The sequence below is a fragment of the Ovis canadensis genome, chromosome X, assembly GCF_042477335.2.
Source record: "Ovis canadensis isolate MfBH-ARS-UI-01 breed Bighorn chromosome X, ARS-UI_OviCan_v2, whole genome shotgun sequence".
Taxonomy (NCBI): Eukaryota; Metazoa; Chordata; class Mammalia; order Artiodactyla; family Bovidae; genus Ovis; species Ovis canadensis.
Genome location: NC_091727.1, coordinates 35,316,878 through 35,388,966, shown reverse-complemented (window position 1 = coordinate 35,388,966; position 72,089 = coordinate 35,316,878). Strand labels below are relative to the sequence as shown.

General features: G+C 38.2%; 1 protein-coding gene across 1 annotated transcript; it reads left to right on the top strand.

Annotated features, from left to right (window-relative positions):
* The first annotated feature begins 30,512 nt into the window (after positions 1-30,512).
* TMEM47 (transmembrane protein 47) lies at positions 30,513-62,698 on the top strand. Its single transcript, XM_070291499.1, has 3 exons — positions 30,513-33,435; positions 48,857-48,997; positions 59,340-62,698. Exons 1-3 carry the CDS (start codon positions 33,210-33,212, stop codon positions 59,516-59,518), a joined length of 546 nt encoding a protein of 181 aa, XP_070147600.1. The 5' UTR covers positions 30,513-33,209; the 3' UTR covers positions 59,519-62,698.
* The last annotated feature ends 9,391 nt before the right edge of the window (positions 62,699-72,089 follow it).

The following is a 72,089-nucleotide window of genomic DNA, read 5'->3' as shown; positions in this document are numbered from 1 at the left end:
TTTGGCACATTTGTTGTTGTTTAGTTGCTAAAGTTTCCAACTCTTTTGCAACCCTATAGACCTGTCAGACTCCTCTGTCCATGGGATTCCTCAGGCAAGAATACTGGAGTTGGTTGCTATTTCCTCCTGGGATCTTCCTGACCCAGCAATCGAACTTACATCTCCTGCTTGGCAGGCAGATTCTTTACCACTGCACCACCAGGCTGACAGCTAAATAATGTTAACTTTTATTAGTATTATCTCTGTTAGCATTGTCATAGTTTCAACTCCTGTGGTCTCATCACTGGATAGCTATAACAATCACTGAATTGGTTCACTTCAATTTCATTCTCCAAATACCATCTAGAGTGACCAGTCTAGAGTACAAATCTGACCACATCACTTCTACACTTATAATCCATCCACAGTTTTCTACCACTGACAAGACTGAAAGACAAAAAGTCCTCATACAGCAAAGAAGAGCTTCCATGACTGGATGCCATGTTATCTCTTCAGCTTTATATGATGCCTTATAGCCTCTCACATTACACTTCCCGGGATATGGCATGTTGTATTGTGCCTTCTTACTAGTGAAACCATGCTGTGCCCACCTGCATTTCGTTGACTGAGAGCTTTATCTAACCATCAAAGCCCATTTTCTCACCTGTATGTCAGGCAGAAAATTTTGGGAAATCAACACCTCCCAGGAGAAAACTTTAATCAATGACTAACAGAAGCTGGTGCATAAAAACTCACACTCCCAGCATCTTCTAGTAATCACTTAGGAATAACTCTGAAATGCATAGTCCATACTGTCCTTCAGAATTCTCCAGCAGGATGAAACTCAGGTTACCCATAGCAAATACTTGAAAGCAAACTTTTTATTAAGATTATCTCCTCACCATCTTGGGGCTTCCCTTGTAGCTCAGTCAGTAAAGAATCTGCCTGCAATGCAGGGGACCCGGGTTTGATCCCTGGGTCGGGAAGATCCCCTGGAGAAGGAAATGGCAACCTGCTCCAGTATTCTTGCCTGGAGAATCCCATGGACAGAGAAGCCTGGTGGGCTTCAGTCTATGGGTTGCAAGAGTTGGACGCAACTGAGTGACTAAACCATCACCACCACCACCTCACCATCATACTTCCTCACTGGTGTGTCCTGGTGTCACCTGCCAAATAAACCACTCATTCTCAAATCCCACTGTTTGGATCTGATATGGTGGATCCCAAACTATGACCTTGGTAATTAACATTACCTGCAGCTATAGCCAGATATCTCATAACTAAACACATTTTTTTTTTCACTTTTGTGAAGTCTAATGAAGACTAGTCAGTCCTTCTCCATATTGTTGCCACACCATCCGGACCACAGAGACTAGGTCAGGAGGAAAAGCAGGATGAAAGAGGCACCCCCACTCTTGACTGCCTTAGCTAAGTAGAGACTTACACTACTTTCACGCATTGTCCATTTACCAGAACTTGTCATATAGCTTAACTTAATTACAAAGCAGTTTATAAATTATAGATGGGATATTTGGTGAGCTCTCACCATTTCTCCCCTACTCAGTTTCCCATTGTTCTATAAAGTACATTATGGTTCAACACTTCAATCCTCTGATATTAGATCAGAGATATTTCCCATGTGATATCTTAATGCTTTTTATAAATGTCTATTCATTATACCAATGTAATTTATGTTTATGTTGGTTAGGCTGAGCTACCACCCAGTGAGGTCCTTGAATATAGAGATAATACTTTGCTTTTCTTTATTCCAACCTCTTAATAGAAAATAAGCTTCTCTTTGTCAAGGAACTTATCATCAGTATTTTAAAAGTTTCCAATTTTTGATAATCAAATTCCATAAACTTTTAAGTATAAAATGTTCCATAAGCTTTGAAGTATTCCATAATTGTTGAAATGGAAATTAATGGCTAGGGAGAAATCAGAAAGAAGTTCAGGATAGTGTATTTTCCATGTCTCTGTCACATTACTTGTCAATTTCCTGGTATACTCAGAGAAAGTGAGAAGAAATGTAACATTAAAATAGAGAATAAACTGAGTGGTTTTTACCTCTAGTTTTCAGACTACAATTTGAAAAATGGTTATCTACATTTTATACTAATAACTATGTTAATATTTTGATGATTTCTAGTAGACACAGGTGAAAGTATAATTGGATATTTTCCCATGTCATACTAAAATATTGTTTATCTCTAATTTCTATAAAGAATTATCAGGTTAAACTTATTACCACAGTTACCTCTTTCTTTGTAGGATATAATCTTTTGGCAGGGGATCAAAATGAAACTGTATATTTCATATTTACATATGAAATACATAAAAGAGAAAAACAATATACAGATAGGGAAGGAGAGCATCTGTGAAGTGGCTTTTATTTGAAGCAATATGGCAGACTTGAGACCTTGAACATTCCTTCTAAGGAAAATAAGAAAAAGTAGCATAGAATATAAACATCTTTTTTAAATGTTACCACTGATCTAGCAAGAAATAAAGAACAGACAAAAGACAAAATAAAATTAAAAAAATAAAAATAGAATTCTCAAGATGTAAGAGAAATAAAGGTAAGCTTTATCCTCAGGGCATCTGTAAACCTTGGTGACCTTGAACAGAGCATTCTCTGCTGCTATGAAAGTCACAGGGACAGGAGCAGAGCCTAAGGCTTGCCCAAGGCTGGAGTCTAATACAACTCTCAGGTTAAAGCTAGGATCCAGAAAGGACAGATGTTCCACATAATGGTAATGAGAAATAAACCTGGCACACCAAAGGGGCAACAAGTAAAGTCGCCTGTGTTGACATTCACCTTTTATGGAGGGAGAATACAATCTGCCCTGAGAATATTTAACAAAAGCAGTCCTCACATATGTCTGTAGCCCAAATTCACATAACCAGAAACTTCAAGAGAAGCCTTTAAGATAGGCTCTGATCCCCTAGATTACTGGCAGAATAAAAAAAAATCCTTCTTGGGGGAAACAACTGTAACCCGGTCTTCAAATAATTCCCAAAAATAACAATAAGGGACATGAGATGACAGAAAAAAAAACCACAAAAGCCACAGAAACCAGTTACCATAATTAAGAGGCAGAACCCAATGTGTAAAGAATTCCAATATTGGAATTCTTACAACTAGAATGTAAAATAACTATGGTTACATATTTTGAAATTGGGCTTCCCTGTGTCTCAGATGGTAAAGAATCTGCCTCCAATGCAAGAGACCTGAGTTAGATCCCCGGGTCAGGAAGATACCCTAGAAGGAAATGGCAACCCACTCCAGTATTCTTGCCTGAAGAATTCCATGGACAGAGGAGCTTGGGAGGCTACAGTCCATGGGATAGCAAAGATTTGGACATGACTGAGTGACTAACACATTCATATATTTCAAAACATGAAATAGATGTTTAAAATTTTAAATAAGAAATAAAGAAAAATTTAAAAATAAGAATGCAGATCTAAAATAGAATCAAGAGATTTGTAGAAATGAAAACTAAAATAATTAAAATCAAAATTTTGATGGTGAGTTAGACAACAAATTAAAAAGCTTAAGAGAAAAGAAGAAATGCAAGATGGAGCCATAAGAATTCTGAAAGCAGCTCAGAGAGACAAAGAGTTGGAAAATGTGAAAGATACTAAATAAAGTATGCATGTATAAGTAGCTAGAATAAATACCAAACGAAATAGGGTATTATATCTAAAATAGTGAGCGAAATTTGCTCAGTCATGTCCAACCCTTTGTGACCCCATGGATTATACAGTCCACAGAATTCTCCGAGCCAGAATACTGGAGTGGGTAGCCTTTCCCTTCTTCAGGGGACCTTCCCAACCCAGGAATCGAACTGGGGTCTCCTGCATTGCAGGTGGATTCTTTACCAACTGAGCTATCAGGGAAGCCCCTGATATTTTAGATATTTAGAGATTTGTTATATCAAAATAACTTAATGGAAAATTATAATAAAAACAAGAGAAAACAACAGTGGCAGTGAAACTGATAAGCACTACAAAATGAATACCTGAAGATACCAAAAATTAATTCTAATATATCATTAATCCTATAACAATGTATAACTGTATAACAATGCATAACTGACTCTAAATTGGGAAAGGAATACATCAAGGCTGTTGATTGTCACCCTGCTTATTTAACTTATATGCAGAGTACATCATGAGAAATGCCAGGCTGGATGAAGCACAGGCTGGAATCAAGATTGCCAGGAGAAATATCAGTAACATCAGATATGCAGATGACACCACCCTTATGGCAGAAAGTGAAGAGGAACTGAAGAGCCTCTTGACGAATGTGAAAGAGGAGAGTGAAAAAGCTGGCTGAAAACTCAACATTCAAGAAACAAAAATCACAGCATCCAGTCCATCACTTCATGGCAAATAGATGGGGAAACAATGGAAACAGTGACAGAATTTATTTTCCTGGGCTCCAAAAGCACTGAAGATGGTGACTGCAGCCATGAAATTAAAAGACCCTTGGTCCTCGGAAGAAAAGCTATGTCCAACCTAGACAGCATATTAAAAAGCAGAGACATTACTTTGCCAGCCAAGGTCTGTCTAATCAAAGCTATGGTTTTTCCAGTAGTCATGTACGGATGTGAGAGTTGGACTTATAAAGAAAGCTGAGCACCGAAGAATTGATGCTTTTGAACTATGGTGTTGGAGAAGACTCTTAAGAGTCCCTTGGACTACAAGGAGATCCAACCAGTCCATCCTAAAGGAAATCAGTCCTGAATATTCACTGGCAGGATTGATGCTGAAGCTGAAGCTCCAATCCTTTGGCTACCTGATACGAAATACTGACTCGTTAGTAAAGACCCTGGTGCTGGGAAAGATTGAAGGCAGGAGGAGCAGGGGATAACAGAGGATGAGATGGCTGGATAGCATTGGATGGCATCACAGACTCGAATGACATGAGTTTGAGCAAACTCTGGGAGTTGGTGATGGACAGGGAAGCCTGGCATACTGCAGTCCATGGAGTTGCAAAGGTTCAGACATGACTCAGCAACTGAACTGAACTGATAACAATGTATATAGAGTAAACTCTATATATTGAAAGACAGTGAGTTTCCAGACTATATACAAAATAAAGTAAAATCTAGTCTTACATTGTTTGCATGAAGCCTACCTAAATTATCAAAATTCAGAAAGACTTAATGTCAAATGATAGAAAGACACACCAGGCAAACACTAATTAAAACAAATGTTGTCTCAGTATATTTGAAAGCAAACCAAGTAGATTTTAAGACCAACACAGTATTGAAGATAAAGTGAGCCTTACATACTGATCAAAATTTTCAATTTGCCAGAAGATAATGATTCTTAACTCATGGGCTTAATACTATATAAACTATAAATTTATATGTTTAACTATATATTTAAGCCTTAAACTATATAAAGTAAAAATTGACAGAATTAAGTGGAAAACTACAGAAATTCTGTCACATTGGTATACTAACACGTCTGTAGTAACTAATGGGTTAAGCAGATAAAAATTGAGTGAGAATACAGAAGACTTGAACATCAAGATAAACAAGTTTGATCTAAAGAATGTATATGTAGCATTGTATATACAGTGACTGAAAAATTCATGTTTTCTACAAGAACTTGAGCAACGTTACGAAAATTGACCATATTCTAATCTATAAAGTGAATGGCAATACATCCTTTTGGTCTTCTTGCTTCGCTTTGGTTTCTATTCAGTCTATTCTCAACTCTATCCCAAAGATCCTGGGAAAACCAAACCTGGATGAGTCATACTTTTGTTTAAATTTCTCCAGTGAATTCACATCATGCTATAAGTGAAAGCTGAAATCCATGGTCATTACAGTAGATCACAAGGCCTACATACCTACCCTTCCAAGCTGGCTTTATTTCTCCAGTCTCATTTCCTCCCCTCTTCCTCGCTCACTGTGTTCCAGGTACACAGGCTGTTCCATTGATAAAATACATTCAGTCTCTGTACACTGATTGTTTCTTCTGTCAGGTTCCTTCCTGCAGATATTTTAACGTTTTCTCCATCTCCCTGAAGTCATCTTACAAATATTACTTTTTGCACTGAGGCCTTCAACACCGTATCCATAACTCATTCTTTATCCCTTTTTCCTACTTAATTTTTCTCTAAATCATTTCATGCCATCTAAAACATTATTTATTTTATTATCTCTCTCACTTCACTAGAATGTAAACTCCTAGAGCATGTAACTTTTACTCTGCTTTATTTATTGTCATATAGTTAGTGACTAGAGCAGTTCCTGGTATTTTGTGACAAATAATGGTTGGATGAGTAAAGAATGAAGGAATCTGGAGAGTTAAAAGTATTTTTTAATATAATCTTTAAGTCAGAAAAAATCATAATAAAATTATAAAATATTTCAATCTATATGACAAAATCACACATATCTAATTTGCAGAATATAGCTGAAGTGGTACTTAGGGGAACTTTATAGCCTTCAGTATGTTTATTCAAAAAGATGAATCATTTAAAAATAATTAACCAGGCATCCAACCTAAGAATAAGAAAAGAATGACATAATAAACCTCCCCAAAACAATGAGGAATACATAATAAAGATTATAAATAAATAAAATAGGAAAAGAGAGGCTAACAAATCCCCACAAAACAATTATTTGAAGAGACTAATTACTTGCACAGATTCTGATAATATTAATAAATAAAACAAAATAGAGGAAGCAATATTAGGAGTGAAAGAGATGACACAATTACAGATACAATTACACTGTAGAGCGATTAAGAAGATAAAACCATGTTCTGAACAATTTTGTTAACAAATTTAAAATATTGGGTGAAACGGGGAAAAAAAATTTAGAAAAATGTAACCTATCTAAACCGGTTCAATTAGACAAACAGAAACCCATGAAATACAAAATCAGTAGTTTAAATTATGCTATCAGAAAACACACTAGAACCAAATGGCTTTGCAGGGAAGTTGCAGAAAATGTGAAATAACAAAGAATTCCAATAATCAAATTTTCCAGTAGAGGAAAAGAAGGAATATTTCCTCCAGCTTATTTGGTGATAGCATAATAACCTTAATATCAACTTTTAAATAGTGTATTAAAAAGTGATAGAACTGGGCTCATTGGAGAAATAGTTGATTCTAGGACTGGGGTTGAAAACATACACAATAAACCATTTAATGCCAGAAAGAAAGTGTTTGAAAAAACAATGAGACAAAACAAAATAGTTCAATGGTTTGGGTATGCCAAAGGAACACAGAAGCCAGCATTTGAGTAACAAAATAAATAACATAGTAGTGAATTATAACTCAAAATATAAAATAAGTATACATGAGTCCACAGTGATATTAATGAATAAATAATTAGTTAATTCCTTGGTGGTCCAGTAGTTAGGACGTGGCACTTACAATGCTGTGGGCCCAGATTCAATCCCTTGTTGCAGTAACTAAGATCTTGCAAGCTGCAGGGTGTGGCCAAAAAAAAAAAAAAAAGTTAAGGGAGAAGAAAAAATCTTTTGTGCAGAATAATTCCAAATAATTTATGTAAGTCTTCCTCCTTTAAGGAAGGAGAGCATGTCTCCACTCCTTAATTGCGGACTTGCATAATAACTTCCTTCCAAAGAGAACTCTATGAAAAGTTACAGGAACAATTCATGAATGAACATGGATGCACTACTCATCAACAAACTAACAACAATCTAAATATAGTCTTGTTAAAAAAAATCATCATTACCAAATTGGCATTATCCCAAGAGTTATTTTTTTTTTTGAGTTTTTAAAAAATGAGAGTTTTATTTTTTTTTTTTATTTCAATCATTTTTATTTTAGTGTTATTTAAATATGTATGATTGAAGAACTGGGTATAAACACCTTATTCTTTTAAGACTTTATGGAATTTGTTACAATTTTGCTTATTTGTTTATGTTCTGTTTTTTTTGTTTGTTTTTTTTTAATTTTAGTTTTTTATTTTTTAAATTTTAAAATCTTTAATTCTTACATGCATTCCCACACATGAACCCCCCTCCCACCTCCCTCCCCATAACAACTTTCTGGGTCATCCCCATGCACCAGCCCCAAGCATGCTGCATCCTGCGTCAGACATAGACTGGCGATTCAATTCACATGATAGCATACATGTTAGAATGTCATTCTCCCAAATCATCCCACCCTCTCCCTCTCCCTCTGAGTCCAAAAGTCCGTTATACACATCTGTGTCTCTTTCCCTGTCTTGCATACAGGGTCGTCATTGCCATCTTCCTAAATTCCATATATATGTGTTAGTATACTGTATTGGTGTTTTTCTTTCTGGCTTACTTCACTCTGTATAATCGGCTCCAGTTTCATCCATCTCATCAGAACTGATTCAAATGAATTCTTTTTAATGGCTGAGTAATACTCCATTGTGTATATGTACCACAGCTTGCTTATCCATTCATCTGCTGATGGACATCTAGGTTGTTTCCATGTCCTGGCTATTATAAACAGTGCTGCAATGAACATTGGGGTACATGTGTCTCTTTCAATTCTGGTTTCCTCGGTGTGTATGCCCAGCAGTGGGATTGCTGGGTCATAAGGTAGTTCTATTTGCAATTTTTTAAGGAATCTCCACACCGTTCTCCATAGTGGCTGTACTAGTTTGCATTCCCACCAACAGTGTAGGAGGGTTCCCTTTTCTCCACACCCTCTCCAGCATTTATTGCTTGCAGATTTTTGGATCGCAGCCATTCTGACTGGTGTGAAGTGGTACCTCATTGTGGTTTTGATTTGCATTTCTCTAATAATGAGTGATGTTGAGCATCTTTTCATGTGTTTGTTAGCCATCCGTATGTCTTCTTTGGAGAAATGTCTATTTAGTTCTTTGGCCCATTTTTTGATTGGGTCGTTTATTTTTCTGGAATTGAGCTGCATAAGTTGCTTGTATATTTTTGAGATTAGTTGTTTGTCAGTTGCTTCATTTGCTATTATTTTCTCCCATTCAGAAGGCTGTCTTTTCACCTTGCTTATAGTTTCCTTTGTTGTGCAGAAGCTTTTAATTTTAATTAGATCCCATTTGTTTATTTTTGCTTTTATTTCCAGAATTCTGGGAGGTGGATCATAGAGGATCCTGCTGTGATTTATGTCTGAGAGTGTTTTGCCTATGTTCTCCTCTAGGAGTTTTATAAATAAAAACCATATGATTATCTCAATAGATGCAGAGAAGGCCTTTGACAAAATTCAACATCCATTTATGATAAAAACTCTCCAGAAAGCAGGAATAGAAGGAACATACCTCAACATAATAAAAGCTATCTATGACAAACCCACAGCAAACATTATCCTCAATGGTGAAAAATTGAAAGCATTTCCCCTAAAGTCAGGAACAAGACAAGGGTGTCCACTTTCACCGCTACTATTCAACATAGTTCTGGAAGTTTTGGCCACAGCAATCAGAGCAGAAAAAGAAATAAAAGGAATCCAAATTGGAAAAGAAGAAGTAAAACTCTCACTGTTTGCAGATGACATGATCCTCTACATGGAAAACCCTAAAGACTCCACCAGAAAATTACTAGAGCTAATCAATGAATATAGTAAAGTTGCAGGATATAAAATCAACACACAGAAATCCCTTGCATTCCTATACACGAATAATGAGAAAGTAGAAAAAGAAATTAAGGAAACAATTCCATTCACCATTGCAACGAAAAGAATAAAATACTTAGGAATATATCTACCTAAAGAAACTAAAGACCTATATATAGAAAACTATAAAACACTGATGAAAGAAATCAAAGAGGACACTAATAGATGGAGAAATATACCATGTTCATGGATTGGAAGAATCAATATAGTGAAAATGAGTATACTACCCAAAGCAATTTACAAATTCAATGCAATCCCTATCAAGCTACCAGCCACATTTTTCACAGAACTAGAACAAATAATTTCAAGATTTGTATGGAAATACAAAAAACCTCGAATAGCCAAAGCAATCTTGAGAAAGAAGAATGGAACTGGAGGAATCAACTTGCCTGACTTCAGGCTCTACTACAAAGCCACAGTCATCAAGACAGTATGGTACTGGCACAAAGACAGACATATAGATCAATGGAACAAAATAGAAAGCCCAGAGATAAATCCACACACATATGGACACCTTATCTTTGACAAAGGAGGCAAGAATATACAATGGAGTAAAGACAATCTCTTTAACAAGTGGTGCTGGGAAAACTGGTCAACCACTTGTAAAAGAATGAAACTAGATCACTTTCTAACACCGCACACAAAAATAAACTCAAAATGGATTAAAGATCTAAATGTAAGATAAGAGTTATTTTAATATTATTAAAAATGTGCATGATACTGGATGCTTGAGGCTGGTGCACTGAGATGACCCAGAGGGATGGTATGGGGAGGGAGGAGGGTGGGGGTTTCAGGAAGGGGAACACGTGTATACCTGTGGCGGATTCATGTTGATGTATGGCAAAACCAATACAATATTGTAAAGTAATTAACCTCCAATTAAAATAAATAAATTTACATTTAAAAAATTTACTACATTAAGAGACTATAGGAGAGAAAAATGATCATATAAATAGATCAACAAAACATATTTCATAAAATTCAGCATCCTTTCCTAATAAGAATTTTTAGAGAACTAGAAATAAAAGGAAATCACTATCCTCTTCCCTGGTAGCTCAGTCAGTAAAGAATCTGCCTGCAGTGCAAGAGACACAGGTTCAATCCCTGGGTCAGGAAGATCCCTTGGAGAAGGAAACAGCAACCCAATTCAGCATTCTTGCCTGGAGAATTTCATGGACAGAGGAGCCTGATGGGCTACAGTCCATCAGATCACAAGAGTCAGACATGACTTAGTGACTAAACCACCAACCATCATTAACTATGGAAGGCAGATCAGCAATTGCTAAGGCCTAGGTGACAGGGGTAAGGGTGGGGTTGGGGTGGGGAGGGATTGACTGCAGAAGGAACAGGAAGGAACATATTGTAATGATGGAAGTGTTTTATATCACAATAATGGTAGAGGTTACACTAATATATGCATTAGTCAAAAGTCAGATCAGTGTTTTCATGTTCTTTGGATAAATACTCACAAGTGGGATAGTTGGAGATAGACACATGCCTATGTTCATTGCAGCATTGTTTACAAGAGCCAAGATATGGAAACAACTTAAGTGCCCATCGACAGATGAATGCGTAAAGAAGATACGGTGTATATACACAATGGAATACTTCTCGGCAATAAAAAAGATGAAATATTGCCATTTGCAACAATGTGAATGGACTGTGAGGGTATTATGCTATATGAAATGTCAGATAGAGAAAGACAAATAGTGTGATTTCACTCATATGTGAAATATAAAACAACAACAACAACAACAAAATGAACACAGCAAATGTATAGCTATAGAGAACACAGGAGTAATTACCAGAGGTGAAGAGGGAGACTGTAAAATGGGTAAAGTGGGTCAACTCTAGTGAAGAGGGGAAACTAAATTTTTGGTGGTGAGCACACCATCGTTTTTATAGAAGTAGAAATATAATGTGGTACACATGAAATATATAATGTTATAAACCAATGTTACCTCAATAAAAATAAATTTTAAGAATCATTAAATTGCACATTTAAAATTGGTGAATTTTACTTTGTGCATATTTTACTTCAATAAAGCTGACAAAACTAGAAAAGGAACTATCAATTTGATAAAGGACATCTACAAGAATAACAACTTACAAAAATTATAAAACTTGTGTGTTAACTCTTATTTTATCTCCTGCTTCAGCAACCACTTCCATGCTGCTTCTAAAGAGTTTGTTCACAGTTACCTTCAGGAGTTACCTCTCCTGGGGCTGCATCCTCTACCTGTCCCTGTCTGGAAGGGGCTGGCCAGGGTTACCTGCATGAGCCCACTTGCACTTATGCATGTAAAACGTAAAAATACAGAGAAACTAACGCTAAAGTTTAGAGTTTATCTTGGCCAATAGTGCAAAAAAAAAAAAAAAAAAGATATATCAATCAGTGCTTTCTTCCTTCTTCCCACAGCTGAACAGTTTTGATGTGTTTTTTCCAGGTTAACTCAGAAATTCCAAGTGTTCATGAAGAGATGGAGCAGCAGAAAATATATTTTGTTTTTAGTTTGTAAATGGGACCCTGTTCACAAAGGGCAAAGAGAGACTGAAGGAACTGACCAATCCATACTGGTAGGCAGCTGCAAGATGAGCAGATCTCTGCATTCAACCACCACAATCTTAAAAGTCTAAACAGAAGCTTTAACAGGGTTTAGTCACATATACCATCCAAATGATCTCAACAACACATTACTATCTCAAGGCTGTGTCCTTGAAACAGCTCCTAGTGTGGGAACAGTGGGCCTAAGTCCAAGGACACTAGGGGTCAGTGAGGAGTCTTTCATTGAACCGAGTCCAGCTTGCAGGTCAACCAGTGACCACGTCTGGGTTTTAATGCATATATTAATGCACTGCTGGTAGAAGTATAAATCCAATAAAAGTAAACAAGTTCATGCTCAACCCACACTTCCACTCCTTAGCACATTACACTTGCACATAGGCCTTAAGCAGTGCTTACAGAATGTTCTGAGCAGCACTATTCTTAAAGGCAAAATATTAATCAGTCCAAGTGGTATTCCACAGAAGAACAAATATTCATTGATTGTATAAATATGCAGTGGAATATTATGCCAGAGAAAAAAATGAAGGAATGGCAGCTATATGTATTGGCATTCACGCAGTTCAAAAAAAAAAGTCACAGAAAAAGACATGCTGTAGGATTTTATTCACATAGCACTAAATGTGATAAAGCTAAACACTAGATTATTTATGTGGTAAAAATATAAAGTAAAAGAAAGAGGATAATATAAATTTTGGGACCATGGTCTTTAGGCTGAAGAAAGGAAGGGGAGATGAATGAGGAGCATGCATGGGGCTCTGAGTTGCTACTATTCAATTCTAAATATCCGTTGTTGTTCAGTCTCTAAGTCATGTCCAGCTCTTCGCTACTTCATGGATGGCAGCACACCAGGGTTCCCTGTCCTTCACTCTCTCCTGGAGTTTGCTCAGATTGATGTCCATTGAGTTGGTGATGCTATCTAACCAAAAAGAAGTCACCTTCTTTTCCTCTTTCCTTCAATCTTTCCCAGCATCAGGGTCTTTTCCAGTGAGTTGGTTCTTCACATCAGGTGGCCAAAGTACTGGAGCTTCAGCATCAGTCCTTCCAACGAGTATCCAGGGCTGATTTGTTTTAGGATCGACTGGTTTATTTATTTATTTACTCTAAATATGGTGTCAGGTAATTTGCTACTGGTTAAATTGATATACCTCCCTTTTGCAAATATGCTATATTTCATAATAAAAAATGTGACTATGAAGAAAAATAGTTTTACAGTTGGTACTTTGCTCAGAGGTAGACTGTAAGATGTAGACCTGCTTCTCTAGAGTAGAGGAAATAGTTTACAATATTTATGGTCATTTGGACAAAACCCCTTCTAGGGACCTAGTTAAACTGAGCTCCAATATCTATCCTCACCTCACCCATGCTCAGTAGTGTCTCCACAAAGTTAGAATAATGTACACAAACTCAATGGAAACTGAAAAATGTTTTCAGCTGAGAAATAATCCATGAACTTTAGGCCATGGGAGAGCCTGTGAAAGCTCCCCCCTAAACAGTGAGTGGCCTTAGTTGGTTATCCATTTTACATATAGCAGTGTGTACATGTCAATCCCACACTCCCTAACTATCCCTTCCCCCTAACCTTCCTCCTCTGGTAACCATAAGTTCATGTTCTCAAAGTCTGTGAGTCTGTTAATGTTTTGTAACTAAGTTCATGTGTATCATTCCTTTTTAGATTCTGCATATAAGAATATAAGCAGTATCATAATGATATTTGTCACTCTCTGACTTACTTCACTCAGTATGACAATCTCTAGGTCCATCCATGTTGCTGAAAATGACGTTATTTCTTTCTTTTTAAAGGAAACCATTCTACACTGTTTGTGGGAATGTAAATTGGTACAGCCACTAAGGAGAACAGTATGGGGGCTTCTTGAAAAAAATAAAAATAGAGCTACAATATGATTCTGCAATCCCACTCCTGGGCATATATCTGGAGAAAAACATGGTCTGAAAGGATTCATGGACCCCAATATTCATTGCAGCACTGTTTACAATAGTCAGCACATGGAAGCAACCCAAGTGTCCATCAATAGAGGTATGGGTAAAGAAGATGTGGTACATATGTACAATGGAATGTTCCTTAGCTTAGCTTTTTAACTGCATATCCTCATCATTTTTGTGATGCAGAAAACAAGTAACCTGGATGGAACTGAGTGTAAATATTGGTGCAACTGCAATATCAGAACAATAAAGTTAATATTACAACTATAAAGAATTTTTCTAGGATATGTACCTCTTATGTGAAATTAGAGTGAACTGAGGTAACTCTGTTCATGGGGTTCTCAAAGCAAGAATACTGAAGTGGTTTGCCATTCCCTGCTCCAGTGGACCACATTCTGTCAGACATCTCCACCATGACTGTCTGTCTGGGGTGGCCCCATAAAGCATGGCTTAGTTTCACTGAGTTAGACAAGGCTGTGGTCCATGTGATCAGATTGGCTAGTTGTCTGTGACTGTAGTTTCAGTCTGTCTGCCCCCGAACCCCTCTCTCAGTGCCTACCATCTTACCTGGGTATCTCTTACCTTGGACACGGGGTCTCTCTTCATGGCTGCTCCTTACCTCCGATGCGGGGTAGCTCCTCTCAGCTGCCGCCCCTGACCTCAGGCACAAGGTAGCTCCTCTCGGCCTTGCTCATGCCCTGTCGCAGCCGCAGCGCTAGTGTAATCATGATGGTGTGATCATTCACCTAGAATGAGACATCCTGAAATGTGAAGTCAAGTAGACCTTAGGGAGCATCACTATGAACAAAGCTAGTGAGGTGATGGAATTCCAGTTGAGCTATTTCAAATCCTGAAAGATGATGCTGTGAAACTGCTGCACTCAATATGCCAGCAAATTTGGAAAACTCAGCAGTAGCCGCAGGACTGGAAAAGGTCAGCTTTCATTCCAATCCCAAAGAAAGGCAATGTCAAAGAATGCTCAAACTACCACACAATCGCACTCATCTCACATGCTAGTAAAGTAATGCTTAAAATTCTCCAAGCCAGGCTTCAGCAATACGTGAACCATGAACTTCCAGATTTTCAGCTGGTTTTAGACAAGGCAGAGGAACCAGAGATCAAATTGCCAACATCTGATGGATCATCAAGAAAGCAAGAGTTCCAGAAAAACATCTATTTCTGCTTTATTGACTATGTCAAAGCCTTTGACTGTGTGGATCACAATAAACTGTGGAAAATTCTGAAAGGGATGGGACGACTTGTCTCTTGAGAAACCTGTATGCTGGTCAGGAAGCAACAGTTAGAACTGGACATGGAACAACAGACTGGTTCCAAATAGAAAAAGGAGTATGTCAAGGCTGTGTACTGTCACCCTGCTTATTTAACTTCTATGCAGAGTACATCATGAGAAACGCTGGACTGGAAGAAGCACAAGCTGGAATCAAGATTGCTGGGAGAAATATCAATAACCTCAAATATGCAGACGACACCACCCTTATGGCAGAAAGTGAAGAAGAACTAAAGATCCTCTTGATGAAAGTGAAAGAGGAGAGTAAAGAAGTTGGCTTAGAGCTCAACATTCAGAAAACTAAGATCACGGCGTCTGGTCCCATCACTTCATGGCAGATAGATGGGGAAACAGTGGAAACAGTGGGTGACTTTATTTTTCTGGGCTCCAAAATCATTGCAGTTGCTGATTGCGGCCATGAAATTAAAAGACGCTTACTCCTTGGAAGGAAAGTTATGACCAACCTAGACAGCATATTAAAAAGCAGAGACATGACTTGGCCAACAAAGGTCCGTCTAGTCAAGGCTATGGTTTTTTCATTAGTCATGTATGGATGTGAGAGCTGGACTATAAAGAAAGCTGAGCGCTGAAGAATTGATGCTTTTGACCTGTGGTGTTGGAGAAGACTCTTGAGAGTCCTTTGGACTGCAAGGAGATCCAACCAGTCCATCCTAAAGGAGATCAGTCCTGGGTGTTCATTGGAAGAACTGATGTTGAAGCTGAAACTCCAATACTTTGGCCACCTGATGTGAAGAGCTGACTCATTGGAAAAGACCCTGATGCTGGGAAAGATTGAGGACAGGAGGAGAAGGGGACGACAGAGGATGAGATGGTTGGATGGCATCACTGACTCAATGGACATGGGTTTGGGTGGGCTCCGGGAGTTGGTGATGGACAGAGAGGCCTGCGTGCTGTGATTCATGGGGTTGCAGAGTCAGACACGACTGAGCGACTGAACTGAACTGAAGTTACTCTTCATTGTGGCGTTCAGGTTTCTCATTGTAGTGGCTTTCCTTGTGGCAGAGCATGGGCTCTGGAGTGTGCAGACTTCAGTAGTTGCAGCTCATGGGCTCGGTAGTTGCAGCGTGAGGTCTAGAGCATGGGCTCAGTTGCTCCATGGCAAGTGGGATCTTCCCCGACCAAATCTGTGTCTCCCACATTGGCAGGTGGGTTCCTAACCACTGGACCACTAGGAAGTCTGGAACCTTAATTTTTTATGTTTGCAAAAAAACAAATATTAAATAAATGAATTTCTTGTCTTGAAAAGATAACTAAATCATTTAATATTCAATCTAACAATATCTCCTAAAATGAGGTTTAAAATTTATGACCTTTTTCAGTGCATCGGGACATAAACAAGTTTATATCTCTTATTTTTCAAAGTGATTGCTTAAAACCTCAAATCTTTTTACTGGCATTGTGTCCAATATTTCCCTTTTTAGGCCTTTGTTGCTGCTGCTAAGTTGCTTCAGTTGTGTCCGACTCTGTGCGACCCCATAGATGGCAGCCCACCAGGCTCCCCTGTCCCTGGGGTTCTCCAGGCAAGAACACTGGAGTGGGTTGCCATTTCCTTCTCCAATGCATGAAAGTGATAAGTGAAAGTGAAGTCGCTCAGTCGTGTCCGACCCTCAGCAACCCCATGACTGCAGCCTTCTAGGCTGCTCCGTCCATGGGATTTTCCAGGCAAGAGTACTGTAGTGGGGTGCCATTGCCTTCTCCATAGCGCTTTAGCTTGCATTAATCAAGAAAAGGAGAGTTTACATGGTCAATTCTTCTCCCAGAACCAACCCATACAAAGAGCTAGAGTCTGGTTCTAATACTATGGTGTTGTTGAATGGAGTCACAGTTGGATTTGGGTTTTCTGAGGTCTGATGGTTCTTAGTCGTCTAGTGAGGTGACGCCTTTGGTGATTTGGGACTTCCCTTTGGTGATTTGATTACTTCCCTTTGTGGGACAAAGAAGTATCCTGGTCTAGGGTTCCAACTTTATCATTTTTTGTGCATGTATGTGTGTGCACATGTGTATGTATTTTTAAGGTCACACTCACATTCTCAGCCCTGTTCTTCCAAGTAAAATGGGATCTTCTTATAAAGGAGCACCTATTTACCAATCTTGTGATCCAAGACATTTCCTTTGCATAAGACTCCTTATTATAAGTCTAATAACACCTTTCAAAAATATGTGTTTATCTGGATTATATTTTTGGTTTTATTTTAAGGACAAAGAGAGCTTAGACACTTAGGAGTTATTCTGGAGCTGAATTGTAGCTAGAATATTGTTTAATTATTTTCAATTTTTTACCATTGCTTCTCCTATAGTTAATTTGACAATTACCAAAATGTGGGCAAGCATCCTTAAACAGGTATCATAACCAACAAATAATTATTGGTAAACACTCATCTCTACAATGATTGGGGCTATAATAGAGTAACTTAGTAGCTCTGAGCCTTGAGCATGCCCTGGGCATCAGTTGGCCTGCTTTATTGAGACAGTGGAATGTGTGCCTGTGTGCTCAGTCACCAAATAGAGTCAGATTATTTTGTGACATTATGGACTGTAGCCAGCCAGGCTTCTCTGTCCATGGGATTCTCCAGGCAAGAATACTGGAGTGGGCTGCCATGCCCTCCTCCAGGGGATCTTCCTGACCCAGGGAACAAACCCACGTCTTTTATGTCTCCTGCATTGGCAGGCAGGTTCTTTACCACTAGCGCCACCTGGGAAGCTCCAGACAGTAGAGAATGTTAGTTAATTTGATTAGCTAGTTGGTTGAATAGAAATCGGTTTCTTACATGAGATCATGATACATTAAAATGACATATAGGTAATTCCCTGGTGGTTCAGTGGTTAGGACTTGGCATTTTCACTGCCAAAGGCTTGGGTTCCATCCCTGGTCGGGGAACTAAGATCCCACAGCTGCTTGTGGTGTGGCCCCCCAAAAAGGACATATAAAGTACAAAAGATATATGAACTAGGAGTCACTGTGACCCTATATATTATCTTTCACTTAAGATGACATCATTCATCCCTGGTTAACACAGTAATCTTACACATGTTTGACTTGTATTGGTATTCAGATCATGCTTTGCACAAAGTGAGCTTGGTGTGTGTTTTTTACAAATTCTACTTAGCCTGAAAAACTACATCTCAAATTGGAGAAAAAGGCGACTAGAAATGCCAGAGGAAGAAAAAGGGTGAATGATTGGTGGTGTGTAGGGGAGCGGGGGTATCAGTCCTGAGCTGAAATCTACTAGCAGGAATAGAACCAAAAGCAATTAGCAGTGTTTGTCAACTTTTGTTCCTTCAGTATAATGTAGCTTTAGGCCTCCTTCTAAAAAAAAAATTAGTTGGGGATAATGAAGTGATCTTAATGTTCTATCAATTTCAGATGATATAAGAGAACAATTTCAGCTTTACTACTTCACTGCAAGGCCTTAGGTAAGTAACTCAAACTTCATGCAACTCAGTTATTTCAGCTAAAAAGCAGTGCTGTCACCTTCCATTTTGTGTGATTGTATTCATTTAATAAATTTAAAAAGCATGGGTAAAACACCTAGAAAATGCTAGCAGTTGATAGGTGCTCAAAAATTATAATTAACAATAATATTAATAAAATGATGTGTAATGAAATCTGATTTGGAGCTACCTGTATTTCTCACTTACTAGGTATTAATATTCATGTGTCACAACTTTTAAGTCTTTGACAGTCCTTGATCAGTCATCTGAGTGATGTCCACAGTATTTTCTCTCTTTCCCAACCTACTAGCCAAACTTGACAGCACATTGTAACAGGGTCTTATACTGGAATTCTCCTTCCCTCAAACTTAAATGAGATACCAAATAGAAAAGATATTGGCATGCCAGAGTGAGAGTGACAGAGACCCCTTCTTCCAATTACCTATTTACAAAGAATAAAGTAGAACCAGTTCCATCTCTTGAACTCCTCATCCTAATCAGCAACATAAAAACAGATGTAGACTAGAAGCAGCACCTCTTTATAAAACAGTAGCTTTATACATCCAACCTGTGTGTGTGTGTGTGCGCTAAGTTGCTTGAGTCGTGTCCGACTCTTTACAACTCTGTGGACTGTAGCCTGCCAGGCTCCTCTGGCCATGGGAGGTCCGATCTACAAAGAATTAATACTAAATGAAGTTTGGAGTTTGATTAATACAGTGTAGCTGGGCCTTCTAATCTGAATCAAGACTATATTTGCCACCTAAATTGACCATGTGCTGTGCTGCACTGTGCTTAGTCACTCAGTCGTGTCTGACTCTTTGCGACCCCATGGACCACAGCCTGCCAGGCTCCTCTGTCCATGGGGATTTTCCAGGCAAGAATACTGGAGTGGGTTGTCATGCCCTCCTCCAGGAGATTTTTCTAACCCAGGGATCGAACCCAGGTCTCCCACATTGCAGGTGGATTCTCTACCAGCTGAGATACCAGAGAAGCCCCAAATTGACCACAGAACTCTCTAGTACATGAAAGTGAACAGACATCCATGAACTCTGTAAGAGTTTTCAATGAAGAGTGGAGGAAGATTCAGTTCAGTTTAGTTCAGTTCAGTTCAGTTGCTCAGTCGTGTCTGACTCTTTGTGGCCCCATGAATTGCAGCACACCAGGCCTCCCTGTCCATCACCAACTCCAGGCGTTCACTCAAACTCATGTGCATCGAGTTGGTGATGCCATCCAGCCATCTCATCCTCTGTTGTCCCCTTCTCCTCCTGCCCCCAATCCCTCCCAGCATCAGGGTCTTTTCCAATGAGTCAACTCTTCACCCCACACAAAAAATGTTTAAAGAGACATTTGAAGAAAAGAAAAGAAGTTGTCTTTTGTTTCTTTTAATTTTTCATAGTGGTAAAATACACATAACATAAAGTTTACCATTTTAACCATTTATAAGTATGTGGTTCAGTGGAATTAAATTCATTCATAATCATGTGCTACCATCAACACTATCAATCTCCAGAACTCTTGTAAAACTGACACTCTAAACCCAGTAAACAGTAACTCCCTGTTCGTCCCTTCCTCCCAGCCCCTGCCAACCACTATCCTACTTTTGTTAGTTGTCTTTTGAATATTCGTTTTCCAAACAGACTTGAATGGTAGAATCTTTGAAATATTCGCTCTTTAATATCACATATCTAGGTTGTTTCCAAACAAGCTTTGCATTTTTCTTTCTATGTAATGCTTTTCCAGACTTTTTTTTTTCTTATGGAATTGTTGTCAAATTATTCAAAGTATAGTCAACTCTGGACTTCCCAGGTGGTGCTAGTGGTAAAGAACCCACCTACCAAGGTAGGAGAGATAAGAGACACAGGTTCAATCCCTGGGTCAGGAAGATCCCCTGGAGGAAGGCATGGCAACCCACTCCAGTATTCTTGCCTGGAGAATCCCATGGACAGAGGAGCCAGGCAGGCTATAGTCCATGGGATCACAAAGAGTCAGACACACTGAAGCGATTTAACACACATGCATAGTCATCTCTAACTTAATCTAGACAAATGTCTCTATTTCTGATCTCTTTCCATTTAAAGTACCATTAATGATTGCCACCCCCTTCATGAATCAAAACTTTTTTGTGGTGAGGGGGCTTGTGTAATTCAGTGAAGCTATGAACCATGCCATGCAAGACCACGCAGGATGAACGGGTCATAGTGAAGAGTTCTGATGAAACATGGTCCACTGGAGGAGGGAATGGCAAAACATTCCAGTATTCTTGCTGCAAGAACCTCATAGACAGTATGAAAAGGTATGACACCAGAAGGTGAGCCCCCCCTACCCCCGCCAGGTGCCCAATATGCTACTGGGGTAGAGTGGAGAGTAATTACTAATAGCTCCAGAAAGAATGAAGCAGCTAGGCCAAAGCAGAAATGACACTCAGTTGTGGATGTGTTTGGTGGTGAAAGTAGAGTCTGATGCTCTAAAGAACAATATTGCATAGGAACCTGGAATATTAGGTCCATGAATCAAGGTAAATTAGATGTGGTCAAGCAGGATGTGGCAAGAGTGAACACTGACATCTTAGGAATCAGTGAACTAAAATGGACAAGAATGGGTGAATTTAATACAGATGACCATTATATCTACTACTGTGGGCAAGAATCCCTTAAAAGAAATGGAGTAGCCCTCAGAGTCAACAAAAGGGTCCAAAATGCAGCACTTGGGTGCAACTTCAGAAACAACAGAATGATCTCGGTTTGTTTCCAACAACATCAACATCACAGTAATCCAAGTCTATGCTTCAACCACTAATACCAAAGAAGCTGAAGTCAAATGGTTCTATGAAGATGTGCAAGATCTTCTAGAACTAACACCAAAAAAAGATGTCCTTTTCATCATAAGGGATTGGAGTACAAAAGTAAGAAATCAAGAGATACCTGGAGTAATGGGCAAATTTGGTCTTGGAGTACAAAATGAAGTAGGGCAAATGCTAACAGAGTTTTGCCAAGAGAACACACTGGTCATAGCAAATACCCTCTTCCAATAACCCAAGAGACAACTCTACACATGGACATCACCAGATGGTCAATGCCAAAATCAGACTGATTATATTCTTTGAAGATGGAGAAGCTCTAAACAGTCAGCAAAAACAAGACCTGGAGCTGTGGTTCAGATCATGAGCTCCATATTGCAAAATTCAGATTTAAATTGAGGAAAGTAGGGAAAACCACTAGGCCACTCAGGTATGACCTAAATAAAATCCCTTATGATTATATTGTGGAGATGATGAATAAATACAAGGCATTATATCTGTAAGACAGAGTATCTGAAGAACTATGGACAGAGGTTCATAACACTGTACAACAGGTGGTGACCAAAACCATTTCAAAGAAAAAGAAATGCAAGAAGGCAAAATGGTTGTCTGAGGAGGCCTTACAAATAGCTGAGACAAGAAGAGATGTGAAAGGCAAGGGAGAAAGGGAAGGATAAACCCAACTGAATGCAAAGTTCCAGAGAATAGCAAGGAGAGATAAGAAAGCCTTCTTAAGTGAAAAATGCAAAGAAATAGAGGAAAACAATAGGATGAGAAAGAGTAGAGATCTCTTTCAGAAAATTGGAGATATCAAGAGACCATTTCATGCAAGGAAGGGCACAATAAAGGTCAGAAACGGTAAGGACCTAACAGAAGCAGAAGAGATTAAGAATAGGTGGCAAGACTACACAGAAGAACTGTACAAAAAAGGTCTCAATGACCCAGATAACCATGAGGGTGTGGTCATGTACCTAGATCCAGGCAAAAATACTGGAGTGAGTTGCTGTGCACTCTTCCAGGGGATCTTCCCGGCCCAGGGATCAAACTTGCATCTCTTATGTCTCCTGCATTGGCAGGTGAGTTCTTTACCACTAGCGCCACCTGGGAAGCCAGTTTGAGTCACTGCTTGCTTATTTTTTTAAAAAAAGCAGAATGTGAGAGACTATGACAACAGCAGAAAAATAAATAAAAAGAGGGAAAGATTTCTAAAATGGGAAAAGGTAACTCTTGTATACATGCTTAAGGAATGCCTTTGATTGCTTTAACCTCTCTCTTTCTGGGTCTGTTTTTCTCACTGGACTTCGGGAAAGGGAGTAAACACACACACACACACACAAAAACTATTGGGAAAACACCATGAATTTTAAAGAATATGAGAGTAGAATTAAAATGCATGGAGTACCAGAAGGGATTTTGCTCAAGTCTATCAAAAATTAAAACCACACCCTTTAAAATAATTTCTATTTTCGTCTTGCCAACTCCAAAGAACAACTTTAATGTATTTATTTTTTCTTATATTATTTGACCCTACCTTCAGAAACTTGAGCAAGGAATGAAAAGTAGATCTGGGTTTTCTCCTAAAAGAAAACTTTTTTCTAAGAAAGAAATGGACTCCAGGAAAGGCATGAGAAACAGCAGCACACTCTAATTTAGTCAATGAAAAAATACAATTAAAAAGACTAAAAGACCCAAAGAACACACAACACACAAAAAATATGTGCTCTCCCTCCTGGACACACACAAAGTATTAAAATGTATGGACACAAAGAAGTGTCCAGAGATTGAAGTGAAAGTGACAGTGAATTGGCAAAATGACTCAAAACATGTTGAGAAAAATTGCAAAAGATATTGACTAGAATATATTATTAAAAATGTACTTCTCTGAATGTGTTTAGGAATCTGCTTTATCTGTCTTGTTTTATCAAAATTGGTGATATCTTGTCAAGAAATAGTGAAGGGTTATCAGAAATCACAGCTTAGTTCACAGTAGGGTGATGATGTCAAAACAGGATGGTGGCATCAATCACATTAATTTTACACCAAAATTGGTTCCTATAAGCATTACTAGCCTGACCTTTAGTTTTGTCAACTCTAATAGTCAATGATTTTTATTTATATTCTTTCTCCTGATCTGCTAACTATTCATATATAATTGAGCTTTATATAATTTTTATTTTTTATTTTATTTTTTTTTAAATTTTCATTTTTACTTGATTTTACTTTACAATACTGTATTGGTTTTGCCATACATTGACATGAATTCACCACGGGTGTACATGCGTTCCTAAACTTGAACCCCCCTTCCACCTCCCTCCCCATAACATCTCTCTGGGTCATCACCGTGCACCAGCCCCAGGCATGCTGTATCCTGCGTTGGACATAGACTGGCGATTCGATTCTTACATGATAGTATACCTGTTACAATGCCATTCTCCCAAATCATCCCACCCTCTCCCTCTCCCTCTGAGTCCAAAAGTCCGTTATATAATTTTTAAAGGAAATTTTGTCTTTCACTTTCGTTTTCTCTTCATCATACTGAAAAATCCTGTGTCCACTCACTCTATACATCTCTACATGTCCCCTGGATAAACTTTCCCAAATGCTGTCTTTAGCTTACTTTCGACTCCACAGCCAGTTTATGTTCTCAACACTGTTAACTGGTGCACCACTTTTTGTTTGTCATTTCTTCAATTAAGAGCAGTGTATGTGAGTTTCCCAGATCTAATAACTGGGTTGGCTAAAGAAGGAATTTAAAAAGAGTTTGGAGAGCAAATGTCAAAGTGGCCTGAGTTTGAAACTACAACAATGCAGCTTCATCCTCTTCCTTTACCTACAGATATCATTTCCAGGTCTATGACTCTCTGTATTTGATGGTCTTTATCAGTGGGGATTAGCTACTCTTTTCTACTTCGTTCCATGAAGCTCTTTCAGATGACTTGGATAATTGAACTTTTGCCTTTTACTTCTTGATCCCTAGTAGCTTATTTATGTGGAGAAGGAAATGGCAACCCACTCCAGTATTCTTGCCTGGAGAATCCCAGGGACGGAGGAGCCTGTGGGCTGCCGTCTATGGGGTTGCACAGAGTCGGACACGACTGAAGCGACTTAGCAGCAGCAGCTTATTTATGCAATGTCAAGTTGCAATAAATATCTCAGAGTATATTCAAAAGAAGCCAGGGGTCATTTTTAGTGTACCTCAGTCTTAAAAGTTGGTTTTTAATGTGCAATTGAAGAAGCATCATCATTTGCATTCATCAGTTAATTAACATGTCCAACTCCTGGAATCGCACTGAGAATGACCACCCTCAGAGGAGGGTGAAAAACAACAACCAAAAAGGTGATGAACAGCTACTGAATCAGAAATGCACTGATGACCCTTAAGGTACACAACACTGACTAATCATTGCCACTGGGATCAAAAATCAGTGACAATTAGAGCCTGCCGTGAAGTGCACATGAATGGAACTCCATTCTCCTGGTCACCACATAATGCATTGAAGAGTAAGGAAGAAAAAAAGGTGCTTTTAAAAATAATTCTGTTAGTAGCTGCTTTTACCCAGCTACTTGCAGTAGAGGTTGAGCCCTGAGAGACCTGAGTAGATGTAGACCAGGTGTTTCCCAAACTTTAATTTGTGCACTAATCATTATGGATTTCACTAAACTACACATTCTGACTCAGTTGCTTTGTGGGGGTGGGGGGTGGCGGTGAGGTCAGGACCTGCATTTCTGGCACTCTCAGGTGACTCCAACACTACTGGTGCCCATGGACCACACTTTGAAGAGTAAGGATTTAGGGCTGTAGGGATGGAATCTACTGAATGAGCAGATGGAGAGAGGAGAAAGGGATGGGACAGAGAAGAGAGGATAGATGTAGGTTCTGATGAGGTAAGCAAGGCGTGGAGGCTTTTCTTTTTACAGTGTAGCACCCTTTCCTCATGATGTCTCAGAAAACTTTCATAAATTCAAAACTATACAGTGCTATTGGATATGTTTTTCCTGGAAATTTGGTGAGGGCTCATATTTCCATCTAGATTGGTTAGGGGTAGAACTGAGCATTTGACTGGATGCAGAACCAAATACAGAGAAGAACAGAAGCAGTAAGGATTTAGAAAAGGATTTTGGATTTTGAAGGATCATGAAATTATAGAGGCAAACAAAGTTTACCTAAATCTCTTAGGGATCAGAAGGCTTTAAGCTGACATCTGGATTATGCTAATATAATAATTATGATTAGTGCTTACCGTATGCTAGACATTACACATTATATAAATTTCCTCATTAATCCTCACAACAACTCAATGATGTAGGTATAACCATATTTTATAAAGGAAGGATCTGAGGTTAATGGCATGCCCAAATCCATATACTCAGTAGGTCCCAGAGTGATTATCTTAACCTTGGTTTGGCTGAATCAAACCAACACCTATTCTTGTTTACTGAATACCAGAAAGCTTGAAAGGAAAGACAGGAAAATGTGAAACAGACAGGTTAAGGAAAAGTTTTAAAAAATGATTCAGGGAATGACAAAAAGCTCTGATCTTCATATTGTTCTGATATTTCTACCAATATCTGTTTGGCCCTGAATGAACTGACATTTTGAATTTTGACAGACTACTGATGAATCATGCATGCAGTACTACTCACTAACTTTACAGGCAAAATTTAAAAGGTGAAATCTAGAGGTGAGAGTTACACTGAAATACAATTCCTAAGAGGATCTTTTTTTTTTTTTTTCCCACTAGCCTCAATCCCTTAGCATTGCTGACATTTAAGACCACCTTTTGGAAATTCCAGAGAGAAATAGCTTAGCTGCATTCTTCTGCTTGGAAGTGTGAATATAAATTGCTCCAGGTACTCTTTCTACTTAATCCTTTTTTAATTTCAGCCTTTCCTTCAATTAACTTTGAGCCATCACTATACTTAAGATGTATGAATTGGGGTTCATTTTTTTTTTCCATCGTGAGTGTGAGTGCTTCAGGCCACAAAAAAAGAGAAGGGATCAACACTTTCTAATGAAAGAGAACTTTCTTATATAGTACCTATCAGGAGAGCATTTGGAAGCACTTCCAGTTACACTTTTGAGACCACCTATGTTACACAAAATAAACACATGGGAGAGGATACAGCAGCGCTACTCGTCATGTATTATGGAACTATTTTTGAGATGAGAAACTGGCACTGCTGCAGTCTAATCTGGGAGGGGAGGTTCTAAGCAGGCACTTCTTAAAATTTTTTCATCAAGTCATGGGTATCTTCACTTACATGTCCAAGAGTAAAAGATCTGTAGGAAAACGCAGCAAGAAGTGCACAAAAATGACTTTTTTTTCTTAATCTTTTGGCCACACCTTGTAGCATGTGGGATCTTCGTTCCCTGACCAGGGATCAAACCCACTGGACCACCAGGAAAGACCTGCACAAAGATGGCTTTAGACTAAAATCATAAGTCACAGAGAATGCTTAGCTTATGAGCTCCAAAGAGAGCAATGGAAAATGTGAACAATTTCCCAGGGTGATTTCTAATGATGATGATTCCATCTCTACTCTAATTTCCTTGATTTGTGTTTAAGCCAACACCCAAGTCATGATTCAGCACTAATCCCCTTCAACCTTCACAAAGCATAATATAAACCTGCTCATTCGACCCCAATATTTCTGAGGCTTCCACAGTTCCAATTTCAATTTAGTCCTCAAGTGTGGGGCACAGCAGGAGAGATGTAGAAGTGATGTATCCTGATGATGATGGCCAAGGGTAACTGAAATGCCACCAGGATGAGAATATGTGAGTAGGCATCCATTTGCTTCAGGGTAACCAAAAGGTTCCATTTATAGTTGTAGAAACAAAGAAACCAGAAGTTTAAAAATGCAGTAAGATATACACCAATAAAAACATTTTTTTTAATTCAGTCCCCAAGTGGTGCTAGTGGTAAAGAACCTGCGTGCCAGTGCAGGAGATGTAAGAGATGCAGGTTCGATCTCTGGGTCAGGAAGATCCCCTGGAGTAGGAAGTGGCAACCCACTCCATTATTCTCACCTGGGAAGTCCTCATGGACAAAGGAGTCTGGTGGGCTACAGTCCACAGGATCACAAAGAGTCAGACACAATTAAAGCAATTTCGCACAGTATGCATGAAGTACTCGAAGAGCTTATACTTGGTCATTTCTCCACAAAGCTCTGAGTGAATAAAACTAAAATATAAATATGCAGTAGGATTTGTACCATAAGTGATTTTAAGAAAACAGAAGTTTGAAAAAGATGGAAGAGACATTTAACATTAATCCCACTGGGAATATCCTAATTTTCCCTGTATTCTTACTTTCTGGGCATCTGACATACTTCCTTCATTACAATAAACATATCAATATTTGCTTTTAAAACTAATCATCCTTCATTTCCAGGGGCTTTTTGTGTTTTCCTTTTCATGATTTATTTCCTTTCTTTGTGGGCAAGTAAATTATTATGGTCATAGGTACTATTATGAAATAAGAAGTAGCTTGAAGTTAAAACATTCACACATTGCTGCCAGTTTTTCTGACTTGACTGTTTCAAACCTGAGTCTGATCTCTTCCTTTACTTCAGAGTCTGGGAATGACTCCTTCCTGCCTTTCTGTGGCTACATAACTCAGGCAAAGTTACGTGTCAGAGTTCTGATGCCAATTTTCATGGAACTCCTAGACTGTGGAATAGAATTTGGGCCCTTAGCTTTTGCCCCACTAAGGTCCAGGAATAGGAGTGACCATGGTGATATGATGCCCAAGTTAGATCAGGTGAAAGAGGGGGTCTCTGGCGTCTTTTTCGCATCATAATGAAGGGCCAACAAAGTTATCACTTCTAACAGTTCTTTTGAAAATTTGCCTAAGCAAGGGACTTTTCTTCACAGTTCAATGTAGTCCCCTTTCATTTCTCAGTATGGGTCTTTTTCAATTTTTGTTTCTACTCCCCTCACACACACACACACACACACACACACACACACACACACACACACACACACACACAGAGAGAGAGAGAGAGAGAGAGAGAGAGAGAGAGAGAGAGTCTTTGGTTGTCATCTCCCATCTCACTTCCAGCCAGATATCCAGATATCTTTTTTTGGTAGGTTTTTATTCAGTGTTTACTGATATAATCCTTGCTTCACTATTTCCATTTTTAGAGTAAATGCAGGTCCACCATCCCAAATACTATAAAACCTTTGGGGCCAGCTGTGTTGAGGAACTCAGCCTTTTTCATATCATTGAATGCTACTGTGGCTCATATGCTGTAAATTAGACAATATCCAACAGGGTTTGCGGCTCCATATTTATTCACGCTAAGTGGAATAAACCAAAACCATAAACAGCCTCACATCAGTTTGTATTTTTTTTTAACCAAATGAATTTGCTACAAACTTATGAAAATGAAAAAAAAAACCAACCTTCTGTCTTGAGAGCTTTTTGTATTATGAAAATGAAGATTTAGGATTATTAGGCTGTATTATACTCTGTAAATTCAACATAATTAAAAGAGGAATGGGGTATTCTAGGAGAATTTGGTTATTTGTTGTTTAAAATGCCTTCTTTTTTTTTAACTTTTGAGAGAGTACAAAGACAATTTCATAGCTGGTATAATGAAGGATGGAGTCACTCAAGTAAGCAGTTGAGACCAAGCCAGAAAGAAAATGAAGCAAAAGGAGCATGGGGTTTAGGGGGCTGAGAGGGGTAGAGAAAGAAGAAAGCCCAAATTAGATGGAACAAAGATAAAGAAAAATATTGGCTGACTAGGAATGGAATCTATAAAGGGAAAGTGATAGAACTTAGAGGAAAAAAGGTAACTTTGACAGCATAGTCAAGAAGTATTCTTAAATATTAGTTTCTTTTAAAAAATATTATTTTCAAATATACACTTTAAACAAACAACAGACTGGTTCCAAATAGGAAAAGGAGTACGTCAAGGCTGTATATGTCACCCTGCTTATTTAACTTCTATGCAGAGTACATCATGAGAAACGCTGGGCTAGAGGAAGCACAAGCTGGAATCAAGATTGCTGGGAGAAATATCAATAACCTCAGATATGCAAATGACACCACCCTTATGGCAGAAAGTGAAGAAGAACTAAAGATCCTCTTGATGAAAGTGAAAGAGGAGAGTGAAAAAGTTAGTTTAAAGCTCAACATTCAGAAAACGAAGATCATGGCGTCTGGTCCCATCATTTCATGGCAGATAGATGGGGAAACAGTGGAAACAGTGGGTGACTTTATTTTTCTGGGCTCCAAAATCATTGCAGATGGTGATTGCAGCCATGAAATTAAAAGACACTTGCTCCTTGGAAGGAAAGTTATGACCAACCTAGATAGCATATTAAAAAGCAGAGACATTACTTTGCCAACAAAGTTCTGTCTAGTCAAGGCTATGGTTTTTCCAGTAGTCATGTATGGGTGTGAGAGTTGGACTGTGAAGACAGCTGAGTGCTGAAGAATTGATGCTTTTGAACTGTGGTGTTGGAGAAGACTCTTGAGAGTCTCTTTGACTGCAAGGAGATCCAACTAGTCCATCCTAAAGGAAATCAGTCCTCAGAGTTCATTGGAAGAACTGATGTTGAAGCTGAAACTCCAATACTTTGGCCACCTGATGGGAAGAGCTGACTCATTTGAAAAGATCTTGATGCTGGGAGGGATTGGGGGCAGGAGGAGAAGGGGATGACAGAGGATGAGATGGTTGGATGGCATCACCGACACAATGGACATGGGTTTGGGTGGCCTCCGGCAGTTGGTGATGGACAGGGAGGCCTGGCGTACTGAAGTTCATGAGGTTGCAAAGAGTCAGACACAACTGAGCGACTGAACTGAACTGAATAGAAAAATATCCCAGGTCTGGTCATCGCTATTAATCGTCATTTATTTTTATTTTTTTTTTATTTTTCAGTGTTCCTTTAGGAATTATTTTCAAGGATAAGCATGTAAGATTATTTTCCTTGGAATGATAGGAGGCCAAAAAGGCTGTTGGAAGTTAGAAGTTAAGGGGCTCAGAGTGCTCTAGCATTCTTCGTTACTGCTAAGTCACTTCAGTCATGTCCGACTCTGTGCGACCCCATAGACGGCAGCCCACCAGGCTCCCCCATCCATGGGATTCTCCAGGCAAGAACACTGGAGTGGGTTGCCATTTCCTTCTCCAATTCTTCGTTAAGGGCAGTAAATATCATGACAGAGAGGTAGGGGTAAGTTGCCAGTTCTCTAATTTCCAAATGTAAGGAAACCATGGGTTTTTATTTCACATTGGATTGGTTCTTATCCTTAAGCCATTTGATACTAATTCAACTGTTTCTTGCATTCAAACTGTTGCTTCAGTCAAAATGTAGTCAGCTCTATGGAAAAATGTGATTGGAAGAAAAGAAACTGTCAGGGCTTCCCTGGTGATCCAGCGGTTAAGACTCCCGAGTTTCCAATACAGGGTACATAGGTTCAACTCCTGGTCAGGGAACTAAGATACCATATGCTTCCCAGTGTGGCCAATAAATAAATAAATAAAATAAAAACAGCAAACAACAAAAACCCAGTTACCCATAAAAAAGTAACTCCTGCAGTGGGAAAGGGTGATGTTTCATTAAAAGAGCAGGCATTTTTTCCATTCTTCCTATTAAAAAAAAAAAGTTATTGATTTTAATTGGAGGCTAATTACAGTATTGTGGTTGTTTTTTCCACACATCGACATGAATCAGCCACGGTTGTACATGTGTCCCTCCATCCTGAACTCCCCCTCACCTCCCTCCCCACATCATCCCTCTGGGTTGTCCCAGAGCACTGGCTTTGAGTGCCTTGCTTGAAGCATGGAACTTGCACTGGTCATTTATTTTACATATGGTAATACACGTTTCAATGCCATTCTCTCAAATTATCCCACCCTTGCCTTCTCTCACATGGATTAAAAGTCTGTTCTTTACATCTGTGTCTCTTTTGCTGTCTTCGTCTAAATTCCATTTACATGCGTTAATATACTGTATTGGTGTTTCTCTGACTTACCTCACTCTGTATATCCAGTCTTCTTTTCTTAACCAGTATTTTTGGGTTTCTCCCCAACTTTCCCAGATAGCTAAAGATCTGGGACCATCCCTACCCCCAACGAACTGTTCAATAAATTGTTTATTTTATAGGAAAAAGGGGAAAGTAGTTAAAGAGATACAAGAGACAGATAACCTACCATTACAAGCTGAACCAATCAATTACAGAATTGCAAATTCAATTTCAAGGTGAGTCTATTCCTCATGTGGGGAGCGGGGGTGGGGGGTGGGGTGGTGGGGGCGGCGTCTCCTTAAAAATCCAGTCAAACCGGATTGAATCCTTAGCCCCAAGCACACAGTAAACGCGGATAGGTTGATTACTTAAAGATATCCCACTTTTCCTATGCCAGGCCCTGGGCCAGGTCTTCCAGGCACCGGAAAAGGTTAATGCCATTTACAGACTCAGATCCAACTTGGCATAATGTAAAGCCCAATGAATAAAGGTTTTAGACAACGCGCGAAGAACACAGCAGCCGGTAAGCAAGTAAGGTTTACATCACATTTTGTGGAAGCTCTCCTTCCCATTTTAGCTCCTGCGTTCGTTCCCTGAGCAAGCGCCCTTCCTAGGGGGCACGAAAATAGGCGAGCTCAGAGAATAGAAGCGCCGGTAAGCTGGCGGAGAAAGTTAGGAAATAGGGAAAACTGGGGGGTGGGGGGAGATGACTTGCTCCAAGACTAGGTCTATCCTGAGTTTGAAAAGAGAGTACTTTCGTCACTTTTCTCCATGTTCCAAATCCCCGGGATAAGAAATTGGCAGGGCGGGAGGGGGCGTGTTACATCACTGAGAGACCCTCCCTTGGCTCCAGTGGCCACATCCCAGGAAACCTAGGAATCTACAGCTGACGCCTTCTAGAAAAGGACCCACCCCAGCTCCCTAAGAAAAGGAAACCCACGTGACGGGAGGGGGCGGGAGCGGGAAACCAGGCGACCCCGGAGCAAGCGCGGCCAGGGGCGGGGCCGGGGGCCCCGCGGCTTCGAGGAATCGCCCGGCGCAGCGGTTCGGAGGCGGAGGGATCGCACCGGGCTCTGGCAGGATAGAGGACTCGCTGAGCGCGCACCAGGCACGCGGGGCCGAGAAAGAAGGGATCCGCTCTGCGCGCACCGGGCACGGGCGGGGCGGACGCGAGCCTCTCGCGCGGGGAGCCGGGAGCCGGAGCCGGAGCCTGACGCCGCCTGGGTGCTGACCGCTGCCCCTCCTCGCTCGGCGCCGCCTCCCGCAGCCGGGGAGGGGCCGGGGCGGAGCGAGCGAGCCGGGCAGCGCCGGGGAGGAGCGGGCGCGGGCAGAACGCGGCGCGGGGCCGGCTGCGAGGGTCCGCGGCGGGATCGGCATCGCTGCGGCTGCCTACGACCCGGTGCCCGGCCGCCCGCCCCACAGACCCACCTTCGCGGCGCGGCGAGAAGCGCGCGGAGCTCCGAGGGAGCGAGTCCCCGCGCGCGCGGCGGCTCGGCTGCTTCCCTCTGTGGGAGGTCAGGCTCCCGGCTCTCCGGACCCGCCTGGCGTCCTCGTCTCCCGCGCGGCGGGCCGGCTGCGGCGCCCGGGGCATGGCTTCGGCGGGCAGCGGCATGGAGGAGGTGCGCGTGTCGGTGTTGACCCCGCTGAAGCTGGTCGGGCTGGTGTGCATCTTCCTGGCGCTGTGTCTGGATCTGGGGGCCGTGCTGAGCCCGGCCTGGGTCACGGCCGACCACCAGTACTACCTGTCCCTGTGGGAGTCCTGCCGGAAACCCGCCAGCTTGGACATCTGGCACTGCGAGTCCACGCTCAGCAGCGGTGAGGGCCCGGCGCGCCGCGACCCCTGTCTCCCGCCCCGGACCGCCCTGCGCCCCGCTGCCTGGACGGCTACCTCCTCTACCTCCCAGCCCCCATTCTGTGTCCCCCGACCCTAGTCCGTCCCCTTCATGCTGGCCCTTCGCGGATTCTCGGGCTCCAGCCACCTCCCCGATCCCCACCCCTCCCCTCTCCCCAGTCCGGGTCGCCGAACCTAGTGCAATGCCCCAAGCCCTCTCCTCCGTGGCTATTCCTCCGGCTCTGGAGTAACACGTATGCTATATTGTTATCATTTAAGGCGAGAACCGTGTGGTTGTGTTGAAAATGCAACGACTTCCACACCCCCGTTAAAAAAAAAAAAAAAGTAAAAGCGCCCCAACTCCACCGGGATACTGTGGGCTCTCTGCCTTCCCCACTTTCTTCTCTCTAGGAGAAATTTGCCTGAGTTTACCTCTTGGTGCCCGCGTTTCTGTCTGTTGTCTTCCTCTTTATCTGGCTTGTCCCCGATGAGTTTCGGTTTGGATTTTAGTTCCTTAAATTTTTGAGGGATGTGGAAAGTTGGGAAAGGGACAGGCTTTAATTTCCTTTCCTTTTTTGGTGACACAGTCCTTGGTTAAGAGTTGCTCTTCCTTCTTTCCCACTCCAAATGCCTTCCCTGTCCTCCAGATCTTTCTCTTCTGCATGAGGTACTCACGAGATGCCTGGAAAGTTGTGGCTTACTCAGGCAGCACTGGAAGCTGCAAAGGGATGGGGTGGAGGATGGAGAAGGTAGTCCCCGGGGGAGGGGGGCGGCTTTTCTGCTTTACTCTCTCCTTGAGCCCCGGTTGCCTTCCCCTGCACTCCAGTTACGCCCTTAGCAGAAATCTGCCAAAATTCGGATTTCTTCCTGTAAACCGCTATTACTTGCTAATCTTGATTCTTCAGCTGCTGGTGTCAGTGCAGAGAAAGGGGAATAAAAGAGGACCTGGCTGTGATTTTGCACACCTACACGTGCACCCCTGAGAAACTCATTAGATTCCTTCGTGACAGTTTCATGTCTTCTCTGGGACTGTTTATAAAGCTTTACTGAAAACGTGCCAAGTTCTAGGCAAGTTGAAATAGGAAAAAAAGCCACAAAAATCAGATTTACTTTTGTCTTTCTTTTCTTGTTATAAGGGAAATTAGTTCAGTTGCTTTAGTTTCTTCCATAAATTTGATTGTGTTTACAAAAGGCTTTTTTCTTTGATATTACCTCAAAATTTCCATTGAAGGATTTTGTCTTTGTTGCTTAATTCACTGTGGAGGGGACTGGTTGGCAGCGGGAGGTCAACATTTAGGTCTTTTAATTTTTTCAGGCTTGGTTGTTTACAACTAAAGATAAAATAAATCGGTAAAATGCCTTTCTTCAGTAACCAGGGGATCCAAATAAACTTTGGAGAGAATATCTTTTCTTTCTCTACTCCAGTAGAAATGGAAATTTATGTAGGAATGCCAGCTTCAGCACGTCTCCTTAGCAACGTGAATCTTTTGCCCCTTTCTCACTGTCTCCTGAAATAATAGCCCCCTTATTGCATAGACTTTTCAGATAGGTTAGAGAAACGAGCTTCAACTCTCATTTTCTTTTCAGGCCCATATCCTTTTCTCTCGACCAGGAATGTGGGGAATGGGGAGAAGACAGCTCGAGTTTTTAGAGCGTCAGCAGTGTTTGCTAATTTCCTTAATTGCCTCCATACCCATTTATCTCTGCTTTTTTCCTCTCGAAACAAGGAAAAAGGGAGACACAAGCTTAATGCAAATATAGTGATAATAGGACTCTGCAAGGTAAAAATCAGAGACGGGTACAGTTTCTGATTTTTTCCCCCCTCTGAGCCCGTTATTCTGTCCTCTTGCAGAAACTCATACTCCAGCATTTATTTCTTTTTTCGTTCCTGAAAATAGTTTTCATCCTAGGAAAAAAGTATACCTCAGAAGCGAACGGGGGTGGTGGAGATGGTTTGGTTGGAGGCTATCTGAAACAAGTTCTTGACTTGCTTTATGTAGTAGCAGTTCGTTTTTCCTCCCCATGGTGGTGGGTGGGGAGGGTGCAGGAGGAAAGGAAACACAATATGGAAAATTGCTCCATCTCGCCACTTTACAAAGTCTGTTTTCTTACAGTGTTTGGTGGACTCGAAGCTTCTGTTCACCAGTATTCTGAAACAAGGGGGGGAAGCTTGAAGTGAAACGAGCAGTTCTTTCCTTGCCCGTTCCAAAGGGCAGGCAGCTTTTCTCAGTCTGTTTGCTGTGTTGAATAGCAGAAAGCAGGGAGGGCAACGTCTTCTCTGAAGATTTTAAGAGATCCACTTCATTGTCTCTCGAAATGAATTGCCTCAGGAGGAACCACCAAGGACAGTTTTACTGAAGGCCCTTTACCAGCATCTTCAGGGCTTAATTAAAAACCTTTGTCTTAATTAGAATTAAAACTGCCGTGAAGAGGCAAGCTTGTAAATACAGAAGGGAAATTTCAGGAATGTTTCTACTGATGGCAGTATGTCCTACTTAGGCCCAGTTTTTACAGAAACTTTCCTCTCAGCCATTATTTTTACAGGTGCGTTTTTAATTTTGGTACCAAATATGCATCGTTTACTGCTTATAACCTGTTTTATGGTTTTAAGCAAAAGCAGAACCGTGCCTTTTTTGTCCTGGTGTATTGAAGGTTGCGTCAGCACTTCTAGTATGAACCAGTTGGTGTCGGTCAACCGTAATGCTTTTTTCTGGTGTCCCAATTCTGTTTATGGGGGACTGCCCAGGCATTCATCTTTAAGCTATAAATTTCCCAAAAAGACCAATGAGAAAATGGCTAATAGACTGGCATTCACAGTGAAAACACGAAAAAAAAAAAAAGAAAAAGTATGTTTGTTAGGAAGTTTAGAATAGGTAGTCCTCATATGGCTGTCGGCCACAGAATTTCTAAGGATGGTTTTCCCCACTTCTGATTTTGGCGGTCTTTTAATACATCTTAAATATTTCTTTTAAATGATAGTAATGTTTTAGACATTTGCTTAGTCACATTTAATTTAGATAACTTTTTTCTAGAATATAATTTTTATAGAGTTTCACAGCCATAGCAATTACAAGAGAAATCCTTAGTACAAATAGGATTACTCAGTGTATACAGAATGCTGAGACCCTAAACTTAACTTCAAAAATACTGTATAACCTCTTTGGGTGATTTTATGTTTCTTCTATAAAATTTATAAATACATAGCTATTTCATATAAATCAGATTGCTTTTTTGATGTCTGTGTTACTTATTGACTAAGCAAAATGCAAGTATGTGCAGATGGCCAAATGAACACAATTTACTGAGAGTAATTTTGGAATATAACAAGTGGCAATTATCTATCTTTCTATCCACAAAATACTTGATCAGATAGTTAGTGCCTTTTTCATACAATATTGTTAACATCATCCATGCACTGCCCTAAAAATAGCTCTATTTGTAACATGAGTCACTGGCAGTTTTGAAATGGCAGTGCACTGTATGCTAATAACAGGTGAATATTATTATTTTCAGTTGACGGGTTCTTTTAAGAGTGCTTTGTATGTAGCTCATTTTTTAAAAACTGATATAAAAATCCACTTTAAAAGGCATTATAAGAAAACCTGTCTAAACACCTGCAAATCTTAGAAAACTTGAGGTACAGTGGTTCTGAGTTCAGATGTGTATCATGTATGCATATTTTGAATCCACACTTTCATTGGAAAACTGAATTTCCTTGGAAAACTTCACAATATGATTTACTCCAGGGAAGGTTCAGCTTGTTGCTTGAAATGAGTTGATACTGATATATGTTTACAAATAGCTTGGCAAGCTGGGGAGGTCATGACAGTTATACTCTATTCTGGCTTCCTAAAAGAGAACAGGACTAGAACAAAAGAATTTATTTAACCTATACGGCGTAGACTGATGGAAAATTATTCAAAGAGCAGCACTTAGCATTGAAACTTTCTTGTTTAATAATCCAGAGAAGACGAAGTATAACATTTCAAGATCCTCATGGTGATTTTCTTTTAAGGTCTCCTAAGATTCTGAAGTTCCCCAGATTGACTTTTACAAAGGACATTTTAATTTGTGGGCAGATATAATTCTTCTTTTGCTCACAATCATAGAATGATTGTAATCTCCAGGGGGCCATTTAGATCAATCTTTGTCAGCTAAGGGATTTGATGAATATGTGAGAAGCCTGGCCTTTCATAAAACAGTTCAAAACCAAACCAAAACAAACAAAAGCATATTTCAAGCAATAGATTTTGCCTGCTGTCAGGAATAAATTTGAAGAATCACTTTCAAGTTTAATAGTAAACCAGGGAACCCTGGCATACTGTAGTCCACGGGGTCACAAAGAGTCGGACACAACTTAGTGACTAAACAACAGCCACAACAACAATCCTTTTCACTAATATATCTAGTACTCCACCATTTCCGTAAGTGGGCTTGGTGGTGGTGGTGTTCAGTTGCTAGGTCATGTCCGACTCTTTGAGACCCTATGGACTGCTGCTGCTGCGGCTGCTGCTAAGTCGCTTCAGTTGTGTCCGACTGTGCGATCCCATAGACGGCAGCCCACCAGGCTCCACCATCCCTGGGATTCTCCAGGCAAGAACACTGAAGTGGGTTGCCATTCCCTTCTCCAATGCATGAAAGTGAAAAGTGAAAGTGAAGTCACTCAGTCGTGTCTGACCCTCAGTGACCCCATGGACTGCAGCCTTCCAGGCTCCTCCATCCATGGGATTTTCCAGGCAAGAGTACTGGAGTGGGGTGCCATTGCCTTCTCCACCCTATGGACTACTGTTCCCAAATAAGTCCCTGGATTATATAACCTGAATATCACAGCAATGTTTGTATGAACTATCCTATATTATAGCATAATCCTGTAAGAGGGCAGAGTAGTGTTGTGAAGAATACACGAGGGAGGCTTTGGATTCAAGCTGCCCTGAACTTGGCCACTTCCCAATTATATGACCTCATAAAACTTACTTAACATCTTCACATGGTTTGCCATGAAGATTAAACATACATACATACCTGCTCATTAGGGTTGCATTTCTTCCTTATTGTATATTCAGAGAAGCAAACCCAAAATGATATATTCTTTTTCGTTAATTGAGGACTTTTTCTTCCTTAGGTGGTAAACTTTTTTTTTTCCTCGCACCAAATGATTAAGTATGTTGTTCATCTCAAATTTAAGTTTTGAAAGGTACTACCCAGCATTTAACAGTGCTCGTGGTTGATCCTAATCACAAAATTATTACCTACTATCGACCTTTTATTCAGTACTATTCCAGGCCAGACATCTCACTTATTCCAAGTATTGAATAAATTTGAAATGTAGGTAATGATACCCCCTATATTATTGAGAAAGTGAAAGTGAAGTGGCTCAGTTGTGTCCAACTCTTTGGGACCCCATGGACTGTGGCCTACCAGGCTCCTCCGTCCATTGAATTTTCCAGGCAAGAAGGCTAGGCATTTTTGTACATTTACCAAGTCTTCAATCAGTGGTGGAGACAGGTTTTTTCCAAGAGTGTTCCAGTTATTACAGCTGGAAAACAAACCACCTCCAAAGTTAGTGGTGTCAAATAACATTTATTTAATAATGTCCATGACTTTGGTGGGTCAGGAATTAAGATAGGGTGTGATGAGGATGCCTTGTCGCTGCTCTTGGATGTCTGGAGCTGGGGCCCAGGGTGATTTGAATGGCTGGAAACTAGAACATGCAGCACTGCAGGATCCTCTTCCAAATAATTTCACAAGGTTTGACACATTGGTGGGAATGGCTGGGAGGCTGGGACTGGTCTGTCTAGCATGGTCTCGGGATAGTTGACTTCTTACAGGATGAGTAGTTTTCCTGAGAGCAAGGGTTGGAAAAGAACCAGTCTCCTGTCAGAACCAGCCTGGGAAATCAGAGGAGCCATATGTACAGCCCGGATTCCAGGGGAAGAGAACTGGGTTCTATTTCTTGATGGAGCAGTGGCAAGGTCACATTGTAGAAAAGCATGTAGGATAGGAAATATTGTTGGGCCACGTTTGCTAGTCTGACACTAGAGTCTAACTACAAATCTGCCTTCTTTATTGCCTCTGAAGAACAAAGACAACTACATAGCTCCTTTCTTTGAGAAATTTGAATCAACTATATAAATAATGTTTGGCTGGGGTGAAAGCTGCCCTCAACCAACACATGGCTTTAATGATTAGTCACCTGTATGGGATTTCTCTGGATTTGGAAGGAAATGAACTCAAGAACCTAACCTGCCTACAGACAATGCTTTTCTCTGTCTATATATAAACATCTAAAGTCGTTTTTGGTTTATAGTCTCAAAAGGATCAAACTGATTGAGAATGCATGTGTGCATGCTCAGTTGTGTCCGACTCTTTGTGACCCCATGGACTGTAGCCCACCAGGCTCCTCTGTCCACTGAATTCTACAGGCAAGAAAACTAGAGTGGGTTGCCATTCCCTTCTCCAGTGGATCGTCCCCACCCAGGGATCAAACTTGTGTTTCCTGCATTGGCAGGTTGATTCTTTACCACTGAGCTACCTGGGAAGCCCCCATCTGGCTTCCTAATTTGATACTTTATGTTGCATGATAAAATTTTTGCCATTTTAGAAAGTTTTGTATGAGTCTGATGAAATGGTTTGTACATGAGCACTACAATGTTAAAAAGTTAAAAGTTCCAGACAGCAGTTAAATTTTATAGTGCTAGAAAGTTATGAGAGTTGCAGAGGTTTTTTGTTTGCTTGTTTTTTTTATTATTTTAATAACATGATTCTTTTGATAATTGCCCATATGTTGAATCACAGAATCATACCACATTTGGACTAGAAAAGATTTTTTAAAATAATCTTGCCCAATTGAATTTATTGCATAGATAAAAAAATGAGTTGAGACAAAATATTAAAGACTCAATAGAGAGATTGTGAGGGATTGTTGACTACCATCATGTATGGAAGGGCTTCCCAGGTGGCACCAGGGGGGAAGAACCCTCCTGCCTACATAGGATACATAAGAGATGCGGGTTTGATCCTTGGGTCAGGAAGATCCGCTGGAGGTGGAAATGACAACCCATTCCAGTATTCTTGCCTGGAGAATCCCATGGACAGAAGAACCTGGGAGGCTGCAGACCATGGGGTCGCAAAGGGTTGAACACAACTGAAACGACTTAGCACACACAGCACATCATGTATGGAGTTTTGGATGAAGTTAAGGATTACTGTGAAATAGGTATCTACTTTTTACAAGATTATTTATTTATCATCCAAGATTTCATTTTCCTATGGAATTTAAAGAGTTTTCAAGTAGACTGATACATGTTTATTATCATCATGTTTATTTATTATCATCAAATTTTACAGTTGCTGTGGCTAGTCCTTAAAAATCAACAAAAAGTTATTTTTCTTCAAATTTCTCCATGATCGTCTACTTTAAAACAACTACTTAATTTTAAGTTGAAAACAACTTCCAAAAAAGTCTTTGGAAGCCAGCCATGCAAGTTTCTTAAATTGACTATATGCAAATAAATTTTACTAGATCAACTTATTACTGCATTCTGGTTTTATTTTTTTTTAAGATACACTTACTTATCAAGTGACAGATTTTTCCTTAAGCAGAATTTCATCCTCACATGTCAAAGGTCATGGACAGTTAAGTCTTAACAGTCTTTTCAAAGTATTGGATCATCTCCCTTGAAAATTAGACAAGGACACCTTCTTTACCCTTTTTTGCTGCTATATTTGTTTGGGATGTTTGAGACATTAGTAGACCATCAATTTTCTGTTCTACTGTAGTGTTGCTTTTGGCACCAAAGACTCTCATTAATAAAACAATAACCCCAACAAAAATGAAGCATCCATGGTTCCCAGAAAACCAGGAAAAAATATATCTAGATTATTTTGTCTCTAACAGCTTATTAACTGTTGTGAGATTTTAAATGATAGTTTAATGAGCCATTTTTTCAAGGTAATGTCACATATCTTGATTCTATCTTTATAAAATATATGTGTTAGGCAAAACAATGATACAAAATAGAAGTTAGGACCCCAAGTCACATAGTCTCTATGCATGAAAAAGCACACCCACGAAAGAACTCAAATTTCCATTGAAGGATTTTTCTGTCATGTTTTAAGGTCCTTAAACCAAATGTTCATTGTCATGCATAGCACTTTGTGAATGCAACCTGTAGTCTATTCCTAGCACTAAGAGGTGACTTAAACAGAAAAATGTCCAGGGAGGGTCTTTCCTATGTCCTCTTATGTATCCAAGGAGTTAACTTCGTTGAAACATATTCATTGATTTCCTAGCAGGGAGTGGGCTTTGTCCTGGTACAAAGTCAACCAGTCTTTCTGGTGGTGAGAGCAAGGTGATTAATGAAACAAACGGCTTCTTTTAAACAAGTTGATGAAATAATATAAATGGACGAAGTAGTATGAAGGAGAAAATAAATATAAATTCACCTTTTGCAGGGGGACAAAGAGGGGCCCTCATCTAAAGAAGCTTGTTGATAGGGAACTGGTGGGAGCACTAGCTTGCCAAACTTGTTCCTCCATATTTACTAGGGGCATTTTAATACTGATCGTGGGTGACTGGCTGGCTGTCTTCCATCTGCTCTTTGATTATTATTAGCTACACTAAACCCATCACAAAAGCTTTTTAGTTGCTTAGAGGCAGGTCACCCACTCTTAGTCTTGGCATGGATTTTCTTCTTGTTGTTTTTCCAAATAATGAAGTTATTCAAATTGTAACTTTCTTAGGTTTTTTCCAAAGAATGGAGAAGGAACAATCTTTGATGTAACAAACACATCACAAGTTTATGTACTATGATTAGTAATTACTGTTGAGAAATACCAATACCCATTAGTTAATATTAGTTACCATTAAATGCAGATGTAAGCTTTCTGATATAATACTTGGTAAGAAACAGCAGTCATTAGCAGTAACGGTGTCTTTCTTTCTTGTCTAAATATTGAAACATACTCTAATAGTAGGGTTTCTGCTAAGCACAATGGTTTGCTAAGTATACAGTGGTTTTATTTGGGGGAAAAACACCATATGTTATGGTGTTTAGATGATAAATCATATTTCCGCCAAATTCTGTGAAGCAGCTGAAGTGCCCCTTTATAAAGAAAGAAGAATGTGTGTTCATCAAGCATCAACACAAAACAACTCAAATGTCTTGAACGTAACTGTCACATATTGAAAATTGATAGCCTGTTTGACACTCTTAGACCACCAGAATTACCACCAAAATGTTAGTAAAATTGACCTGTACTTTGGTCATTAGAATTGTTGTATTATATATTTTGATGGTTACTTGGGGTCATTTATGTGCTTAAAATCAGGTGGGTACTGTACTTTTGACCCATTTTTTTACTCCAAAGATGGGCCTAAAGAGTAAGACTTAAATCGTATTGTTGCCAACTTGATTAACATGAGTTTGTTTTTTTTTTTAATTTTAAAATCTTTAATTCTTACATGCATTCCCAAACATGAACCCCCCTCCCACCTCCCTCCCCAAAACATCTCTCTGGGTCATCCCCATGCACCAGCCCCAAGCATGCTGCATCCTGCGTCAGACATAGACTGGCGATTCAATTCACATGATAGTATGCATGTTAGAATGTCATTCTCCCAAATCATCCCACCCTCTCCCTCTCCCTCTGAATCCAAAAGTCCGTTATACACATCTCTGTCTCTTTCCCTGTCTTGCATACAGGGTCAAAGTAGGTGCTTCTTTCTGGCGTTCCACTTAACCTTCTGCAGCCCGCTGCACAGTGTCTAAACTCTGTCATTTTATGAAAGACACAGAGTTATTGTCCATAAATATTTGTTTGCACGTGAAGAATGTTAGTTTTGATGTTAGTTGTTTGAGAAAAGAGACGGTCCTTTTAATTTTTGAAGTTAGAATCCAGACTCTTCTTTTGGCTGCCTTTGTTTGTATCTCATGGAACAGTGGAAAATTAATGCAATGCTGATGGATTTAGGTCAGAATGCAACTTAGCCAAGAAAACAAAGTTTAAAGTCCCTCAGTAATGGTTCTGGTTTTCCATTTCATCGGCCAAATGCAGAGTAAACTTTAGAGAGAACTTCTGGATAACTTGTGAGGCAGTGTCAAGATCATAGGAAAGAATACTCTTCTAGGTTGAAGACTGATTTTTATTGCACTTATAGATACCATTTTGGTTAATATTCTTTTCCAGAATTCAAAGGTAAATATATAAGTGCCTGTCTGGCAAATTTGAATGTAATTATAAAAGTTATTAAAATCAATATTTTACTTTGGGATGAGAATTATAGGAATAGTGAGAATCGTGCATTAAAACATTAGAATACACTTGGGGAAGTACTACCCGGTCCAGCTGTGGGAGCTGAATTTATAAGGGTAAAAATCTGTTTCTTCATTACTTTTTAATTATATCTAATTTGCTAAAGAAGTGACAGTTGTGTGCTCAGGGATTTACATATGTAGAACTCATCTTAGCGTATAAACAATACCTACAGAATTAAATAAATTAGCCAGTGTTTGATGAGATAAAGGTTTTGAAATGAGACAGGTGGAGGAAAGCTTTAGGCACTGGTGTGGTACACTGACCTTGGCTCAAAGAGTGTGGAAAATGTATCATCATTTAGATTTTGCCTTTCCCGAAAATCAGAAGTAAATTTTGACCATGAATTCCCCAAGGGAATGTGAAGTCTCCAATTTGGCAGCTGTAATGTGGCCCATAGAATTTTCATAATGCAGTAGCAATTTCAGGCCAGTCTCATGTATTAGACTGTTAAGTAAGTCAGCACAATTCTGCAGAATACTAAAGCATTTATAGACATTGGAGGCTCTGGCACCAGCTAATAAAAATACCTTGAAAGAGGATTTGAATTTAATTCCTGAGTTGCATATTAATGTTGGACTTGATGTTACGATATAAGTGCCCAATTTTTATTCTCTTACTACAAGGGAACTTATAACATTGTGTGTGTATTATATATATATATTTATTTATGTATTTATTATTTCTTCCTTTTCCTTTTTATTTTCTGTTAGAGAAAGCTCTCATAGGGAAGTGCATACTTACCTGAAGCCTTGGCGTTTGTAGGTGCAGTGCCAGTGCCTCCAGTGTGCCACTGTGTCAGTTTTGCCAAAATACTCTTAGGTGGAACTACAACCTGAAATGGCAGCCTCATTTCAGGTTGTATTTCCATTTCCAAAACATCCCTTCCAGCCTGTTTGAGACCTAACCAGTTTATGGACCAAGGCTGTACATTATTTCCTCAAAACCGATTATCACTTATTCTCTCAGGTCTTAGAAACCAGACTCAGATTTCAAATCAGCTGGCCTGACATTGAACAATGACCAATTTTAATTGAACAGAGCACTGCAGTTTGTGAAACAGCATTATGGCCATTGATGTTCTGCAGAGCTGGTTTATGTTCACTGCTCCACTACAGTATCAGTTTATCATTTATAGAAATGTATAAAACTAATGCAGAGTAATAAATCTCTAAGGACTCTTAACGCTTCATCTGATTAAATACTGTGGGGGCTATAAAATTGGGGAACTAAGATTGATGCAGAAATTAACCAATTATGAGAACTTAAAATAGATGATTTTTTTTGAAGAAATGGAGCTAAAAATTGAGAATTTTATGATATTTTGTTTTGTAGATACTGAATGTGGGATAGCAAGTATTTGTGGCATGTAAACCTTCTCATGGAAAAAGCAATTCGCATAGAGATTTTTGGTCATTTATTATGCTATTAATGTAAAATTGCCCAGTCCTATAGTATATAACAAAACATTTTATATGTATATATCCTTATTAAATCTACATTTGCTAGATAAGTAAGTATATATCTTTGTAAACAGGAATCCCAGCCTATTAATTAATGGCCATTAGTAGTTATCTGTAAAAGTATTTTGGATTTGTTTTATTCCCCATTTCCTAGTTTTGTTCAGTAAGAAAGAGGAAAGTGGCATCAGACCAATCTACATAGTCCTGACTTTATCTATGAGGCAGGTCCTAATATTTGGACAATGGATTCTGTTGCTATTTGCTGAAAGCGACACTAGTGCTAAACCTTGAAAACTGCCCTGAGCCTGCTTAACTATGGTAGCCATATCAAACCACTTCTTCAACCTATTGATTGATACTCAGCTCGTCAGTGAGTTAAAGCTTTGGTCCTGGGCAACCTGCCTGAGTGATTCATTCCGAATGGTTATAGTGACAACAATCCCCAAACTTGGCACTGTCCACCAGGGATCCAACCTCAGTACTGCAGTCTCAGCCTCAGCTTCTGGCCAGGACAGTAGCAGATATATGTGGCCCAATTCTAGTCTAGTCTCTCTCGGAAAATAAAAATGACTTTTCTGCCTGAGCCGGTATAACTATGGTTGTGGCCCAAAGGGAAGGGTAGCAATATCACAAGAGTGGAGATGCTGGTGATTGGTGCTCTTTTTTCACTATGTCTGAAGTGACTTTCTCATTAGCTACAGCCTCAATACTCGAAGTGAATATAGGACATATAGAAGAAAATCAGAACTGGTTGTATTCATCTGTTTTTAAAACTATTTCCTGTGCTGTCAGAGGTTCTCTTCCTAATTAGGTTCTAGTCCCTTTTAATACTTCTTATTCCTCTCGTAGTTTTTCTTGCACTTTATTGGCTTTCCATATGAAATAAAGTATTACTGTGTTAAGGAAATTGAACATTATGTGAGATTAGGATTGTTTTGCAGTAATCTGTTGCTATGCTGAATAAGCACCACTTTGTACTCCTGTACTAGTCCGTTTATCAGATTGACTTCATTTTGAAATTATTATGTCTGAGAGGCCTAGAAGAAAGTTTAGCATTTTAAAATGATACACAGGCATAGACCAGAGGTCAGTAAACTATAGTCTGAGGGTCAGAACCAGCCTCCCACTTGTTTTTGTAGATACAGTTTTCTTGGCACAACCATGCTCGTTTATTTACATACTGTCTTGGGCTGCTTTCACACACAGTGTGGTAGAGTTGAGTAGTTATAACAGAGGCCATGACCTGCAAAGCCGAAAATATTTAATATCTGGTCCTTTATAGGGGAAAGTTGGCCAGTTTTTTTCCTTAGTCTTGTTTTTTACAAAATGCAAATAAATAACATATTTTAACTACATGAGGATATTTAAAGTAGAGAAAAGTGATCAAAATTCCTGTTTTATTTCAGATTGAAAATTAGAAATAGTCAAATGTATGGCAATTTATGCCTTTGGGGCTATTTGAAAGAGCTTATCAGAAAAAGGCAATCTGTTGTGCTTATTAAGATATTTTTAAAGTGAGTGAATATTTAGTTGTATCTTGATTTAAACAAAATTGATAGTTTCAAAATTCTTATTTATTTAAAATAAATTGGAGAAAGTTACTAAAAGCAATAATATTTTATGAAAATAATATTCCAGCAAGAAAATTGGCTCTTAAAGTCTCCAGGGATTTGATTGATGTCTGGGTAGATTGATGTTATTATTTTCTTTGTACCTCAAACTCTTGGATAATCATGAAAATTTGATTTATTATTCAGAAATTTCAACTTTCAACTTTTCAGAAGGAATTCTCTTATGTTAAAGTACAATAAAATAATGCTATGAGTAAACTTTTTCAAAGAAATTTAGAGACTTCCAAATATAAGAACTATTATTATTATTATTATTTTATTCAAAGCTACATGATGCTTTTATGGAACAATAGCAACAACAACAACAAAAAACCCCATAGTATGGCTATCCTTTTAAACTTTAATTAAAATGCTTTTGTTTGAAGTTATATTGCTTTGTCACAAATAGATGGCATAAAAAATGCTCTGCACTTTCTGGTGATTCATCTTTATATTTTAAGGAGTGTGGATTTGTTCTATTTTCCCCTTGTTTGTTTGTTTCTTGAACGCTGTGCAAGTTCTAGTTCACTGCCAGCTATATATCCAGAATTTATTAGGAGGAGAGGATATGGAAGAGGATGCTTGAGGCAGGGTTATGTAAGTGTAAATAAAAGAAGTAAATCTTAGGGCATTGTAGGCTTCTCTACTTGCCCCATATCCTGCAGTGGCAAAGGGTGCACTTTGTAAGCTTTCTGGAGGGATAATTTCAAAGTGCAGCATCAAAATATCATGAGTTCTTGACTTTAGATAGACTGTATTGCAATTTAACCATGGATTAAAGTCTGTTTTTCTTTCTTGCACATACATTAAGGTGAGGGTCAGAAGAGGAACTTCCAAACAAATCCCACAGAAGAATGTTCACTGTATCATTTTCTATGATGCTTCCTAAGCTGAGTGGTGCTTTTATATATTCACTCTACTTAGAGAACATTCTACCCTTGTAAAATGGAAAATGGGCCAGTTTTCTGTCATACTTATTCTAAATCTCTATTTTATAAGAAGTGACAAATACATTTCAGCGAGGTCTATGTTTCATTCAGGGCATGGTAGACTCTTAAGTATCTGTGTACAGAGGCCTGTATGTAGTAAGTGGTCAGTATATGCTTATTGTTAATATGTATGAATGAAGAAAGGAGCCAGGGAACCGTTTAGAGTCCATTCTGGCACCTTGGGAATACTGATTTTCAGAAACCATCCCTACGGTGGTAAATATAACGGTAAGATTAGAATGAAAGGAAATAGAGGAGGAAAAAACAAACAGCAAATCTTCCTGATGCTAATTTGCTGGGGGAGTTGTTTTCATGAAGGGGGAGAGAAAAGCAAATAAAAAGTTGGGAGGTGGGGGTTTAGTGCAAAGGAAGGATTTCTAAAAGAACAGCAAAAAAAAAAAAAAAGTACTACAACCACTGCAACAACATGGATGAGAATCAGAGACATAAAAGCCAGACACAAAATAAATATCACGGAGCTAAAAGCCAGACATAAAAGAGTTGATAGCATTTACATAAAGTTTAAGAACAATCAAATTGAATACACAAATAATGTTGGTTTGTCGCCCAGGTGGGAGGGTGATTATTGACTGTGGAGGGGCACAAAAGAACCTTCTGGGTGGTAGAAATGTTTTATGTCTTAATCTGGATGGTGTTTACATGAGTGTATACATGAAATTCATCAAGTTCCCTACTTTCTGTACTTAATGATTTGTTCATGTTATAGCTCAATAGAAAATTTAATAATAATGAAAATAGGTTGTAGAAGGGGCATCACATTTAGTCTGAATCCTTAATAGAATCCTTGGAAGAAAAGCATGGCAAACCCATGGTCTAAAAACTGCTTAGCTTAACATAGGAGACTTCTGAATAAGGACATTTATAGTAATTTTTGTTGCAAAACATTTCAAATCCCAAAGGATGTTTAGTATGCAGTAAAATCGCATCTATTTAGCTGTAGCAAGGTGACTGCTGCTGAGCATAGTTTACTGCTTTAAAAAAGCAATGCTTTTCTTTTTTTCTTTGCAGACTGGCAGATTGCTACTCTGGCTTTACTCTTGGGTGGTGCTGCCATCATTCTCATTGCATTCCTGGTGGGTTTGATTTCCATCTGCGTGGGATCTCGAAGGCGCTTCTATAGACCTGTTGCTGTCATGCTTTTTGCAGCAGGTAAATATATTCATTACTTTCAAACCAGTATTAAAGTTTCATGAACCTTTCTACCATCTTCCCCTCTCATGAAGAAGCAATATGTGGTTGCTATATTTACCTACAGGTTGAGAGGCATTTGTTATATTTTACGGTAAATTGGCTAAAGCTTATCATAGTGTCAGTTTTCAGCGTATTAAAGCATTTCACATAACACAGTGGCAATTTCTAAAATTCGAACTAAAACGTGAATAAATAGTGTCTCTTGCTAGGGCTCTTGCTTTAGGAATTGCAGCAGGTGTATTTACCAATAGTCTTTCTTCACATCTAATATTTTTTGCTTCCTTTTACTGCCCCCATTGATGATCTTAAGGCAGTGTTATCTTTTTTTCCTGACATAAAGCTGCAAAAGAGAAATCCAATATATGTCCCCTTAAAGGTACACATCTGTTCTGAAATAAACACAGTTATACTGAAAAATCATGATGTATAACATGAACCATTAGGCAATTCAGTTGTGTGAGGTCAATGGCATATTCATTTAGCAACCATCTTTCTATGAAGCACAGCTTGGATCAACCCAGGTAAAATGAAAGTTTTACTAAAAGTCAGGGGGCTGTTTAGAAAAGGGGCTTATAAGGCTAAAAGCCCAGCACATTATTTGATATGGGTTTAATTTTCATTTATAAGAATCTCCTTAAATATTCTTAAAAATGACTCCAGCTGAAATATTCTTGTGGTACCTTCAATTTACCCTATCAGTCATAGCTTATTTGAAGACTGCAAAATAAGCCTCTGTGACTCTCAATAATGAAGACACTGACAGAACCATCTAGCCTGTTAGATGGATTTTTTAAAGCTGTTTAAAGATGGGAATAGCTGAAATTTCTCAGGATTTGAAGGGTCATTGGATCTAAAAGTATAAAATCAGAAGTGTTCTGCTGCCCCCTGCTGTTTGTGTTCATCTTCTTATACCCATGAGGACTTGTCAAAATGCAAAGGTCTTAAAAAACAAACCTCCACAGGACTGAAAGAATGTAGAAAAAGATCTAGTTAAAATCTCTTAAGTGACTTGCTCAAAATCACATAGTAGTTACTGGTGGACCTGGGGCTAGGAAGCTACTGAATCTTAAACTGGTGATTCACTGTTTATTTGGTGCCTGTTATGGACTGTTCATTGTATTGTGGCACCTATAAAACTGGCTAAATAGCATGGCAGATACTGTCTAATAGAGTAGAAAACACTATTACAAAAAATATTTTGAATTCTTAGGCAGATACCACGATATCATTATTTTGTTGATCTCATGTGTAATAAAGTTCTCTATTGTGAACATCATGAAGATTCTCCTAAAGATTCTACCACTCTTCTCCACTTTATTTCCAGTTCATGGATTTACCAAGACTCTTTTTCCTATTATTAGAATGAAATAAAGTAGATATTTTAATTGTAGTATAAGTTTATCTTTGTAGCTAGGATTTATTAACATAGTGATAAGAGAGTTGATCGTAATAGAATTATTTGATAAATTGTTCTGAAATGATATGATTATTTAAAATGAATTATGTTTTGAACAGTTTTTAGAATACTCATATGTTTCTGATTTATGAAGATTTTAGAGGCATGGTAGGCATTCTCTTGTAAATATCCAGTATTATTGTGTTACTTAGTTACCATCCCATTTAGCCTTTAACTTACCCCATAATGGCATATGCAGAAACTATAAAGAAGTCTGTTATTTAACATACCTATTATAAACATTCTTACAGAAATAGCTAGAAGTTCCAATTTTTTCCTCAGAAGTTCTATATTTTTTTCCACTTATAGCAAAATTTATGAAAATGTGAAAGTTAAGTACTGGTTGTAGCAGAAAACATTGTAAATGAACATAAGTTAAAGGTAATGGATTTGGTCAAAAAGTTTTTGCTTTAGCTTTCGCTGCCACAAATATTAGTAAATTGTAAAATAGTAAGACAAAGTCCTACAGCAGTATTCAGATGTTATTCTACCTGCTGAGACCTAAAATGATCATTATAGTGCTACATTTTGAAAATGTACACGTGCTGAAATTTAATTTTACTCATTCTCTTTTGAGACTGTGCTTATAGAAGCTTTCTTTGAAATACCCATTAGTTTAGTGCTCGCTTTGCATATAAGCAAGGTAAAACTTACTGTTTATTTGAAACATGTAATGGAAAGGTTTATCTCTCCCATCTGGAAAAGCTATGAGAGTTGCCTGTAGCTGATTTCTGGAAAAGATATTTATTACACATAATAATGCATTTATGATTTGGGTGTTAAGATTAACAAAGTTGGAAAATCTGCCTATTTGAAACAATACTGGCTAAAATCACAGTTGTTTATCTTGCTTGCTTCTTATGAAACATACTTAACTCTAGTGGTTGGCTTGTCTCACCAGTTCAGTGATTCTTTGTAAACGTGTATTTGGGGCTATTTTCCCTTTTTACTCATTGTGGTCTGCTTGAAAATGGTTTGTGTTTCTCTGCTTTTCTCACAACGTTTTCTTCTGCAAATAATATTGAGCCTTATCTTGGTATTCACACACATAGGGAATGATATTTACCTCAACAAAGAAATAATTCTTTTTTTTTTTTGCTTCTGCTAAGACATGCAGTACATAAATCAAAACAGACATAGCACTACCACTTGGAAACATCTCTACACAGAACTGTATCATGAATTCAGTACCATGCAGTGCCTGGTACTCTGGGGCACTCAGTAAATAGTTGAATGAATGATGGAAAAAAATCATTGAGGTGTGTGGCTTATAATCTGATAGGAAAAGACAGGCATGAAAACAACTAGCTAACTATAAATCAGTTTTTCTTAATCCATTGCTCTCTTGGGAATTTATGAAGCAGCAAGATTCTTGTGACCACAGATTTAAGACCAAGACAGCTCAGAAAAGTAATAGTTTGGAAATTATTTTTCATATATTCATTTTTCATTCATTTAACAAATATATGATGGGTGCCTATAGTATGCAACTACACTATCCTGGCCTTAGATAATATACTCTTAAAGGTTTTTACTAAAGCTGGTGATTAAGTCTTATAAACACAGGGAAACAAATTGTAAAGGTTTTTGATCTTCTCTTTTTCTCTGAGGTCCTTGGTTTAGGGTGGGCTTGCACCTGCTTGAATAATGGCTAGAAGAGCTAAGAGCTAGTCATTGCTGCAGCCCATCTGAATCATCTGTGTTCTACAACTCTTCCACTTTTTGGTCCTACAAATTTAGAGTTCAGAATAATATATTATTTATAATAATAATGTTGATAATGATAATAATTAACTGGGCACCTACCTGCTAGACCCATGGCACATTCCTGTCTCTGCTATAACAGTCTTACTGCTGCTGCTGCTGCTGCTGCTAAGTCGCTTCAGTCATGTCCGACCAGGCTCCCCCGTCCCTGGGATTCTCCAGGCAAGAACACTGGAGTGGGTTGCCATTTCCTTCTCCAATGCGTGAAAGTAAAAAGTGAAAGTGAAGTCGCTCAGTCGTGTCCGACTTTTCGCGACCCCATGGACTGCAGCCTATCAGGCTCCTCCGCCCATGGGATTTTCCAGGCAAGAGTACTGGAGTGGGGTGCCATTGCCTTCTCCCATAACAGTCTTAAGATTAGGTATTTATTTTCTCCATATTATCAGTGGAAAAGCAGGATCAGAAGGGTTAAGTAATTCTCTGGAGTTGTCCAAATAATAAGTCACAGAGCCAGGGTTTCAATTCAGGGTATCACTCTGACTTGAGAGCCCAAGTGAAGTTTCACAAGTCATCTGTTTTGGGGTATGTGTAACACGTAGAAAAACAAGAGCTGAATCAGCCTTGAATTTTTCAATTCAGCTGTCAACTGTGTACTGTGGTTGGAGTCCATCTTATAACTCAAGTTATTCCATCTTCTTGGGAGCAATACCTGAAGGACAGCAGCAACTGTTATAAAGTGTTCTAAAGATCACAGACTAATCAGTACAGCATGACTGAAGCCTGGTACATCATGAAAACTGTGCACATGTCCAGTACAGTTGACTTATAGCATGTTTATTTTTTGTGTAATTGACAGTGACAGATAATGCATGGTGAGATTCTGATACCTGACTTCTAGTTCTCACTAAAAACTTAGTGAAATTATAAGGGTTGCCTTTTTCTGGCCCCCTTTTTATTGTCTGGTTTTGTGAATCTTTTTAGGCCCTGCCCCATGGGAGTTAGAATGTGTTTCCTTCCCCGTACCCCACGCACCCCCTGCCCATGGCCTTTAAGACAAGTTGCAGAAAATTGGGAGTCATTCATAATCCAGATTTTAAATAACAGAATCCCCACTAACTGTATTGTTAAGGATGTTTCCTTTTTTTGATGCAGAAAAGCCTCCTGTAAATGATTGCTTATGCAGGATGGGGATTTTTTTGGGGGGTGGATCCTGCACGTGCTTTCCATCTCTGACTAAAGGCTTGTGTTTTGCAGCCCTTCATGCTATCCTATCAGGAGCAGTGAGATGGCTGGAGGTATCTCAAGTCTAGATTTTGACAGACAAATCAGTGTCCAGCTTATATTTCAAACTAAAAAGGAGTTCTTCCATTCACAGATCTTTATCCATATCAAACTACCCTTTTGTTAGAACAATTTACAGTATCACCACCAATAATTCATTTTATATGTACTGCTTACCTTGAAGTAGTAACAGATTAAATTAAAAGGGAAGGAAATTGATAGCGTCTTGTTAACCTTTCCTATGTAGATGCTTTTTATTTTTCAAATGATTGTTTCCCTTATGCAAATTTGATAGAAGACTTGGCTGGATAGTCCAATCCATTCTGCATTTAAATTATGTTCTAAATATGTAGCTTTTTTTTTTTAATACACCACAATTACTGCCTTAGTTGAGAGACTATCTCTTCCTCAAGTGGAACATCTCAATTCCCAAATTTGAATCTCCCTCTAATTTGTTTTATTTTTCTGTTTACTTAAAACTGTTTATGTGAGTCCTTCCTTTCCCTTTCCTAGAATCCAGTTACTCAGTTTTTCTTTTATAGTCTTTCTTTCCCTGACGTTTCCCACTGACATTACCTAATCATCACTTTGCACAGGTATCCATGCCCAGACTCACCTCCTAGGGGCCTGTTCTTCTCCCGTTTCCTCCCCATTTAGTCTGTCTTGCACAGAAACACATGAGGTATAATTCTGAAATACAAATCTGGTCTTATCATTTGCTCTTTTGCACTTGACATGAGTCAAGTGCAAGTACTTAATCTGGGAGGTAAAAGAGCAGATATGAAAAATGAGACAGGGAAGAGAAGGCAGCCAATAAACAGTACATTATCAAACCAGTTGTCACTGTAAGCACATGGAGCTTCATCTTCCTGGAAAAATTCTGGAAACCAGTGCAGAACATGCCCTTCAGAGTTACCTCATTGGAAGGACTAGGGAATTGGAGTATTTATAAACCAAATTTTGATAGTCATTGGTAAGGGGTGTTGATGATGATGATGGGGCAACAGTAGTGTTAATTTCCCAGAACACTGTGTCTGCCCCACAGTCAGACAAAGTAGCTTTAGTGGCCTGAGGAAAAGTTGGGCAAAGAAGTGTAGGTGCTGACAGTTAGAAGTCAGGCTGACATGTAGCAGAATGATGAGAATGAGAGTATATGGATAGGGTACCAACAGCATCTATAGTTCAAATAACCTCTGAGATGTCTTCCTATAGAAACCAGTCTTATTATTTTTTATGACACACTAAGCCTTTTATAGTCTAAACCAAACACCTCCATGTGACTGTACCCTTCATTCTATCCATGTGAATTTTCTATAGGCACACCCTCTTGTATCTAAGCTTTATGGCAAGCCATCTTTTCTTCCTAGAGGTCTTTTCATCTTTCTCTTCAAGAACAAGTTCAAATAGTGCTTCATCTCTGAAGTCCTCCCTTCTTTCTCCAGGCAGAAGTGGTACTTGGAGTATCATTAGAGCTCAATAAACGTGATGAATGGATTATAAGTGAACATGCCTCTACTACTACTGTTGAACGCATTTGTTTGTATCTGTGTGTCTGTATCCACAATAGGGTATGAAATATCAAAGGACATGGGCCATGTCTTATCTGTCTTATCCCTTTCACCTAGAATACAGTGGGTGTCCAATAAATATTTGTTGAAATATTGAAATATCCCCATGTTAGAGAACATTGACTATTTCAATATTGAGTGTTTTGAATAGTGCAGTATAGAAAACATTGAAAAAATCCCCTTAAAAAATCTAGAAATAACATAAGAACCTCTGAGTTCTTGTCTTGTTTCTGTCTGCACAATTTCATGGCTGGTAGTTTTGTTGCTTTTCCAAAAAGTAGGGTGAGGGGATAAAATGAACCTCAAATTCCCTTCAAATTCTAAAATGCTACACAACTTTACTTTATGCCTCTGAGATAGAGCAGAGAAAATACCACGACCAGCATCTGTTATGTTTCATTGGTTGGTGGTAGAGTATGGTGGCATTTTCTTGAGTTCTGGACTCTAGACTTATTTGTTTTTTCCTTTGCAGCTCACCAAAAGTCAAGGAGCCATTTTAACCTGCATCTGTATATTGTATTAAATGAAGAAAATCATTTACAAATGCAGGCTTATATTTTTTCTCAATTTTGCATTACACACATTTTTCTCAGTGATTCCAAAGAGAGTAAAAATAATTAAGAAGCATAAAGCATTTTAGGGTCATTTTCATCTGGCAAACAACACAATAAAATTCTGTCTCTAAGAAAGCTGCTCAGAAGAGTGGAGGAGGCCAGTGAAGCATAATGGAGTTGTATTTTTATTTTTCCCACTAGAGGGAAACTATATCTTTGTATTATACCATGGAGGCCAAATATTTGCTAAATAAAACACATTGAAATGAATATTAAAAGCAGGCTAGGTAAACATCTCACTCCACGGACTGACTGATTGACAAAGAAGCAGAATAATCGTTTTAAAATATAATTCAGACCAGTTATTACTTCTCTGCTCACACTCCTCTTGGAGCTGCTCATCACATTTAGAACAAAATCTAGACCCCTGACCATGGTTCACAAGACCGCTCCTGAATGGCCTTCTGGCTGTCTTTTCCATCTCATCTCATGCTGTTCCCTTCCTTGCCCTCTGTACTGCTGTACTATATCTGCAGCATCCTTACTGATATTCCACTATACATAATGTTCTCCTTCATTTGTTAACTGCCTGTGCCCTCTACCCAGGATCACTCACCTCCTAGTGTATTGACCTGCACCCCTCACTTCATTCAGGTCTGTATTCTAATGACTCCTCCCCAGAGAGGCCTTCTTCAGGTCTCATCAAAAGAGCAGCCTGCAGCTCTCTGTGTTGTGTTCTTGGTTTCTTGTATCATCACGTCTGTTAGCAATACCTGCCATATTTTGTATTTCTTTTACTAATAATGGACTGCCTAACCATGAGGGTAGCAACTTGTGTTACCAGTGCCTTAAACTGCATCACTTTAGAAACATTCATGTATTTGTTGAATGAGTAAATGAATTTTACTATCCCTAATTCACGTTCATATTTCAATCATATCCTGGCAGGATCAGTCATGATTTGATTAGTGACCAGAGTATAGAAACCAAAGGAGAAAAATGCTTTTTTTTTTCTTTTTAACTTAGTAATTTTGAAATATTTTTGCCTGTATTTCACAGTTGATACTAATTGACTTCTTGTTAATTTTAAGACATTTAAAACATGCAAGCACCCTTTCCCTCACAAAGGCAGAGACCTAGCTGAATGTTTTAAAATTAATACACATTTAGCACTTACTGGCTGGAAATAGAAGTGTAGATTATATAATATGCTGTTAGTTGTTCTAACAATGACAAAACTTTTTCTGAGATTTTTAAACTATAAACAAAGTGTGATTTCTATTTTGAATGTTGAGATATTCTCCTTTTATATGTACCTATTTATCTATCCACCCTCAGTAGTAAGGACTTCCCAGGTGGTTCAGTGGTAAAGAATCTGCCTGCCAAGCAGGAGACACAGGTTCAATCCCTGGGTCAGGATCAAATTAAATATTAAATATGTAGTAAATTTAGTATATTTACTCATTTAGTAAATGAGTAAAATTCATTTACTCATTCAACAAATACTCATTCAACAAATGAGTAAAATTCATTTACTCAAATTCAACAAATTTACAAATATGTAGTAAATTTAGTATATTTACTCATTTAGTAAATGAGTAAAATTCATTTACTCATTCAAAAAATGTTTCTAAAGTGATACAATTTAAGGCATTGGTAACACAAGTTGCTACTCTCGTGGTTAGGCAGTCCATTATTAGTAAAGAAGTACAAAATATGGCAGGTGTTGCTAAGAGATGTGATAATACGAGAAAGCAAGAACACAAGAAGGAAGGAAATGGCAACCTGCTCCAGTATTCTTGCCTGGAAAATGCTATGGACAGAAGAGCCTGGTGGGTTCCAGTCCATGGAGTTGCAAAAGAGTTGGACATAACTTACTGACTAAATGGCAAACAGCTCAGTAGTAATGTGGAAATATGGTAGGCCAGTGCTGGCCCACAGGAGTGTTGAGCTACATAGCAAAAATGTTTGGAATTCTTGTATCTGGTTTCAGAAAGGTCTCGTCACTCCAAGTCTGAACCTTATCAAAAGTAATGATTTTGAGGAATCATGCCCTCATGAGTCTTCTGTATTTCATCAGTTTTATGCCAGAGACAGATGACTGTTATGTAGACTTTCTAGGAACATTAATCACATTGGTAATAATGATATTTTACAGGTACTGAGAATAGATGAGAGTAGATTTTATAGCACAAAATTCCAGTTTAATTAGACATGCTATCCATCCTGCTGCTCTTTTTTTAAAAAATGCAATAAACTGATTCATTTTTTACTTTTTCAAAGTTTATTCTTGCCTCCTACACATTATTCACATTTTTGTTGTTGCATTTTGGAATTTATGGTATTTTTAAGATGAGTTAAATAAGAATCATTTTAACCCAGAATTTATATCATATATTAGGGATGGGCAAACTTTTTTTTTATAAAGGGCCAGATAGTAAATACTTCTGGCTTTGTGGGCCACATGGTTTCTGTTGCATCCATTCAACTCTGCCATGGTAGTACGGACAGTACATAAATGAATGCGCCTGTGTTCCAGTACAGTTTTTTTCAAAAATAAATAGCAGACCAGATTTGGTAGTTTGCCAACCCATGTCACATACTACTGTATCTCAGAGTTTTCAGGGAGAAGGTTGTCTCTTTCTTGAGAGTGGGAGCCATCATATAGTAGAGATGCATCTATAAGGCAGATGCATCCCGTAAATTCTTGTTAAATTGATTGAAATAAAAGAGAAATTATGTAGCAGTTGTAATGTTACATATAATAGAAGGTTATGATTTTGAATGGAGGATATCATCTCTTGTGTAATCCAGCATCTCTCATATAAATATTTTACTAAGTATGACTCATCACATTTCCCTGTTAGCCCTGACTCAGAACTAAGATTTAACTAAGAAGTAAGAACTAAGTTTTGTGTCCTATTGTGATAGACATCATTAGCTTAGGTTTTCTAGTCTGGTTATGTTCCGTGCCTTCAGAGACTTTATTCTTTTTTGAAAATAAGTGAGGTATAAACATATAAATGTCATCTGTTATATCTAATAGGGTATGTTATGAGTCGGTGTGGCTTCTTGACAAAGATGACTTTTGAACCCATTTTAAGAGATGAGAGGTATAAACTAGATGAGAAGAAAAGAATAAAAATAGTAATATAAGTAAGGACATCAAGGTAGGATTTTCTCGCGTGTTGGGCTGAGTTAGATGATATTGAGAAGTGACAACAACAAAAGTACATCTTGAATCACAAGTATACCGGTTTAATCAGTACAAATGAATTCAGAGTCCCCGATTTCTCAAGAGTATAAATAAATAACAAAGGTTTTTAGCTGGTATTCGGGGTCACTATTCTTGGGAAGCTATTTACAAGTTTTATATTGTAAAACAGTTTACCTAAACTAGTACTACTTGCCATAATAGTGATAATTATATGTGTTTGTAAACTGAGAATCACTACTTTGTATGTTCATATAAATTAGTATATTACACTATTTCATCAAATGCTATTATAGTAATTTGCTAATTATTAATAGAGTAATCCTTACTGTACTGTGAAGTAGTGTTAAACAGAAAAAGTTGTCAGTATTTTAAAGAATACCATCTAGAATAAACAATGCTTCAAATTTTTTGACTTTTTTATTTGCTTAAAGTGTAATTCTCATACATATGTATATTTGTATATCATTTTATTTCTTGTAAATAACATTTTCCTAATTTTGATTTGTTTTTCTTCTTTCAGTTGTTTTACAGGTTTGCAGCCTGGTTCTTTACCCAATCAAGTTCATTGAAACTGTGAGCTTGAAAATTTACCATGAGTTCAACTGGGGTTATGGCCTGGCCTGGGGTGCAACTATATTTTCATTTGGGGGTGCCATCCTTTATTGCCTGAACCCTAAGAACTACGAAGACTATTACTAGAACCAATAGTCTCAAATTAAAAAAAAAAATCAACCATCCAACAAAAGGATTACGTCTGCATTTTTTCTAATTCATCATTTTCTAAAACACTTGCGGAGCATCAAACAGTTTGCTCAGTTGATTTAATATCTTTTGCCTTTTGGCTGTCAACATCATAACCAGCTTTTACATCCATTTTAGGGACCTGCACAAATTAAGAGAGCTGATTAGACATAGGCAAATGCTGCAAACTTCCAATATATTCATGTCACTTTTCTTGACAAGTGAAGGGTCTATATGACAGCAACCATTGTGAGAAACTAGTTGGAATGAGAAATGTCTGAATCTCCTATTGCCTGCAGGGGAACAGCTGGCATAAACAACATTTAGAAGTTCCTTTGCGCTGACAAGGATTCCACTGTTAGAGTCCTTATCGCCTGCTTATCCCATCCAATGACTACATTGGTTATTTGCTTGAGTGAACTCTTGAAAAGTAAACTTCCCTTCAGCATCTAATGGGGGTTCTGAATGTAACTGGGTTAATAATACATATTCCACCTACGTTTTAATGGGAGGTTATGCTTTGGCAATAAGCATCTTGCTGGGAAGGGAGTCAAGATTTGGAGACATGTGCATTTCATTATGTGGTTAGAAATTGTGCCTCAGCCATATCTAGAATGAGGAGAAATTGAGAATCTTTATTTTCCCTGGGGCAACTAGAAAGAAATATGCATGATTGCTTTTATCCTAAGTACCCTTTAAATCACTTACCAAACATTACAGCAAACAATTGTGCATATGTAACAAGCTTAAGTATTTTTATAGAAGGTGAGCCATTAGTATAAATGGTAATAAGTTGTTCCCTAACCCTACACCTGCATTTGCCTATTGCACATAAAATTAATATTTGCTCTAGTGAAGTGATTTGAACACTAACCTTGTACACGTTGTTAAGAGGCTTAGATCGGTATTCACACTTATTTACTGTACAAAAGTGCATATAAAAGCTTTTGCTCTATGTTCTCATTGGAAAGTGTTAAATAGAATTGTATAAGAAGAAAAATCAAAATGGTGTTAATCTGAAAATTAATGATTCTTTTGTAAGCACTGTAGTTCAAAAGAGTGTAGCAATTAGGATGATCATTTTGTTTAAAAGTCATTAAAATAGAAGGCTTCTTTTTTTTCCAAGTATTTTAAATGTCTTCATTAAAAAAAGGAATAGTGATAGATTTATATAATTGTCAGTAGAGGAGTAGAATTCATCTGGTTTTCATCTGGTTATCACCTGGTCCTCTGACGTTAACTAATGGGCTAACTGATTTGTGCACACAATTAAGATGGATTTATGGTAAGGGAATCATTTATTGATTGTTCAAATGGAAGGAAATAATAATAGGGAATAAGTTTGCAGCAAATCTTACACTGCAAACCTGTGTTAATCCTGTTTAATATACAAATTTGGATAGTTTAATTATAAACATATTTTTATAGCAAATATACAGTTCTAATATAAAAGTTATAAATAATTATTTTTGTTAACAAGGACACTATTTGGCCCTCTTGCAGAAAGAAGCATTGGATAAACCATTTTAAAAATACCTATGTTCTGTTGTATTGCAAAATCCATTAAGAACAGGACTACATCAATAGTGTTTAATAATTTGCTTTACTTCCCAAAGCAGAGTTCTGCTTTCAGCTTGTCTTAAGAACTGTTGCCAAAAACAACAGGAAAAAATCCACTATTTTATTATTCAAATGCTTAAAATAAAACCTCTTATCTTGTGACTTTTCTATGGAATCATGAAGTAAATTTGAAGAACCGGGCGTATTCTTATTTTAGCAATGACAGACAAAACTAATTAAATGCATTCTAGAGAGAAACCTTTATAAAAGTATATAATCCTGTATAGAATCATAAGAAACTATGAGTGGACATTTTCCAGAAAGATATTACTATTATAGAATCTTTTGAAGCAATTTTCTTGAGAAATAGTAAAATCTGGGCCAGACTGTCTTGTAGTTAATTGCATATTATCAGAGCAGCATGGGAAATACGATATTTATTGGATAGGGATTCCAACTACTAAACACTCTCTGTTGTGAGAGAATCTTTTTATTCCTGAATAATGGAAGAACAGTACTTTGGTGCTGACATCAATGAGGCACTTTTCTTAGTCCTAGTAGAGGATGCAGTGTGCTGTTAGACCAGTATCACCTCTCGAGTCTTGATCAAGTTTTCATTCTCTGTCCATTTGAAAAAGCTGGAAGTGACAGAATATGGTATAGCTAAGGCACACATATTTGCAGTTTAATGAAAAGTAGATTTCTTATATTACTTTTTTCCCCTTTCCAGTGAAGAGCCCTTTGCTATATTTCTACCATTACTAATAGTTGAAAGTGTTTCATTAATAACAAGTTCAGTACAACATGAAAGTTATCATGGCTCATTTGAAATACTGTTTTGTCTATCAGAATAAACACAAGTGAATTTTTCACCCACAGTAACATTATGTCTTTGCAGCTTTAGGTTTGTTTATTGTTTTCTTACTAGCCAAACTATTAACTCTAATCCCATTGTCTGTCAGGGGGAGAGAGACACACACACCTGCATATAGCATAAAGTACTCAGCAGGGCTAGTTATTTGGATTTCTTGCACAGCAATTTAGCTTTTTGTAAGTTCAACATGTAAATTTTAAAGACATAAATATAGAGAGACCTATGTGTTTGAAATATAAATGATATATATGGATTAGCATGTAACTGTATATTATTAAACATGCAATGAGCTGACTGGTAAGTGACGTCTAATTGTATGGCTAGCAATGTAATTTATTCAGACTGTATTTTTGTACAGAGCAGCACACACTAACCTATGCCTCTGTGTCCTCTTTAATGCCTAAAACTGTGCCTAGAAATTTCATCTGTCTTAAAAATAAAATATACTCCATGCTGTTTATGCTATTAGTTTCTCTACTGCTGTTCTATATTTATTATTTTAAAATATATGACATGTTTACTACTTAAATATGAATTCATGGTATTCTGGTTATTTTTTTTAACAGTCCTTTGGGGAGATCCTGTTTTTCAATCCAGTGGTTTTTGAGTTTGCAGTTTCACGATCAGTTCTTCATTTCATGATTTTTGTAGCTGACATGAAATTATCTATGTGGAAAAAATAAAAATAAAAGTGGCTTCCCTGATGTGGTTTGACTTTGTGTCTTTTCTACTGTGTGGACTCTCTTTAACAGGTTTCTAAATTATATGTCTTCACTTCATTTTCTCTTGTAAAATATATGTTATTTAGAAAACATAGCTTGATATGACATATTCATTTTGTATAAAAATTTTTTAAAACTTTTTTTGTTTCAAATTATCTCCCCAAATCCTTTCTGTCCTCTGCAGCTGAGTTATGTGAGCAATAAAATAAAGGATATTAAATGTCTTTTTAAAAACTTTCATTTTAAAAGGCGCAGAGAGGAGATAGAGTATAGGTTATCCTTTTTCCTACTCTTATCGCACAATTAGAGTAGTGAAGGATTCGATCCTCTGTTTTGGTTTTTGTTCAGTTTTCAATAGTTGCAGTGTACATTAAAGAAGATTTCCTGCGTTATTTCTGTTTTATAATTAGACACTTAAAATTTTCAATGTGTGTATGTGAAGAAGTTCATAAATTGTAAGTCCAAATTTCCTATCACCCTTTGTGCTAAATAAATTGTGAGCATACTTGGAAAGGAATTTATATTAGAGCAAAAAATTTACTTGTATGATTGTCAGAAAATGTTCTCGAAGATAGAAATAGAACCATATATAATTGAGCAAACTTTCTGTATTGATAAAATCAGTTTAAATAAAAATACATATTTCTGTCATGAAGATATATATCCTTTTATGTCTCATATGAACCCTCAAGACAGGTTCACAGTATATTTTTCTGCTGAAAAATTATAAATCATTAGTAGATCTATGAGATATTTAATATCAGATGTACAAAAGTATGCATGTTTAAGTTATAGTGGGTTGGCCAAAAAGTCTGTTCAAATTTTTCTGTAAGATGTTATAAAAAACCTGAACGAACTATTTGGCCAATCCAAATAAATTCTAACACTTTCACAAATTTTCTACCATTGTAGAAATTTTCCTTTTCAATGACAATGACCTTATTCTACTTTGATGGAGTAACATCATTCATTTGATGTATTATATTTTCAATATAAAGTACTTTCATTTTCATACAGAATTCTCATGTACAAAACACCTTTACAAGCATGTCTAGCCTGGTAATTATCCATGACCCAGTTTCTATGAGTTTGGAAGGCATGGAGACATAACCTCACTAGGATTTGACAAGGGAAAATTCACTGCCTTCAGAGATGTCATTGTGAACATGAAATAGGAAAACAGTTTTAATTTGCTTTGCCATAATGGCCATATAGTCAATTTGTGGTTTGTTGTATTGTCAGGCCCATGCTTTGTCAACAAAATGTTCATTTTGGTAGCTTTTTAAGTCATTTTGGTTAGAAAATGAACTGATTGTGAAATTATTTTGTATTCTGTAGAATAATCCACTGAATACCTGGATTCTTAATTTATTGATCAAATTTTCATGTTATGACCTTCTGTTAATAGCTTTTTAGAAGTGCAGTCTTAAATGAGATAAGATTAAAGGAGCAAATAAAAATGAAAATTAAACTCATAGTATTTTCACAGGAAGCACTAATTTATTTGAATAATTTAACTTGAATGACTTCTGTGTCAAGTACTGGGGACACAATGTCATAGATACTTAATGTCAAAGTTAAAATTAGACCAAGTAACAAAACTCCATGTAATGAACGCCAGCAATTTTTCTGATTAAATGCAGGTTTGCAGACTGTTCAGGAAGTCCTCACATTTTTAACAACTACTAGATGTTGCTATGAGCAGAGGATCCACACATCCATACTTGGAAAATCTGTTTTCAAAGAGTCACCATCTAGGTGACTCACATTGATATTCCAGCCGTAAGTCTAATGGTTCCAAAGTGTAACCAAGAGAACAGGAGCTGAACTGTTCAAGTGGGAAGGATAATATGTGGTGTTTCAAAGCCAAGATTAACAGCACACAAAGAATGGTGTTCTTTGTAAAACTAAAACTGTTGAGTGGTTCACCAGAGAAACTCAGTTTTGGCAAGCAATTATTTTCAAGTTGAATGACTTCATAGAAATAGTGGTTATAAAAGAAGCTTGGAACAAGTACTGGAAAATGTCATCAAACCAGCAAAAACCTTGAACGGTTCAGTTTCTGCATGTGACATGAATCAATGAAGAAAATAGTATCTACACTATATATGTATAGTATATATATACTATATATATAGTATCAGTTCGGTTCAGTCACTCAGTCGTGTCCGATTCTATGCGACCCCATGAATTGCAGCATGCCAGGCCTCCCTGTTCATCACCAACTCCCGGAGTTTACCCAAACTCATGTCGGTGATTGAGTCGGTGATACCATCCAACCATCTCATCCTCTGTCATCCCCTTCTCCTCCTGCCCTCAATCTTTCCCAGCATCAGGGTCTTTTCAAATGAGTCAGCTGTTTGCATCAGGTGGCCAAAGTGTTGGAGTTTCAGCTTCAGCATCAGTCCTTCCAATGAACACTCGACTGATCTCCTTTAGGATGGATTAGTTGGATCTTCTTGCAGTCCAAGGGACTCTCAAGAGTCTTTTCCAGTATCGCAGTTCAAAAGCATCAATTCTTTGGTGCTCAGCTTTCTTCACAGTCCAACTCACATCCATACATGACCACAGGAAAAACCGTAGCCTTGACTAGACGGACCTTTTTTGGCTAAGTAATGTCTCTGGTTTTGAATATGCTATCTAGGTTGGTCATAACTTTGCTTCCAAGGAGTAAGCGTCTTTTAATTTCATGGCTGCAATCACCATCTACAGTGATTTTGGAGGCCAGAAAAATGAAGTCACCCACTGTTTCCACTGTTTCCCCATCTATTTCCCATGAAGTGATGGGACCAGATGCCATGATCTTCGTTTTCTGAATGTTGAGCTTTAAGCCCACTTTTTCACTCTCCTCTTTCATCAAGAGGCTTTTTAGTTCCTCTTCACTTTCTGCCATAAGGGTGGTGTCATCTGCATATCTGAGGTTATTGATATTTCTCCCAGAAATCTTGATTCCAGCTTGTGCTTCTTCCAGACCAGCGTTTCTCATGATGTACTCTGCATATAAATTAAACAAGCAGGGTGGATAATATGTAGCCTTGATGTACTCCTTTTCCTATTTGGAACCAGTCTGTTGTTCTATGACCAGTTCTAACTGTTGCTTCCTGACCTGCATACAGGTTTCTCAAGAGGCAGGTCAGGTGGTCTGGCATCCCATCTCTTTCAGAATTTTCCACAGTTTATTGTGATCCACACAGTCAAAGGCTTTGGCATAGTCAATAAAGCAGAAATAGATGTTTTTCTGGATTGTATTATCAAGGGTTAAATGGAGGAGAAACACTACTTTAGTCGATTTTGATAATGTGTTTTAACAGAAGATAGAAATAATGCTATCATGCTCCATCTCCCTGAAAAACTTGTGAATCAAACCATTTTTGGAGAGTAACTTCCCCTTTGTAGCCATATCACTACTCAGTGGTTATAATGGCAATTCTTGACATCAAGATCAAGTTTTCCAATTTTTAACTTTAAGGTGATTGTTCTTACACATTATCCAGCCATTATGTCTATGTTAATTATTTGACTCATGGCGTGTGTGAAAGAAGCAGAATGAGATGTGACCCTATGTTGGACTAGGCCACCAAGCTCCTCTGCCCATGAAATTTTCCATGCAAGAATACTGGAGTGGGTTGTCATTTTTTACTCCAGTGTCTCTTCCCCACTCAGGGATCAAACCCACATCTCTTGCGTCTCCTGCATTGACAGATGGGTTCTTTACCACTGTGCCACCTGGGAAGCCTATGTAGTTGATTTGCAATGTGTTAATTTCTACTGTACAGTGATTCAGATACAGTGATTCAGATATATATATATTTATTTATTTTCATATTCTTTTCCATTATCATTTATCACAGGATTTTGAATATAGTTCCATGTGCTATACAGTAGGAATGAAAAGTATGCTTCTCATTCAACTCCAAGATATGGGTGCTATTCACTATGGGAACAAATTTGCATAAATTTGATATAGAAATCTTCATAGAGGCATAATGTTTCATATAGAATTTCCAGTTATATTTTTCATATAAAATTTTCAGTTACATTTGTAAATGCTTCTTAATGAAGCAGAATTTTGGAAAATCCATTCTCAAAATATTTCTTTGCAAACCTCAATATTTAGCACATCTTTCTAGCCAACTTGAAAGATACGGAAAATTCTAAGTTTCTTTTCCACATTTTTTTCAGGCATGGGTATGATTATTTTTTCCCTATTTGTATCAGAAAGTCAATAAATATTAGTATGTATTTGGGCAAGTATTTAAGCTTTAGGAAGTTCAAGTATGATCCTAAACAGGGCAACCTCCTCCTGCTGCTCTAATTGCATGACATCTTTGAACCAGAAATGTTCTAAAAGTTGAGTCAACAATTAAGACTTATGTCCATTCAAGTCAAAAGCACTATTTGATTTCAGTTAGGCTTGTTTGGCTACTGTGCTGTTTGGATGGTGAAAACACACGCACACATGCAACATGCTGTTTTCCTAAAGGTAGGCTCGTTTCGATTTACGAGCATAAATACATATTTGTGCTTTTTTTATATTTAGAATGTTTTGCACATATATTTTTTATTTTGAAATCAGAGCATTCTTAGAATTATTTACAATCTATGGAAATATACAAAGAGAGCATAAGAATTGGGAAAAAATATACTCAGGAATAGGAGATCTAACAGTTGGATCTTCTGGTTTTTACTATTTAGCCAAAACTGTGTGATATAAGACTGTGCAGTTTTATGAGGGTAGAAATCTGAAAGGCTGATATAGTTGATTAACTTTGGAGTCTAGGCTCCACCCATGATGATTTTTCTGAGAACATTAGAGAGCTTGGCAGGCAGCCATATTTGCACCACATGACCCTGTACCCCTGGTCAGAGGTGATTCCATACATCAGAGATGGTTCCTGCCTTAAAGCTAGCCCTCTCTGTTTCTCTTGCCCATTAATTTGGAATTGTTCTCTGCATGTAGCTAGTAATAAAGTGCATAAACCACGGAGTTTGGGGGTATGTGCAGGGATGCAAAGACAAACTGCAGAGAATAAAGGAATGCAATAAATATGAACAGAGAAGCAGTCAAGAGGGACCCTATACGATGCAGAGAGAAGAGTGAGTGGCCCTAGTTCTTAGTAAGGTCAAGCTGCCTTGTGTTCCATGAAATGCTCCCGTGTTCTTTCAATAATTTTCTGCTTTGATTAAACTAGTTTTAGTTAGACCAATAGAACCTTTTGTTAGACAAAGCACCCTTTGTTAGAGGATTCAACATTCAGGTTGTGCTAAATCTCAAAAAAAGAATTAGAAAGTACATGAAGATTTCTTGACACACTTCCCATCCTACCCCAGGGTGCCTTAACACTCTAACTTCCCCATTGAAATTGCTACCAGTTGTCTAGGCACAGTAAAATGTAATGAAGTGAAAATATTTTAGTGTAAACACTCCCTTCTGTGTGTATATTTTCCCCAGGATCAAAGTTATGCTAAGGGGGAAAGATCAATAATTATTAGATGACATGAAAACTGTCCTGGTATCTCTAGAGCCACTCATGGTAATTTCTCCCTCTTATATCTCAAATGCAGTGGCAATCTACCTTAGTCCATAAGAACTGTCTTGCTGCACAACTCTGCAGAACACCATTCACATGTATTTTCCAAAAATGCTAGTCCTGCTGACTTTGCCTGTTTCTTTACACTTAATTGATTCCTTTGAGGATTTCAGAGTAATACCTCACACTCACAACACTATCAACCAAGGTTTCAATTGCCTCCACTCTGGTTCTGCTTTGTGTGCGTGCGTGCTAAGTCATTTCAGTCTTGTCTGACTCTTTGTGATCCCATGGACTATAGCCTGCCAGGCTCCTCTGTCCATGGGATTCATCAGGCAAGAATACTGGAGTGGGTTGTCATGACCTCCTTCAGGGGATCTTCCCACTTTGGCTTAGGTGAATCAAGACCATTTAGATCAAGCATGCTGGAGTGAACTTGTTAATTGTATTTGGTAAAAGAGTCTACTCATCCAACTCTTCTGGAGACTTGATCTATATGGCTGCTTAAGTTAACCTAACAGTTTCAATTATTTTTGGATCATCCTTTGATGGCTTTACATATGAAAAAAGCAGTTATACACAAACAATGACAACTGAGCCTAAGGTCAAGGACTTAATCTCCCCCACATTTGTGTTCCCAACTCAACTTGGGGTTAAATGAGATGGGAAGTAACCCTCCCTCCTGCTTCTTGCTATTGTATCCTCCCAAAGGCAAATGTGTGTGTGTGTTTTAAGAAAAGACCACTACTTTTTCTTGAAAATTCACTGATATATCATGTGTTTCAATATCCGGTGCACTATGACATAGAAAAATACCTTCAAAAAGAGGGTTATTCTTTCTTGCAATGAGTCCAAAAATATTTAGGTGTTTAAATAATATGCTAGCATGATTTCTTTTTTTAGTTCATAGAGCAAAGTATCGAAGGCAGTCAAATCACCTGTCATCTACACAGCTTTCATCTTGGGGCTAAGTCATCTAAGTCATTCACTTTCAGAAGTTTTTTTTTTCCTTTTTAATTTCAAAACAAAGTTTTATTGATAGATGTGGATTTTACACATCTTTCACATTTTTCTGTGATTCTGTATGACAGCAGATGGCTTCGAGCCCTTAGGAAAAACTGATTCATCACCAGAAGCATCTACTGGTATAACACAGGATCCTCGCTCTTTGTGAACAATACCTTCATATTGTCCAAAGAAGTCACATGCACAGAGAACAGAAAACAAAATCTAGTTCTGACAACTGGTACTACTGAAAGAAATGTCACTTAAGACTTAATGAGTAGAACACTGCAGAGACAAGGTGTGATTTCTGGGTCCATTGAGTTGTTTCAGTATTTGATATCACTAAATATTCTGCATCATCATTTTCTCACTTGTTAAAATTTTCAGGCCTTTAAAGACCCTTAAACATATTTAACACCAAGTCCAATCCTTTAACACATTCTTTTTTCCTGTGGCCTGAGCAACAAAAGCCATTTGTATTTGAAATACCAGGCAACTGTCACATATCCTGGGTTAAGGTAAAACACATGCCTTATTTTCTATTCTTATTTGGATTTAACAATGCAAGGCAAAAAAATTTTGCATTCCTGATTCCTTCATCAGGAAAATGACATAAGAATCCTCAGAACAAACATAGCATGAGGCCCTTAGGAGTGCTGTATTTTACACACTATATTTAAATGCTGCAGAAATAAGAATAGAGTCTTAAAAATACATCCGGTCAGGACTGGCTTCCTCCTTTCTCCATTCTTTAAATGCAAACACATGCATATTGACAGCTCTTAGAAAAATAACCCTAATGAGAATTTCTCCTTTTCCCAAGGGATGCCCTCTGCCAAGATCTATTTATGGAATAGTAGCAGGCTCCCTACTTCATTCTCACATTGTACGCTTAAAAGAGCAATTTCCACTTTTGAAGTATTGCTAAAAGGAACGAAGTCATCTTTTATCACAGTCAGGAAAGGTCAGCAAGTCAGTAATCCTCCATTCACTTACTGACAGAAATATCCTCTTTCCTTCCACAGCAGACCAGAAAAGTGATTTATTTGAGATTGGCATTAATACATAAAGTGACCAATGCACCTAGCTATGCCTGGGCAATCCCTTACATGGTCCAGAGGCTTCTTTTATTACCTGCTAAGGCTGTGAATTGAATCTGTTGGAGCAAGTATTGTAGATAGGATTCCCAATCCCCTCCCAAGCACTCTTCCATAATATCTAATCTTGGCAAAGTTAAAATATTTTCATAATGAAGACCAACAAGCAAACTTTCTTTGATTCTGTGCCCAGATGTTAACTTTTACTTTGCATTCAGGTGTACACAGACGCACACAGACACACACAGAGACACATACACACACGGGCACGGACGCACAAACACACAGCCTATTTATGAAAGTTGTGTTTGTTTCCTGCAAACCTCGTGTTGTTTTTCAGCCCTCCAAACTAAGTTTTATTGTCTTTAATATGGGCTCAATAACATGCAAGGCAATGAGACGTTAATAAAGGTATAATCTGAGATTTCCTTGGTTAGGTCTTATAATTCAAGTAGGAAACACAAAATGTGCACATAGAAACAATAATTCTGCCTCACATGGTGATATGATTTACAGTTCTCAAAGTAAGTCACTAATTTTAATTGCAACCTAATGTTTTAATAACAATACTGAGTATGTAGCAAGATTTTGACCAAAATTAAAATGGTTAATGGTTACATTAAAATGGTTACACAGAAGAATCACTCCGGGTTTTTCTGTGCACTCGTAGGCTAAATATTTTCTTTTGGAAAAACGAAAAAAGCAAATCTCTACCTGTATGATCTAAGATACCAGGGATTGCAAGAATTCACGTACCAATAAGAAAGGGAAAAAACACACCAAGATTGAATGGAGACGTGGTGTAACAGGAGTTCTTTGGATAAAACTGGGTCACCAAAAGCTGTATTAGTTTCGGTTTAAAACTAAGCAACTCAATAGAGTGGCCACAGAGAAAAGAACAGCAAGGGAACCTTAATATCTCAAACTTGGCATTGGGTGGAGAATTTGAACAACTAGTTGGTACTCATGCAAGTTTGAGGTCTGAATTCACAATTCTATGTGGTCCAAAAAGCTTCAAGCAGAGAATTTAATTTAAACTGGTCTCAGATGGGTAGTGCCTGAATTTGGCTGGCAAAAGTAAGTGAAAATTCTCTCTGGAAGACCTTAACTTTGATTCAGGCTGACAAAGATTGAGGATGCAGTTGATTATAAGATGGATCCTGATTTCATAGATGTGAGAAAATAAGTTTTAGGATTAATGAAATATTGTTATTACTTACTTGTAAGTGAAGGAAATGGCAACCCATTCCAGTATTCTTGCCTGGAGAATCCTATGGACAGAGAAGCTTGGCAGGCTTGGGGTCCATGGGGTCACAAGAGTTGGACACGACTTAGTGACTAAACCACCACCACCACCAAAAGATTTTCACTTCATAATTAGCTCTTAGTTATGATTTAAATATTTGAGTTTTATGAAGACTTAATTGTCATATATCAGTCATTATTTTCCCATTTCTTTAATTTGGAGAGACTCATCTGTATATATTCTGAAATATGTTTCCAGCCTAGCAACTCCAGGCTAACACATCATTTATTTACAAAATAATAATGGTGACAAATATTAGAGAAGACCTTAAGTAATTTATTTGAAAGATTTGCTCCATAAAAAAGCACTCATTAAAAAAATTTGGTGCTTAATGGAAGCTTAGGCTAAAGAAGTGGAGATGAACCAGATGATCTTATAGAGATGCTTCCAAACATGACATTCTAACTATAATTACTTGTTTGTTTGTTTAATCT

Bases quoted from the DNA above. Each gene is read 5' to 3' on its own strand.
- TMEM47 (XM_070291499.1), top strand. From the start codon at position 33,210: ATGGCTTCGGCGGGCAGCGGCATGGAGGAGGTGCGCGTGTCGGTGTTG. The intron at 33,436-48,856 runs GTGAGGGCCCGG...TTTTCTTTGCAG, and splicing joins CGAGTCCACGCTCAGCAGCG to ACTGGCAGATTGCTACTCTG. The intron at 48,998-59,339 runs GTAAATATATTC...TTCTTCTTTCAG, and splicing joins TGTCATGCTTTTTGCAGCAG to TTGTTTTACAGGTTTGCAGC.